Source organism: Coffea arabica, chromosome 1c (genome assembly GCF_036785885.1).
Source record: "Coffea arabica cultivar ET-39 chromosome 1c, Coffea Arabica ET-39 HiFi, whole genome shotgun sequence".
Classification (NCBI taxonomy): domain Eukaryota; kingdom Viridiplantae; phylum Streptophyta; class Magnoliopsida; order Gentianales; family Rubiaceae; genus Coffea; species Coffea arabica.
In genome coordinates, this window is record NC_092310.1 from 11,138,652 (window position 1) to 11,210,740 (window position 72,089).

Consider the following 72,089-nt stretch of genomic DNA (forward strand, 5'->3'; position numbering starts at 1 on the left):
CATGCGACATACATAGATTTTCACACTTTTGATTTTAAAGAAATTTGACTAAACGTGCAACTGATTCAATTATAATAACACAAATTACATTATGCATATTATATGTTTATTTGATTCATATAATTTTTGTTAATTTAATTTATTATTATTTTTTGACATCATTCTAGGGTATTTCTAAACTCTCAATTTATAGAATAATCAAATTTAGTCATTTAATTTGACTAATTATTTGTTATCTATAATATTTCAAATGACGAAATAAGGATAATAATGGCTAAGTCTCTTCGAGATTTTCTCGAGTTATTACACCATTGCTAACCCATAGCAATATAAACTTTTTTGTAAGTGGTATAAATTCTTGATAGTGACTATGTGTCAGATCGTGACTATAAACATCAAACTTATCTTTTATTTTCCCTACCAAAAGTGACCAAAGAACGGAGTACTTATCAAAGGATTGAATACGAAATGCCAATGGAAGTCATCGCTTTTGCAAAGAATATGAAATCCTAAATCATCGCTTTTGATTCACAATGAATGACTAATTCATCGTTTAGGAGACCATTGATCACATGAATATTATAGTGTTGCCAAGCTACAACCATAGATGATGTTTGAGAAAGATGAAGGCTTCATTTGGATAGGGAGAAAAGGACAGAAAAGAAAGTATTCAGAGAGAAAGAACGGTCATTTCTTTCATTTGGGAGTTTAACAAGAAGAGAAGTGAAATGAATGGATAAAAGTCTCCCTCCAATTGTTGAAAATGTTTCCGCCCAAAGTGGGAAGAAAAGGACGGAAACTTGTTGGGCTCCAAAAGACATTTTTAATATGTCAAGTTGCCCTTTAAAAGCTGATACAAAAATTTATTATTCCCAATATATCCTAAAATTGATTTCTATAAAAGCACCGCAAAGCTTTCTCGGTCATGTGTCCTGTACTTTCAATACTTCCAGCAAGTTGAGAAAACTTGGCTTTCTTCCATTTTTCACCCATAATTCACCAAACAAAAGGTATTTCTTTAATTCACCAAACAAAAGGTATTTCGTGTAATAGAAAAAACCCATAAAGAGCTGATATATTATGGGTAATTTCTTTTATTTTTTTGCTTTCACGTATTTAATTTATGTTAAATATAAAACCTACTAGTTTTCATTTCGTAATAATATTAGCGTAACACTTTTTGAACTTGACTTAATTAAATTTATGTATTTAATATAAATTAAATGATTCAAAGTAAAATACTCATAAATAGCTAGTATTTTATTCATATAATGAAAGAAACTCGTAAAGAACTGGTATGTTATGGACAAATTTTTTTTACTTTCAAATACTTCATTTATATTAAATACAAAACATGTTAGTTTTCCTTTCGTAAAAATATTTGTGTAACGGCTTTTGAATTTTATTTGCAAATATTTATGTATTTAACATAAATTAAATGATTCAAAATAAAATATCCATAAAAACCTGGTACTTGGCTCATGTAATAGAGAAAAATCATAAAGAGTTAGTACTTTATGGGATATTTCTTTTTTAAAAAATATTTAATTTATGTTAAATAGATAACCTACTAAGCATTTCCGGCCAATATCAAAAATCATATGTCAAGAATACCTAAAAGATACTACAAGGACTTGAGGCGATTTACATGCATGCAAGAGAATCGAAGTCTAGCAAGAAATTTGTTTTATTATTCACCTTGTGGGAATGCAAATGCAATTGTTTTAGAAATTTGTCTTGTTCAAATATTCTATTTATGGGAACAAGAAAGCTAATTTTTGGACTTTGATTTACAAATTGAAAGGGTAAATATGTAAAGTTGTATTCTCATAAAATCCTTTCTTTCCATATCTCTCCAACTCTCAAATAAGAGAAAGATATTTTTTTTCTTTTCTTTCATTAAACTCCCAAACGGAATATGCATCTTTTCCCTTCTCTTCCTTTCTTTCCTAAGCTATCTTTTCTTTTCTTTTATCTTCCTTCGTAAACTCCCAAACTAAGCCGAAACGACAAAAGAAGTAAAAGAAACAGGTGCATGTTTACAATGGCAACCATTTTTGTTGGCAATGTGTGTTATTTTTCAATTTTGTCAAATTACTTCCTTACATAGAGACTAAGTGACGTTGGTTATACTTGGTGCATTAATGAAACAACATCACTAGAATTAAAAAAAAATTGACATTTTTTTTGCCAACATGCAAGATCTTTTCATTTCTTAATTAACCACATTTATTGCATTAATGACATCATAATAATAAAATAGCAAGGTTTGACCATTTTATTTTAAAGAAATACAAGATATTTTTCATCTTTAATATGATGCTACAATATAACATCACTCGAGAAAAATAAGAATGAGCTAAATCTACATCCCTTTATCCTTAATGTGCATATTTGATGCATTGATGACATGTACCATTAATAATAAACCTTGTATAAGGTGTTCATGAAGAATGGGAGATGTCAATTTTGTCCCTCACTTATGCATACACGTCACATTGAAAGGGAAAGGGCATGACACTTATCCAAACTCCTCGTAAATGTTAAGAATAAACTATTCAATAGTATGCATATCATATTTGAGAAATAAGTAGAGTTTCTACTACAAAACTAATTTACAACGCGTGTAGTTGCAAAAAATCTTATTGACTGACTCGTGTTTTTGACACCCTTCTCACATGTTTTTATAACTTGTATCTTTGACTCGTGTCTGTGTGTGCGTGCGTGTGCGCGCCTGTGTGTGTGCGTGCATATTTAAGCATGTTTTATTCAAATTGGTAAATAGTTGAGATGGCTATTCTATCTTTTTGTCAAGTAGATTATTTATCTTTCTATCATGTGGACCAGGGATAGGCACGGGTCGGATATCTGTCCCGAACGGCAAATGATTGACCCGACCCTAATATTTCGAATCACTATTTTTTTTACCCTAATTCACTTCGCTTGTCTTCGAGTACCCAAAAAAAAGGGACGGGTCATAGGGTACCCGCCCCTAATACCAATGAAAAAAATTACGGCTTACTAAGAAACATAGCATTGAATCCAAAGATGTCCTAGGTTTAAGAAATTCTTTGGGCACCAAATGCACGGCCCTTCGCAATCGTAACAAATGAGGATTACATATCCTACTTCAATATTAGTCACGACTTAAGAGAAAAAGAAATTCAGTTTCAGAATTTTTCTAGAGCTCGGAGGGTAAGCCATCAAAACTGGCATTAAACAACCTAATCATAAAAACTGTGAAGTATCTAGCGAAGAAAAGGACAAAGAAAAAAGAAAATTAGCTAAAACAATTCAGCTTGTATTGCTGGATCTTTATACTGGTATTATCTCCCATACTGATGATGAATGATCAACACTTGGACTTGCAACTGTAGTAGGTGTATTATCTCCCACACTTAATATCTGAAAAATTCAAAAAACTTTAACTACTACACATCCGAAGCAAGAGCAGATTTTACACCTTAAACAAGAAAAATTGATTGTATACGTAGTCCAGAAATGACATATAAATATTTTGTCTGTTTTTGAGCTTGCTTAGGTAAACAAAGAGGGAAATAGAGCCATAAAAGATAGACATCACAAACCTAGTAAAACCTTCCATATATATATATATATATATATATATATATATATATATATATATATATATATATATATAGGAAAATTATCTACTTTCATTTTCCAAATTAATATAAGTTAAGAGTGAACTAAACATGCAAATTTCAACAATTTCAACAGACTGAAGCCCATATTTTAGGCAAAAGTGTCAACAAAATCAACAATTATGACATAATAAACAAACTAACTTGCCCAGAAAACAAGAAAATAGTTAGCTCTGCCACCGTTACCAAAGATCAATTAAAAAGCTTATTTTTTTGCACCATTGACACAATCCCAAGAGAGATCATGCAGAATTAGGTACAATTAGCAAGCAAGAACACATTTTTATTGCTATTTTACCTTAAAATTCTCTCCAACCTTCCACAAACTTTTGGAAGAAAAAAGGCGCAAAACCAACAAAGTACTCTAAAAAATTTTTAAAGAAGAATTCTTAAAGATCTCAGCCAACCTCAGCTTTACTGCTGCATAATACCATGCTTCTTGACTTTAATTTGTTACTATAGTCTATCGTCTATGCAATTTTCATTCAAATTTGCATGATTTGCAGCCATTGATCGTTTGAGAAGTAATGTTTTCTCAGAAAAAAAAAACTGTAGATGAAGGTCCGGCATTTTGCAGCTTCTGCTTGAGGTTTGAGGAATCGAATGTCTTTATTGAATCTTCTGTAGGTAAAGGTCTCTGTTCAAAAAAAATTTCTTGGAAGATTCATCCCCTTTACCTGTTTGACTTTTGAGAATCTTTTGCAACTTCTAGTAACTCAAGTTGAGGTGAAACAAAAATTGAAGAGGAGACTAGGACAGGATGAGTGTCGGCTATTGGCTCACGGCTGAAGAGTACAGAGAGAAAGTTTTGGAAAGTGAAATGAAATAGATGGATTTATTTAGGCTTTAGGGTTAATAACTTAAGAAAATTATAAAATTGCCCCTATATTTTTTTAATATTTATATAATATAACCCAGGTCGGGTACCCACATATTTTTATTTTTATGATCCATATTTGTATCTGAATATTACAGGTACCCAACCCTCATCTGCTCCACTGACAGAAATCAGATCGAATATCCTAAATTTTAGTGCGGGTCCGATTGGGTCGCTCGGGTTTCAAGTTGGTGGGTTTTTTGCCCACCCCTAATATGGACGTATTTAATGTTTATATTTTTTGGTGTTTTTATTACTTTCCTATTTTCTTTTTCAACAATTAATTTTCTTCCTTTTTTTCACTTCCTTATTTATAGCAACTTTTAACTGATTTATTGGTTTCCACCTTATATGTGTTATTAATTACATCGTATATACATTTATGTTTTTCCCTATTCAATTTCCGTTTTAATAGATTGCTTAGTTGATTACTCTAATCATTTGGCCATGCTCAAGTGAATTATATATTTTATACCACGTTGATGTATTTAATATTTGTGCTTTTTGATATTTTATATTCTTTTTCTTTTTTAACAATTAACTGATATAATTTCTTTCATTTTTCACTTCTTAACAACTTTCAATCAATTTTTTAGTTTCCATCTTTCATACGTTTATAGTAATTATACTTTACTAAATTGTTTTTTCAATCAACTATATATATAGATATATATATTCCCCCTTAATTATGTTTGACTTTATTATATATTGTAAATAACTATTGTTGAAATTTAGACAATTTCTATTTTTTCCTATAATCCATTACTTCCTTATTACAAATTTCAATCAACATTTACTTTCTTACTTTTCAATTCTTTTTCTTTACTTTTGGTATCAATTAATTTCCTTCCTTTTTCACTTCGCTCACCGTGGACTAGTTTCATATTGTGAAGTGATTCTCTAGGTTGAAACAATCAAAATATGGAGGTTACGCAACTTGTTTCAAGTTTGCAACTTTTGGCAACACAAACAACTTTTGTTTATCAGTATGAAAGCATACAATCAAATCCATGGACGGCCACCATTTTTTTCCTCTAACGGTTTAAGGAATCATATTTTTTACTTTAGATTACGTGCAATATAATATGTTGATTAAGAACGACGGTAAAAAAAGGATCACATTTTGAGACAACAATTTCTGGATGAAAATTATGAAAAAGAACATGCTAATTCTTTACGACAATCAAAAGCCTCCTGCAAGGATTGTAATGCTAGTATGAAAAATAACCTTAGTTTTCGAGTTAAGATCGATAAAAGTTATTTACTTGAGAAACACCCGATAACAAAGCAAGCAATTTGAGATTCTCACTCCGGTTACACCACCCATTTCATTTGCAATTCCTAAACTTTCACTTGCTTGTTGATCCACCATTATCTATGCTCTAAATAAAGGCTACCCAACTGCGAGGTTCATTTGTCACAATACTCACTATCGTCCAATTAATTTTCTCGTTCTTAACAATACTTATTGATTTAGTCCTTGCCTTTTCCTTTTCTCATGGTTCCCTCTTGTTCTGTGAGGACTCATTTGTCTTAGATATTGTGTACACTCATCTAGTAGCCCAGAAAATCAGGGCCACCTGAATAGCTCCTCTGCCTCTAACTCTTATCTGGAAACAAAAAGATTAATTCTTTGCTCATAATAAAAGTAATCAAAGGTTAGGATCCCACAGTAGTATATATCACCCAGAGAGATGATGTGTCTCTAAAAAGAAATGGAAACTTGCACATCACATGAATCTTATTTTCACAAAAAGTAAAAATAAAAATAAAAAGATCGCACACTAGGAGTTAATTCTGTTGAAGGATGTCTTCATCATCTTGTCTCACTCTGTATTCTGCGTGTTTTCTAGGAAAGAATTTGAAAGAAAATGGCAACAACATGACATGCACCTTGATGCTTTATGAATTTGCTAAGTCAAAAGTTGAACCCTTCTAAACCTATAGAAGTTGCAATCAGCAAGTAAAGAATGGTTAGATTATGGTACTGGTGAATGAAATTTCTGGTAGAAACATAGGTAGTATTAGTAGTCAGGGTATTTCTAGATGCAAGTGCCATGGAAGGCTTACCAGTATTGCTACTAGAAACCACTGTTTGTCCGTCTGAGATGGCTACTTCATGATTGGCTAACAATAGTAGTGGGGAGGGATCGGTTGAATGGTTCGGGAAAATATAAGTTAGAGATTTCGAATTCAAGTCCTCTTACTTATACTTAAAAAAAAAACAAAAAAGATTGGCCAACAATGGCAGCTGGCCTATCTGTCAAAACCAAATGTAGTGATGACAATTGAGGTAGAAGAAATCATGATAGTTGTGCCGCAGATCTTCATTGTATTGCTACCATCATTGTTGGTGGTATGAGATTTGAATTTGCAAAAATATACTTCATTATGTTGAAAAAGCATTTCGTCTAAAAGAAACAGCAACTTTACATGTCTCTTAAAAAACTCATCACACGAAATGACGAAACACAACAACTTATTTATTGAAATCTAATTAAGTAAAACAATAGTAAGATTTGTGATATCAGCTCGGAGCTCTCTACTAAAAGGGCTAGTCAAGGTCGTTTGGAAGAAGGATTTTATGGACCAAATTTTTGTTTTTATTAGTTCATGTTGTTAGTTTAGTCAATAGTTAAACATTATGTAGGCTTGTGTTAGTGGCTAGATAAACAGTCCAACCCTTATGCTTGGATCTGTGGCTTTAAGTTAGGTTATGGGCCAGGTTTCAAGGTCCATTAGTTGTGTCTTCTAGTTAGGGGTGAGCAATTACGGTAATTACCGAATTACCGACCGAAATCGATTTCAATTTGGTAATTCGAATTCGGTAATTCGGTAATTAGGTCGGTAAATCGGTGGTATCGAATTAGTAAGAATCGAATTAGGGTCGAATTTGGTTTTGGGGTTTTTGAATTCGGATTTACCGAATTCGAATTTAATTCGGTAAAACGGTAATATTTTACTGTTTTCAAATTCGAAATTCCGAATAATATTATACCTCAAGCTTTTGTCAGATGTTCCAATTTCAGACTTTCAGTACCCTAAATTAGCATTCGTTCTAATTTCACTATTTCTGCTCTCCTCTTCCTCTCGTTCCTTTGCGCCGTCGCCCACTGAAGCCTAAGCCAAGCTGTTTGCCTGTTTCTGAGTTTCTTCTCTCCTCAACTGAAGATACTTTCTCAGTTTGACAGCTTCTCCTTTCCTCTCCTCAACTACAGAAGCCTCCTCCAGCCGGTTCTCTCCAGTCTCCATACTCACTGTAACAGATTTTTGCCGCCAATTTGAGAGAATTCGTTGACGGTCTAGACGTTACTGGGATCCAAGATTTAGGGTTTGTCTCCTCTCCCTCTCTCTAGACGTTACTGGGATCAAGGCCATTATCATTGCCCATGAGGTCCTCTTGCTCAATTCTAAAGACCCTTCTGTTGCTCCCTTCGTTGAGGAGCTGCGCCTGAAAATCTTCCGCCACCACCAAGCTGTCCTCACCCCGTTGGTACATGTCTACTACTGCACTAGTGCTTTGTGACTGATTTGGCTGCTCAATTTGTTGATTTATCCTTCCTACATTGACTAGTGTAGAAAGCCTCATCCACAAGCCATGGGAACATTCCGGTTGAATTTCTGGAGTTGAAAGGAATTTTCTCTGGATTTTTAAATCAAAATTGATGAATTCACTTGCATTCATATATTTAAGGAAGACGGATACTACAGGAATTGAAGAGGTTTTATACAAACACTTCGGCTTAAACTTCACTTTCTAAACCCTCAAAGTGAAATCTGGAATCCTGTTTGAGGCAGAGTGTTAAGAAACCAATAGTTTTCTGGAATTCGGTAATTCGGTAATTTTTTTGTTTACCGAATTGAATTCGGGTTGAATTCGAATTCGGTAGTCTCTAATTCGAATGCGAATTAGGTCGAATATTTCCAGAACCATTTACCGAAAATTACCGATTTCAACCTACCGAATTACCGAATTCGAATTCGATGCTCACCCCTACTTCTAGTTACGTTAAATATTGTGGTGTCAACACTCATTAAAATATCGTTTCCTTTTCCGTCGAGGAGATTACGAAATATTTTACAAAACATCTTTATTGAGAGTTGCTCTCTTGGCTCTGCGAGCCTTTCTTGAACATCTAGAATCATCTAGTGTCTGTTCGCCTTATTAATTAAATTCACCATCCTTGATTGTGGCGCCTTTTAACATTCCTAGGGTTCGCTAATTCATAGAATTGAGGGTCGAGATAGTATTGAGATTCTAATCACGAGGATTAGAGGGGTCTAAGTAGGAAATACCACCAAAATTCAAGCTTGCGATAATCACCATCGATCCAGGATTCGTTGTCGTGAATTTCTTCATCAATGGGGTTCGTATCAGTTGGGATCAAAGCTAGTTGGTGATTTTTCAGGTTATATCCTTTTTTTTTTGTCTCTTTGTTTGTGCCATTTCTTGTGTTTTCCAATTCTGCTTTTGTGTAAAAAAAAAAAAAAAAACCATTACTGTTCATTGTTATTGTAGTAATTACTGCTCATCGTATCGTAGTTATTATTATTCATCGCTTATTTCTGGTTGATTCTGGACTTTTAATGGATCAAATGGGTGGCTAGAACAACAATTTTATGGGCCAAATTCTGGTTAATTTCAAACCAGTCAAGAACTTGATGCACAAGAAACTTAGCTGCTGGAATTTGCAGATTTAATTCGAACAGTTCCCAAAAAACCCAAAAAATTTTTGGAATTCGCACAAGAATGTATGAAGATGCTCCAGAATTCAAGAACGAAAATAATTGAAGGTGAATTTTCCCAAAACAGTTCACGTTTCTCGGGTTTACATAAGGTAGACTTAAGGTTTTCACTCCAGCTTAAAAATCCGAAACTTGGGACTCAAGAACATTCAAGTTTGCGTCTTCAAACAATCAAGAACTTTAACAATTCTGAAGTTTCGATTCAGGTTCCAAGAAACTTAGCACAATCAGTCCAATTCTTTCCAAACTCAACACATATCAATCAAGGATACCTAGAACAAAGTTCGGTTTCCTTCAAGAAAGTCACGACCAGAAATTTTCTCCAAGAATAATGACTAGATTTTCTTTTTACAACTCGAAAACCTAATTATAATCAAGAAACAATAAGAATATGAAATTCTGGAACAAGAAAACGAATGAAAACAGCAGCACAACGTTGGATAGCAACTATATATCCAAAACCTTAATTCGATCAGCGACAAGAAGAAAAAACCCTAGCAGCTACTATATATATATATATATATATATATATATATTTGATTTTTCTAGAACAATAACACGAATAACATCACCAATTGACCAAAAACTGATAGAATCAACAAGAAATAAATTAGTCCAGATTGAACGTTCCGGTAGTTACTTCTAGTCCTATTTCCAGTAGTTTTGCTCTTAAATTCCAGTAGTTCTAGCCAAAGATTTCATTCTTAGAGTCCAGAAATAACTTTAAAAGATCTCCAGTAGTTCAGGTCCTTAGTTCAACAAGAAAATTCCATAATATCAAGTGTCGGAATTCCAATTTTGTTCGTGTCGATCTTCCTAGCATTGTGTCGTGTCTTTATTGGTACTTCGAGTCGATTCTGTTGAGTTCATTCCAGTAAAATTTTCAGCCATAAATTCCAGAAAATTCCAGACTTAAACACATTCTCAAAGTCAGGTTTGTCACGTGGTAAATTTCCAGATTTTGAGTCATCCTTTGAACTAGTTTGTCAAGTCGTTTTCACTAGTTGTTGAGTCGAAAATCCCAGCTTCATTCTAGTAGATTTCCACCCTTATTCTTGTTCCAAAGTCGAGTCTTTCCTCTTTAAATTTCCAGATTCATACCCTATCTTTAAGCCCTTGCACATACTAGTAGTTGGCTACACTCAAGGAGTTTGATAGGGAGCTCGATTGAACACCTAAAAAGGGGGATTCTTACCTATTCAAGGAAGGCAACCAAGAGTCCATTTGAGAGCTTTGGTAATCTAAGTATGACAAAAACGAATGCCCAGCTAGAGCTTCACCATCTTGTTCCTAAAGGAGTAAATGTTGTGGCATTCCATGATATAACTGAACAATTAGAAATCATCAAAGCTCAACAAAATGACTGGCTCTATACTCATCGCCACATCAAGGGTAGAGTTTGCAGCTTAGCCATTGATAAGGGTTGTGAAATCAACGTCACAAGTACTATCTTGGTTGAGAAATTAAATCTTCCAACTATTGATCATCTTCGACCTCACAAGTTGCACAGTGCTAGTGACGACCCCACCTTCCCTTAGGGTATATCCTAGGGTTTAGCGAACTGCTACCTAACTCTCGCTAGGACTCACTCACTCACATTAACTTCAAAGACAACATTTCACTAACTAAAGCCATTAGAAATCCATCATAGTTAGATATATACCAAAACAAACGAAAAGTTGTCTTAACCTACAACATTTATTATGTACAACCCTCAAAGATAAAAGTCAGAATAACTATAACATTTAAGTACAAAAGAATCCTCCAAGTACAAATTTGGGTTTCGGCTTAACTCTAGCTACTCCCCACTCCCGTCTTCCCTTCCTTTAAGGAAAACAAACTAAATGGATTAAACAAAGTCCAGTGAGGTTTCCATACAAACAACAATCAATTAAACACTCAAGTTAGTAGCAAAATTAAGCAAGTAAGGAACACTTCACTGAATAAAGTAGAGAATGCTTCACTGAACAATCACCTTCAAAAGGAAACGGTGCTCGCATTTGAGTCACTTCCATGAGCTACACATTCCACCGAACTCCTCCTTATAACCTCCAAAACACTAAACACTTCCCTCACTTAGATGGTCATATCAATATCAGTAATCTGCTACTATGTGGTAATACTCGAGCATACCAAAATACTTACCCAAAGCTACCGTCCTACCCGACCAAGACCTTTGTTAGCTCGAATAGTCCGTTGAACAGAGGGTTTTGGGGCCCAGTTCAGCCGGCGTGATAAAGTACACACACGGTTTACAGTCATGCATACTTATAGTAACACTTTGTCAATTATCAACCTTCAAACTCAAACTAAGTCAGATGTTATAAAGCACACTCTCGACTTAGAAGGCGAGGGACAATTGAAAACACTTCACAATAAAGCATTGGTATAATCATATAAACATCATTTAAGTAACACATCGCAACGGATCTTTTGTACCACACCATGTCTCACATCCTGTTTGAGGGTTTGGTTTATTAAGAGACACTTGGCAAGATTATAAGGAGTGGAACAGGATATGAGACAGGTACAGAAGATCCGTTGCGGTAACACATAGGCAATTTAAACACATGAATGTGGAAACACTCACCACGTAGTTTGAAATCACTCTTTGGCGCTCGGACTCTCTTTCGATTCACCCTCGGCTCCTACGATAATTGTATAAACTTATTAGGCAACATTACGGTTCACATGATTATTTTGACTACCGTATCTATACATAACTCAAGATGTTTGAATGCGTATCGAAGTTGAGATATAGGTTCCAAGGGTCGTTCAAAGAATAACAAGGTGCAAAAGTAGTAAAGTTCTGACATTGGGCAGTTTAAAGATCTTACAAAGTGCCTAGAATCTCCTAAACAACGAAAAACAACTCGATATTCCCTCTCAACTCAAAGGAGGTATAAGTTACAAAGGAAAATGAAGTATCACACGATAACTTTAACCAATACTTGCATAATTTGCAGTTCACAAGATGGAATTTAATCTTAAGAGACACAACTAGTCATGCGGATCCAGAGCTGAATTTCCAGCCACGTATCTTCCGAGATTTCCATCTAATTTATCAACTTAGCAACCTAAGTCAACCTGCAATCCCATAACACTTAAACCAAGTCATAACTTTCAAAATCCAGCACCCTTTTCAATAAGTTCCAATTCGAAACCCCTAAGTTCAGCTCCATTCCCTTGGTCAAGCTAATAGCCCTGTAGATTGATCAATTCAGCCCCATTGGTCGAATTTCACCAAGGAAAACCTAACATGAAACACTAAATACAGATGGTACTAAGTACATAACAGGAGTTTCTTAGCTTAAATTTTCAGAAGTCCGCAAGAAAGGTAAAAAAAAATAAGCTTTCTTTTCTTTCGGCCAAGGCTGGAATTTCCAGCAAGAAACCAACGAGAAAACAACAAGAACTCAGCTATAAAACTCACATGCATCACCCTATAAACAATATACAGGACATAAAGCATGAATTTCAGTTATAATCTATGAAAATTTTTGGAGCAAAGACCCAAAACTGCAGCTTTTCTTCTCATTCTGCTGTCCAGAAAATTCCAGTCTTGCAATTGCTCACAAGTCTATCTTTTCTTGCTTTTAACTTCTCAACTATCACATGCATGACTAGATTAGGATGAAAACTGGCATATCAAGTAAGTTTCTACCCAAACTAACAACGTTTTCAAGAGACACAGCTGGAAATTCTGTCGACTTCAAGCAGAATGAACACAGGATCATCTGCACGGTTTTTCCTCATTTCTTACACTTACTCTCCCTAAATTCATGTCAAATATTGCATGCATGCTAAAATATGTAAACTAGGAAACATATGTAATGCATAAAGACATAATTTTGCAGATTTTGAAGAAGAAATGACCCAAAAGTCGCAGCTTTTCTTCAACGAGTAATATACAGTAACTTTGAACAGAATTTTCCAGCTTTGAATGAATTTTTCCTCTACAAATGTCTTCTTTTCTTGGTTTTAACTCAACCTAAGACATTGTTAACGGGAAGTAAAAAGGAAATTTGAAGAGAAAATTTAGCAACTTACCTCTTGTTCTTTACTGTTTAAGCTGGAGAAATTTCTGGTTCCTCTCCCTCGATTTCTTGGTTAAATAAGCTGGAGAAATTTCTTGATTATTGGCTGATGATCACAGTTAGTGAAGATAAGGGGAGTTTTGATTGTTGTCTATCTTGTCTTTCCTATTTGTCTCTCTGTCTACTTGATACACTAGGGCAAAAGAAAGCTATAGATGGTTTCTATCTTTTCTCTTGGCTGACTATATGGTACTTGGTGCTTATGTTTAAGGAGTAAAGCATGCAAGAGACAAGTGTAATAACACTTGTCATGCATGCTGATTCGAGTGGCTCTTTCCCTCTTTTTTTTTTTTTTCTACCGCAACGACTTCTTACTAATACCAATATGTTGTGGTATAAGTGGCACAGTTTCTCCTAAGGTGTACTTATCTATCTGTTAAAAAAAATTGACATGCAAATCAATTAATAAAAAAAGAAAGTGGAACTTGTGGTAAATTTTATTAAGACATGAGAATTTTCGAACTCTCACACTCCCTCCCCCTTGAAAGAATTTCATCTGTGAAATTCTCACTTGTGCATATAAAAAGTTTCGAATATACTAACGACAATATCCCGTAAATCCAAAAAACTACTAATTTCAGTAGGGTTTTCTGGCTGTTTCCAATTAATAATAGCCTCTACCTTAACTGGATTCACAGTGATTCCATCCTTAAAATGATATGCCCTAGGAACGACACATTTTCAATCAAAATTCACACTTACTAAATTTAGTATATCACTAATGCTCTCCTAAAGTTTATAATACTATCCTCAGGTGCTGATTATGTTCCTCCCAAGTTTTCGAATATACCAAAATTTCATTGATAAATATCATCACAAATTAATTCAAGTATGGCCTAAAATCCAATGCACTAGGTCCATGAATGCCGCCAGGCATTAGTTAGTCAAAAGGGCATTACTACAAACTCATAATATCCACATAGTATATTAAAGGCCATTGTAGGCACATTTTCCTCTTTAATTCATGGTTGATGATATTCCTGCCTAAGATCTATTCTTAGAAAAGACCATAGCTCATTATAATTGATCAAATAACTCCTATGGTCAACTAGTGCCATACAATAAGGTGTCTTAAAAATGAGGTTTGCTTCAGGCATTAATTCAATCTTAAATTCTACCTCTCTCTCATGAGACAATGATTCTAATTCCTCAGAAAAAAAAAATCTGGATAATCCCTTACCATTGACATATTCTCAACTTTCACCTTATCCTCCGGGATGTTAATTAAGTAGGCAAGATAATCTTATGCCCCTTTACTCAACAGTTTTCCAGCTTAGATCTCCGAAATAAGGGCAGAGTAAACTAATCTACCATTTACATCCAATCATAGGGTTGCTTTCCCAAGTATACAAAATTCAACTACTTTAGTTTTACAATTCAACTAGGCATGATACTTGGTTAAACAATTCATACCTAAGATAACATCATAACCCCGATGTCATCGCCCCCCAAACTCTATATCTCTCACAACTAATCTATATATGAATAAGTAATAATTAATTATGCATACATACAATTGTAGTTAACTACAACCCAGAAACACATTCACTCCATATATCATTAATACAAAACAAATTCATGATCAATTAAATTACACCACATAACAAAGTCAATTACAATATATATCAAGCTCAAGTACACTTTAATAAGAAGTCAAACAAGTCTTTAGTATAAGTACATTCAATACCCAAACAAACATGGCAAAGTTCTGACTCAATTATCCCATACAAAAGTTTTAACCTAGTGGTTTATTGGGTCAGTCCATAATAGAGTTGGTAAATCCCTGAAATTCCTATCTTTATTCACAAAAATTCGGGATTTTTTTTTCCAGATTGATCATAGCGTATCTCACACTAACTGTCAGGTTCAAATATCCCAATAATATCATCCTATTCAATAGAACTATCAAGTCATGGTTTCAACATTAGTCTGTCCTTACTTCTAAACTTATGAGACGATAAATAGATCAAATATACTAACTTTTAAATTTCATACATGATCTAACCCCCTCCTGCTTCTTGCCATCAATAATTGTTTTGTCAACTACTTATAAAATATGTTATGATAAGTATTTCCTTAGACCCATAAACTGCAACGATTCGCCATAATATCATTGGCCTAATAATCATAACCTACTCAACATATTACATTTCTCGTGAATTTCACTGCAAAATTATTCATTTTCTTATTCTCATCCATCTAAGCCTTGCCTTAATAGTTAAAGCACCATTAACTTGAGTCTTGTCTTAATCTTATCCATTTTCTTATACTATGATGTACCATTTCCAATATCTAGCTATCATTAACCTTCCAACTAGTCCCTTATAAAATTTCAGAATATTTCATTGTACTGCCTAATGATTGGCTATCATATCCGAAATTAAAAACTTGAATCTACCGTACAATAACTTCCAAAGTCAACAACAATCCTATAGGGAAATCAATGCTTAATGATAAATTCAATTTGGCATCATCAACCAAACTAATATATCTTGAAAAACTTGCACAAGATCGATGTGACAAAATCAAATATATATATATATATTTTGAATTTCTAAGAAAATGCTATAAAAATCATCCAAACAACTCAAACAAGAAGAAATTCCCAAATTCTAAGTTGCTTTCAAAGCCAAACTTTTACTCAACTTTAAAGATCAATAAATAGGATGGTGAAGAAATAAAATTTTTGATCGAAAGCTTTTGAGTCATATCTTTGAGTCAAACTTCACACATAACAAATAAAACTTGATTAAGAGGCTTAAATAAGAAGTATCGAGTATACTCCAAAAGTCTAGTAAAGCTAGCTCCATTGTTGAAAAGTATGTTATGGTTCTTCCAAAAAGTGACAGCTTATACCTAATATTATAGGAAAATATTGTACTTTCTTTTCGGTCATGGATCCTTAAATCTTACTAAACATAATATAAAAATCCTTTGCTACCTGCACATGTAAATAGCTTATGACTTTTAAACTATGACTGTCTATATATATATATATATATATATATACACACACACACAATTATAATCAAGCCTATGTTTAGCACCAAATCAACATCTACCAATATACTTTATGTATAATAAAGACAAATTTAGTCATAAATCTTACAATAAGTTACTCCAATAACTTCAAGAAATATTCAATACCATTAACCATCGTGTCCTATCTATATAACTAATATTTCATACATCAAAACATTTATTCAATAAATCTCATCCATTGATAGAAGTCTATTCTTACTAACTACTGTGTATGATCATCCCAACATTGCCAAGGTGACAATCTTTTCAAGCGCATTTACTAATCCAATTACCCCATTATTAAGACTAATAAAAAATTCCTTCGTAAATTGTAGATCTACTACATCCAATTTCAAATCAAAAGTATGATCATTACCTAAGTACATCAATGGCTCTTAAGTATTCTAAATGAATTCAAACATTTCATACATTGGGTTTTCTAATAACCTAACAAGTAGGTATCTTTATCCTATTGGACATTAGCCCTAAATAATCCTCCAATAAAATTTAAGGAGCCACAATTTCATCGAGAACTCACATATAGTTATTTGCAAATGGTAGCATACTAATCACATGGCAGATTTGTCAAACTTATCTCACCTCAATTTTGAAAGCTCTCCTCATGGTTTAGAGCTATTTACAACTGCATAGTTCTTACTTAAACTACTATTTCACTCAAATTCTAGGTCTAAAAACCACATTTTTTGGCAAGAGATGGCATATAATCCATTTACCATGGAACGACTAGTAAAATTATTCATCTTAAATTGGAGAATTTGCACTAATCTTCAAGATCTCACTACTGCCTTTTCACCTTTACCTCTTAAAAGTTAGCCTTGGTCTCTTCGGTTCTATTTTTCAAATTTAATCGTGATTTCTAATCGCATCATAATGCAATATACTAAATCCTTCCCAATTTCGAAATACAGCATTGAATGAAACATTTGGTACTCAGGTACAAGAATCAAAAAATAAAATAATTCACAATTCAAACCGGCCAGTTCCAAGAGTAAATCAACCATATTTGGAATTCCCACCCGACATACAATACTAATTTCCCCGAGTATCATGATAAAGTTTTATGCTTAATATACTAACATTCATGGTCAATAATTCTTTCCTAACTTACGCTCAATAAGAGCACTTAGTACCTTTCACTCATTCGCATAATCGGAACCATAACACCATTTGGCCCAAGCTCATCCCATACGGAGATCACGTGAAGTTGTTCTGATACCACTTGTGAATACTCCACCTTCCCTTAGGGCGGTTTAGCAAACCGCCTACCTAACTCTCATCAGGACTCACTAACTCACATTAACTTCAGAGATAACATTTCACTAACTAAAGTCGTTCGAAGTCCATCATACTTAGATATATGCCAAAACAAAAGAAAAGTTGTCTTAACCTACAACATTTAATATGTACAACCCTTAAAGATAAAAGTCATAATAACTATAACATTTAATTACAAAAGAATCTTCCAAGTACAAATTCGGGTCTCGGCTTAACTCTGGCTACTTCCCACTCCCGCATTCCCTTCCTGCAAGGAAAACAAATTAAATGGATTAAGCAGAGCCCAATGAGGTTTCCATACAAGTAACAATCAATTAAGCACTTAAGTCAATAACAAAGTTAAGCAAGTAAGGAACACTTCACTGAATAAAGTTGAGAACGCTTTACTGAACGTCCACTTTTAAAAAGATACAGTGCTCGCATTAGAGTCACTTTAATGCACCACACACTCTACCGAACCCCTCCTTAAAACCTTCAAAACAGTAAACACTTCCCTCATGTAGATGGCCATATCGATATCAGTAATCTTCTACTCCGTAGTAATACTCGAACATACCAAAACACTTACCCGAAACTACCCTCCTACCCGATCAAGCCCTTTGCTGGCTCGAATAGTTCTTTGAATAGAGGGTTTTGGGGCCCAATTCAACTGGTGTGATAAAGTACACACTCGGTTTACAGTCATGCACACTTACAGTAACACATGGTCAATTATCAACCTTCACACTCAAACTAAGTCAGGTGTGATAAAGTACACTCCTGACTTAGAAGGCGAGGAACAATTGAAAACACTTCACAATAAAGCATTGGTATAATCATATAAACATCATTTAAGCAACACATAGGCAATTTAAACACACAAATGTGGAAACGCTCACCACGTAGTTTGAAATCACTTTTCGGCGCTCGAACTCTCTTTTGATTCACCCTCGACTCTTGAGATAATTGTATAAATTTATTAGGCTACATTACGGTTCACATGATTATTTTGACTATCGTGTCTATATATAACTCAAGATGTTTGAATGCGTATCGAAGTTGAGATATAGGTTCTAAGGGTCGTTTAAAGAATAACAAGGTTCAAAAGTAGTAAAGTTCTGGCATTGGGTAGTTTAAAGATCTTACAAAGTGCCTAGAATCTCCTAAACAACTAAAAACAGCTCGATATTCCCTCTCAACTCAAAGGAGGTATAAGTTACAAAGGAAATCGAAGTATCACACGATAACTTTAACCAATATTTGCATAATTTGCAATTCACAAGATGGAATTTAATCTTAAGAGACACAACTAGTCATGCGGGTCCAGAGCTGAATTTCCAGCCACGTATCTTCCAAGATTTCCATCTAATTTATCAACTTAGCAACCTAAGTCAACCTACAATCCCATAACACTTAAACCAAGTCATAACTTTCAAAATGCAACACTCTTTTCAATAAGTTCCAATTCGAAACCACCAAGTTCAGTTCCATTCCCTTGGTCAAGCTAATAGCCCTGTAGATTGATCAATTCAGACCCATTGGTTGAATTTCACCAAGGAAATCCTAAATGAAACACTAAATACAGATGGTACAAAATACATAACAGGAGTTTCTTAGCATAAATTTTCAGAAGTCCGCAAGAAAGGTAAAAAAAATAAGCTTTCTTTTCTTTCGGCCAAGGCTGGAATTTCCAGCAAGAAACCAATGAGAAAACAACAAGAACTCAACTATAAAGCTCACATGCATCACCCTATAAACATTATACAGGACATAAAGCATGAATTTCAGTTATAATCTATCAAAATTTTTGGAGCAAAGACCTAAAACTGCAGCTTTTCCTCTCATTCTGCTGTCCAGAAAATTCCAGTCTTGCAATTGCTCACAAGTCTATCTTTCTTGCTTTTAACTTCTCAAGTATCACATGCATGACTAGATTAGGATGAAAACTGGTATATCAAGTATGTTTCTACGCAAACTAACAACATTTTCAAGAGGCACAGCTGGAAATTCTACACTTCACTCTATCGACTTCAAGCAGAATGAACACAGGATCATCAACACGGTTTTTCCTCATTTCTTACACTTACTCTCCCTAAATTCATGTCAAATATTGCATGCATGCCCAAATATGTAAACTAGGAAACATATGCAATGCATAAAGACATAATTTGGCGGGTTTTGAAGAAGAAATGACCCAAAAGTCGCAGCCTTTCTTCAACGAGTAATATATAGTAAACTTGAACAGAATATTCCAGCTTTGAATGACTTTTTCCTCAATAAATTTCTTCTTTTCTTGGTTCTAACTCAACCTTAGATATTGTTAACTGGAAGTAAAAAGGAAATTTGAAGAGAAAATTTAGCAACTTACCTCTTGTTCTTTACGTTTTAAGCTGGAGAAATTTCTGGTTTCTCTACCTCGATTTCTTGGTTAAATAAGCTGGAGAAATTTCTTGATTCCTGGTTGATGATCACAGTTAGTGATGATAAAAGGAGTTTGGTTGTTGTCCATCTTGTCTTTCCTATTTGTCTCTCGGTCTACTTGATAAACTAGAGAGGAAGAAAGCTAAGATGGTTTCTACCTTTTCTCTTGGCTGACTATATGGTAATTGGTGCTTATGTTTAAGGAGTAAAGCATGCAAGAGACAAGTGTAATAACACTTGTCATGCATGCTGATTCGAGTGGCTCTTTCCCTCTTTTTTTTTTTGTTTACAGCAACAAATCTTACATATATAAAGCACGAATCGCTTGTGAACAGTGCAGAATGGACCGGTTATGCCGTTATTTTTGTCATGCATGCTGATTCGAGTGGCTCTTTCCCTCTTTTTTTTTTGTTTACAGCAACAAATCTTACATATATAAAGCACGAATCGCTTGTGAACAGTGCAGAATGGACCAGTTATGCCGTTATTTTTGTGAGCTTGAGGGGCTTTTTGGTCTTTTGCTGATGGGTGGCAGTGGCTCTGCTGGCATTTTGCTTCTGTCCGCTGGCTATCTTGGAGTGGTGAGTGGACCGGTTATCCAGTAATTTTCACAAACTTTGAGGGCATTTGGTATTGTTGGTGGGGCAAGAAAACGTTTACTTTCCTTCTTCAGGTGTGGTTTCCTTTTGCGAGCAAAATTCGTAAATATCAGGCTGGCTTCTGGTTAACTATCCGATTGTACGAAACATATTACATTCAAATTAGCACCATCAAATTAAAATTAACTCCTCTTACCAACAAAAAAAATTAAATTAACTTTGCTTGCAAAGTCTATTGCATGGAAATTAAGACCGCTTCACAAATTAAGATCAGTGGTGAGTGGACGATGTAACCTTGCACTTTACTGCAAGCTGCTGCCCGGTTGTTTCTTCAGTTAAAATGCTTAGAGGGTCTTCCTGTTTTGAAAAAATATATACATAAGGGTCCCATGTAAACAAATTTTTTTTTTTGGCAAAAAGATAAACTTTCTTCATAAAAAAGTATAATTTAACAAATGGATTATAGTTTTTGAACTTTTACAGTAGACCCAACTTTTTTCTTTTCGAGCATGAAAAAATGATTCAATAAATACATATTTTTTAACCTTAAATACGAGTTTATTACCCCATTTGGTAGAATAGTTCCACCAGTTATTTCTTAGCATTTTATTCTAACCTATCCTTAAACGCAAGTTGATTTGGAATTCACCATTTAAAGTTTTCAACTATCTCTTGATTTTGAATACCACTTTTATTTAAAAAGAAAAATAAAAGAGAAACTCACCTATTTTAGCACATGATTTAAGAACACAAAATAACCTATAATTTTGCAGCTTATGATACAGATTACCAAAAAAAAAATCATCAACCAAGTAAGAGAAAGAAACATCAAATAAGTAAGAATTATAAATCCAAAGAACCTAGAAAGTAGAAAAGAAAAATTTTAAGCTCAAAAAATTATTAGATATTGTATATATCTAAGCCATTATCTTAGTGAAAATTCAAAGAGCTTCTTCCATGCTCCTCATACTCACCACATAAAGTGTTGCCTCCCATACAAATTATCAAAACCAAAATCATCAAAATCTCCAAAAAAAAAAAAAAAAAAAGAGAGAGAGATAGACAGCCTAAAAAAGGGAAGAACGAAAGAAAAATAAGAAAATATGCATATTCACCCTTGCAAGTTAAAATTGTTCAATATTGAGAGTCCAGACTCATTTTCAATAAATGATGTCCTGTCCAAAGAAACCATTGTTGCTCCCGCCATTCTTGAACACTTTTAATCTATCAATCAAACAATCATCTGAATTGCAACAAAAAGAATAGGATCCAATATGAAATCCTGATTAGGAGACATGTATAGCCATATGCCTTTTAGTTATACCTAATTTTAGGCATTACTTACTGATTAATGCTACATTAAGAATGTTAAACAATCATGCCTTTTAGTTTTGCTTAATTTTAGGCATTACTTACTGATTAATGCTATATTAAGAATGTAAGATAACCTGATTTTAAAGTCATGTTTATTTGTGCAATTAGGAAAAACCACACACTCACACACATGTGACATGACTACTATATCTAACAAAGAAAAAAAACACAAATATAACAGCAAAATAATGAATCTCAGCTACCTGACGCATGGAGTCAGGGCTTAAAAACTAGTTCTTACTAATACCAATATGTTGTGGTTTAAGTGATACGGTTTCTCCTAAGATGTACCTATCTATTTGTTAAAAAAAAATAATTGACATGCAAATCAATCAATAATAAAAGAAAGTGGAACTTGCGGTAAATTTTATTAAGACTCGAGAATTTTCGGACTCTCACAGCTAGTGGTGATATTTGGCTTACTAAGCACACACTTGTTCCTTTCTGTATTGGCAAGTACGTGGATGAGGTGTTGTGTGATGTAGTTTCCATTCAAGTGACGCATGTGCTATTGGAAAATTTGTGAATGTTTATTTGAGAAGTGAAATATGATGGACATACTAATAAGTATTCCTTCATATTTAATTGCCATCATACCAGGCTTGTGTCGCTTATTTCTAAGCAACTTTGTGTTGACCGAGCATATCGAAAACTTCAATTTGAGCAAAATGGCCAGAATGTAGAGCATGTTGAGAAGTGTGAAGTGCAAAATGAGAGTGAAGTTGTAGAGGTAAAACCTGAGTTAAGTGCACAAGAAAAAGAAAGTGAACAATCAAAAGCATTGAGTGAACTAGAGCTAGAATTGAGTGAGAATGCGTCAATCATTGCAAAATCAGAGAGCTCACTTGAGATTGAGAGTTTTATTGTTAAAGATGAGGGAAAACAAGAGTAGTTAGAAATTGTCAAAAGTGAGGAGAAAGACTTGTTTTCTACAAACACTCTTCATGTCTCTTTGCCTAGTGTTTTTGTTGAGTTATTGTAGGTTCAATGGGTGATGAGAAGTCACACATGTAAGCCTCAACAAGGAGTTATCGATGCTACCCAAGGTATAAATGGTTTGAGCTCCTGGCGAGGGAAACATGAGATGGAACATACATCTTGGTTTGTGATCAAGTTAAGTAGAAGGCATGTTTCTTGGCTCGCATTTATCAAGACATTCCTCAATGTGCTCAATTGTAAGCAGTGCTTTAATTTGAGGACAAATCACTTTCAAGAGGAGGGGACTGATATGAGCTCGAAGTTACTCTACTAAAAGGGCTGCTCAAGGTCATTTGGAAGAAGGATTTTATGGACTGAATTTTTTTTTATTAGTTAACGTCATTAGCTTAGTCCATAGTTAAACATTATTTGGGCTTGTGTTAGTGGCTAGACAAACGGTCCAGCTCTTATGCTTGGATCTGTGGCTTTAAGTTAGGTTATGGGCCAGGTTTCAAGGTCCATTAGTTGTGTCTTTTGATTAGTTCTAGTTACGTTAGGTATTGTGGTGTCAACACTCATTAAAATATCATTGCTTTCTTTTTTCGTCGAGGAGATTACAATATATTTTACAAAACATCGTTCTTGAGAGTTACTCTCTTGTCTCTATGAGCCTTTCTTGAACATCTAGAATCATCTAGTGTTCGTTTGGCTTATCATACAAGTTCACTATCCTTGATTGTGGTGCCTTCTAACATTCTTAGAGTTCGCTAATTCGTAGGATTGAGAGTCGAGATAGTATCGAGATTCCAATTACGGGGATTAGAGGGTTCCAAGTAGGAAATTTCGCCAAAATTCAAGCTTGCAATAATCACCATCAATCCGGTGTTCGTTGTTACAAATTTCATCATCTATGGGATTCGTATCAATTTGGTTTGTTATATTATATCCGCTTTTAAACTCTAGAAAATAAATTCTCCATTTAAATCAATTTTATTAGGTTATGAAGTCCCAAAGGAATATACCTTTTTAGCCAACTACTTATGCTAGTATGTTGTATGAAGAAATCAGAAAAAGAAAGGCTTCCATGGAGTTTAGCATACCTAGCATTAAGAACTTTTCTCCTGAAGATCTAGTCTTTTCAACTGTGCCACACAACTTGAATATGTAAACTCTCCAGAGCCAAAAAATCTCACATGTTTACCACTAAAAAAAAAAAATCAAAGAGTGATACTATTGAAAAGGACTATTCTCCCATGGAATATTTGCCAAGAAACTGCCATTTCATAATCCAATCCAAGCTGGCAACTCAGTTCTCTTATCGTCTACCCCATCATTTGTATATATGAACCAAGATTAGCTTTTAGAATCACATCTTTTAAAAGAAAAAGACCAGCAAATGAAGAGACTATAAAATTTAGAAAATATGAATATTTAGGTAGAACACTTTGCAAGGAGTGCAGTGAAAGAAAAATTATAAATATTAGTTCATGGGCATAGTATGCAGAAAGTTCTTTTACACTTCATAAGCATTAAACAGCAATTTTCCCGTCATAAACAGGCATGTCTACCTTTCTTGGAAAAAAAGGGCAGCAAACCAGCCATCATATAATCCACTGTAGAGTACTTTGAACAAGGACCCAAGTGTGTGTGTGTGTGAGAGAGAGTGAGAGAGAGAGAGAGAGAGAACCTTTAACAGAAACAGTAAGAAGCATTGCTAGTTCTTTGATCAATCCATACATATGGTTTACAACATTTTCAAAAACCGTACTTCTTTTTCTTCTGGCCCTCATTGGTAGAAGGAGAACCTAAAGTATACAGTGAATTAGCAAGCTCTCGTGGAACAGTTGTGCTAGATGATTACAGGATTTGAACGAAATCTCTAAATAAGTTTTTGTTCTCCTCATTTACAAATACCATGGCCAAACCCTGCTCTCCCAATCTAGATGTCCTTCTAATCTAGCGGATGTACTCCTTGATGGAATTTAGCATGTCAAAAACTATTACTTGCTTTACGCACAAGAGATCAATCCCTCCGTCCAATACCCCTGTGGCCACAATCACAAGGACTTCTCCGACCACGAATGATTTCAAAATTTCTCTTCTTTCCTTCATTGATTTTTCTGCATGAATTGATAAAGCTTTTATGCCAATGGTGATTCCTATTGCATTAGAGAGGAGATCCACACTGATTCGTGAACTAACAAAAATCACAGCTGGCGGCTTAAAGTGTTGCTTAATTGTCAGTATATCAATAATTTGGGTAAGTGTTAGTAGATCAATAATTTGGGTAAGTGTCAGTATATCAATAAGTTTTTGCTTTTGCTTTGACTCCACCCATATCGCCACCTTCTTCACAGCTCCAGTTGGTTTATTTGGCTTTCCAATTGAAATTATGGTCAAATCTTTCGCCATTGAGTTTGCCATCTTTTGTACATCTTTTGGAATTGTTGCAAAATACATCAATACTTGGGGTTGAGATAGAGCCCTAAAAATTTGCATTACTTGTTCGTGGAATCCCTTTCTAGCATGCTATATATTTCATCAAGAACAAGAATTGAGAGACTATCTAATTCAATATCATACTTAGTTAGAAGATCAATGAGTCTTCCTGGAGTTCTAACAATCAATGAAACATCCTACTGGATGCAATAGAATTGCCCTGCCATGGCATCACCGCCAACCACCAATACATTTTTAAATGGCAAACCCTTCCCAAGCAACTTAGCTTGTTCCTCAACCTGTATGCAGAGCTCTCTAGTTGGGGCAAGAACCATTGCCAATGGTTTTCTTTAACCATAAGGCTTCTCAGCATTAGATTTTGCATAACAAGAAACTATTGGAACCAGGAAAGAACCAGTTTAACCAGAACCAGTCTCAGCTGAAACTAGTATGTTTTGGCCAATCAATGCGAATGGAATTGCTTGCATATGGACAGGACTTGGCATTTCAAATCCTACAACTTCTAGGTTTTGAAGGAGCTTCTCAGGAAGATTACATGGAGAAAAAGATAGGATTGGCGTAGGAACAAGGTCTTCCCGACAATTTTAAGTTCTCTCCTTAGCAGTTTAGCTTGGTAACTAGCTAGAGAACCAGCTTTAGATTTATCATTACTTTTTCGAACATAGTAGCATTCATCAATTGCTGGCAGTTTAATAAGACATGGGCTGGAAACAGGTGGTCATGAATTTGCAATCCGATCAAGAAAAATCCTTTTACATTAGAGGCTATGAATATCATCATCAGTCTCATCACATATGTATTCATCATATCTACCACAGATTACACATCGAGGTTCCCTTACACATCGAGGTTCCCCATGCAGAGATTCTATTTGGTCCTAACACTGCTACTTCACATCATTGTCAGCAGAGACTAAAAGGGCAAATGAATGAGCTATCAAGCCTAACTATTCCATCTATAACTTTACTAGAACCAATAGGAAAATGACGCTACAAAAAATATACAAATTTCAGCTATAATGAAAGATTCATACCCACATGCTCATCCCCATTTCTAACTACTTAAAAGTAGCACATATTCAAAATGCCCACAAATTTATAGTTACTATTATAAAAAAAAAAAAAGAAAAAGCTGCAACCAAACTAGAACTACACAAGCAAAAACACAAAAAGTCTACAAGAAATTCTACCAAAAATAATTCTAATACTGCCCTATATAATTTCTTTCTTATGCACAAATTTTGATTAATAATATCTCCCATAAAGTTACCATATCATGTACTAAACTTGCTAAAACACAGTTCACATACTAAAAATATAAGAAATTACCAACAACCTGTTTCTATTTTCTTTATTAAACAAGCTATTTGGTCTCTAAATTCCCAGATAAAGTTATGATCTTGGTAAAAAAAATCATTAAATATGAAGATAATTGAATAATATTTAGTAATAAAAAAGACGGTAACAATAATTTGAGCATAAGCAAGTTTAATTGCACAATGAATTTTGTTTGTATACCTGAAGGTTCACTACTATTTGCTAATTCTTCATCTTCAATCTTTTAATTGTTTTTTGTTATAATAAATTGCCCAGCAAAACTAGCCCTTAATTAGGGATTTCGAAGCCAACCCAATTGAGTCGCAACTCAGAACTGCAAAACCTACACTGGGAAAGATGGAAAAAAGGGGAAAATTGGCTGATAGGAATAGGAAGTTTTAAATTCAATTAAAACTTAAAAGATAAAGACTCTGTTTGGACTAGCTGTTTTTTTGGGGTATTTTTGAAATATTTTACTATACCAAATAGGTGAAAACTTTTACTGTAAATATTTTAATGGTGGGTTTGGGATGTTTTCGAAAATATATTTTGGGATATTTTTAAAATTTAAAATTTTAATGGGATATTTTTAAAATTTTATAAAATTTTACAACCACCTACCACTACCCCACCCCTTCCCTCCCCTCCCTTCCTCCCCACTCTTTCCTGCCATCCCCCTCTTCCTCCTCCCCTCGCGACTAGAGAGGGGGAGGGGGCAGCGGAAGAGATATAGGGAGGAAGGAGGAGGGGAGGGAAAGGGAGAAAGAGTGAGAAGGGAGGGGGTAGAGGGAGGAGAAAGACGAGGGGAAGAGGGAGGAGACAGGAGAGAAGGGCAAGCGGCGGTGGGTGGTGGTGTGTTTTTAGTGGTTGGTGGTGATGGTGTTTTTTTTTTGTATATTTGGAGTTATTTTTGTTGGAAAAATAGTCTGAACAATGTTAACAAAATCGCAGACGTAATTTGAGGAAACTTGAGTCGCGCTTAATAGCACTGTCTTATGAAATTATTTGAGAAGGTTGAAATATTTTCGTAGTATTAAACAAGCCTTTTTCTTGAAAACGAGAAAAGAGTTACATTGTGAGTGTAAGTGTGCTTTCCAAATAAGGAATACCAGATATTTATAGGTGTCAGAAAAGAGTTATGTTGGAGAATTTTGTAACAAAATAAAACGTGCATTGATTTTGTGATTGTGAACATTGGAGTGTTGATTTTATGCATTGATTCTGCTAAAAGATAAGAGATAAAATCTTAACTGGTAGTGAAGAGATAAGAGATAAAATCTGTCTAACCAAATAAACATTGTTGCTGATTTTGTGCAACAGATAACAACTTATCTTCTTGATTCATAAAAGTAAAAAATAAAATTTACTTCTTGCAAAATATAAGAGCATTAAAACTAACTTGGGTAGTACTTAACTCACGCGCAGGGGGGCTGCAAATCCATCAATTTGTATTGAATAGATCCAACTCGACTTTTCTCTCATGTGCGCGATTCCATACTAGTTACTAATTTAACACAAACCCAATAAGAAACTAAGGATTATAAAATAATGAGAAATCTCTTAGATTTTTCAATGTGGGACAAATTTTTTTTGAAATACTCATTTATTTACAACAATCTCCTTCCTATTTTAAAAGATTTTAAACAAAAGAGAAAAAAGAAATCTACTGGATTTATTTGGGTGAAATGTAATTAGTTTGATGTCTTTTGAACTATGAACCAAACTTAGATTAACAAAACATGATGTACAGAATTATTAGTGAAATATGATGACAGAGATTTTATCAATCACATTGCAACCCACAATTTGCTGTTCAACGCGATTTTGTGCTTTTAGGCCATACGCCTGCCTAGTTATTCATGAGTGCTCTAAAGATTCGGCCAAAGAATCTTATATGAGCGGTTCCACTCCACTCTCATCTAGGTGAATTCATCAAGTGTATACTGATTTAAATACACCACCCTAAAGGGATATGAATTCATTAAGAATTTTAAATTCAACCTCACAATTACTAGCAGTCAAAGCACTTATCTCAGGATGGACTTAAATTTGAAATGCTTTTATAGTCAATATGGACTTGTTATTACCCATATCAACCTACTTCATAAGATCGCCAATCACATAGGCTCGGTTACTGTCTTTTTTGACAACTTCTTGGTCTTAGTCCCATTTTTCTTATAGTTTGAAGAATTAATTTCCTTCCTAAAGATTTAGTCAGAGGATCGGCTAAGTTCAACTTTGACTTCACAAAATCAATAAAAATAATTTCATCTCTAACAAGCTGTTTTACGACATCATGTCTCAATCTTATGTGTTGACTTTTACAATTATAAGATTTATTTTTAGCAATAGTAATTGTCGCTTGACAATCACAGTGTATAGACATAAGAGACAACAGATCCTTAGTTGGAGGAATATTGGCTAAGAAATTTCTTAACCAATTAGTCTTAGAACCAGTCAACTCCAGAATTATAAACTCTGATTCCATAGTTGACCTAGCAATGATTGTTTTGCTTGGCTGACTTCCATGCTACTGCATCACCACTAAGAGTGAACACATAATCACTAGTGGATTTTGTCTCATTTGAATCAGAGATCCAATTGGAAAATTCACAATACAAGATACCATAATTCATGGTACCACTCAAATATTTCATTAGTTTGACTAATGCAAATCAATGTTCACTATTGGGATTGTGAGTATATCTACTCGGTCTACATACAATATAGGTTATATTAGGTCTTGTGAAATTCATTAATTGCATAAGACTCCCAATAATCTGAGCAATTAGATCACCATTATTTTTCTTTAATTGAGTGTTAGCATCATAAGGAGTGCTTATAGGTGTCACATTATAATTTCAAACTTTCTAAAAAACATCTCTGTATAATATTCTTATGATAATATTATACCATTATCTTTCATTATGATTTTAATGGCCAATATCATTTTAGTTTCACCCATATCTTTCATATCAAAATTAGAAGACAAAAAATATTTAGTGCTATTGACAATATCTAAACTTGTACCAATATAAGCATGTCATCTACATACAAACTAATTATCATATATTGATCATTTATAATTTTGACATATACACATTTATCCACTTCTATAGACGAGAATCCATCTTTTATCAATATTTAATCAAATTTCTCATGCCACTGTTTAGGAACTTGTTTTAAACTATAAAGAGATTTAATTAATTTACACGCCTTATTTTCTTGTTTAGATACAACACATTCCTCAAGTTGAAACATATAAAGTTTTTCTTCTAAATCACCATTTAAAATGGGTGTTTTGACATCCATTTGATGAACTAGTTTATGGATAAAAGTTAAAGCAAATAACACATGAATAGAAGAAATTCTTATTACTGGTGCAAATGTGTCAAAACAATCAATTTTTTTTTTTTGAGAAAATTGTTTGGCTACTAAACGAGTTTTGTATTTTTTTTTATAGAGCCATCATAATTATATTTTGTTTTAAAAATTCATTTGCAACTAATAGATTTTGCACCAAGGATAAATCTATCAAAGTCCAAGTTTTATTTTTCATAATAGAATCGATTTCAGATTTAATTGTTTCTTTCCAAAACTTGCAATCAGGAGAAGAAATAGCATCAAAATAAGTTAAAAGATCATTATCAACAAGAAAAGTTTGAAAATCATTTTCATAAGAAAATTCTTTTCTTGGCCTTTTACTTCTTCTCAATTCCTCATTAAAGGTTATTTCTCTATTTATTTCAACGGGTGCATGAGAAATTTTATTAGACAGTGAAAAAATATGTTCAAAGAATTCAGCATTCTTTGTCTCAATAGTTATATTACAATCAAGTGCGTCACTTCTTAAAACTAAAAACCTATGTGTAGCACTATATTCAGCATATCCATTAAATATGCAATCAGAAATTTTAGAACATAATTTTCTTATCTTAGGTCCAGGTAATAACACTTTAGTAAGACACCCCCATACTTTTAAATATTTTAAATTTGGTTTATAATTTTTTCACAACTCATAAGGTTTTTTGCCAACCTTTTTATGTGAAATCCTATTTTGTAGATGACATGCAGATAATATATTTTCTTCCCACAAATTATCAAGAGCATGAGAAGTAGCTAACATAAAATTCATTATTTCTTTTAGTGTCATATTTTTCCATTCAGCTGCTCCATTAAATTCTGGTAAATAAGGAGGTGTTATTTCATATATTATGCTTTCATATTCACATAACTTATCTAAACTTAAATATTTATCCCCTCTATCAGATCTAATTCTTTTTTTCTTATTAAGTTGATTTTCTACTTCAGACTTATAAAATAAAAAAATATTATGAGTATCATCTTTATTTTTAAGTAGATACAATTTGGTATATCTAGAATAATCATCTATAAAAGTAATATAATATATTTTACCACCTCTAGTCATAGTTTGTTTTAAATCACCCAAGTCAGTGTGAATTAAATTTAATAATTCAGTTTTTCTTTGGATAGATATACAACTTTTCTTTGTTATTTTAGTTTATGCACATATTTCACATTTGTCCATATTTTTACTACTACTAGAAATTAGGCCACATGCTTGCATTTTCTTGATATAACTAATATTAACATATTCTAATCTAGCATGCCATAAAGAAATTGAATCAGCGATATAAGCAGAAGAATAAGCATTTTCATTAATCACATTTGAAATGTTAAATACAAAGAATCCCTGATTACAATAGTCCTTACCCATAAATACATTATTTTTTGTCATTACAATCTTGTTAGATTCAAATGACACTGTCACCCCAACTTTTCCTACCAATGCTATAGAAACGAGATTTGCTCGAATATTCGGCATATGCAGCACATCATTGAGTGCCAAAGTTTTTTCTAAGGTGAGTTTCAAGAGCGCTTTGCCCTTACCCAGAACTTTAGCAGTTCATGAGTTCCCAAAGTAGACCACCTCTTCATCGTCCCTTATTGGAGTATAGGAGGAAAACACTTTTCAATTTACACATATGCGTCGAGTAGCCCCAAAGTCTACTACCCATTCTTTCACATTGGCTGCAATGTTGACTTGAGAGACGATTGCAGTAATTATATCATCCCCTATGGCTAAATTAACCTTAAGAGGATTGGCATTTGCTTTATCACCTTTTTTTGTGCCTACACTGAGCAGCATGGTGTCCTGATTTTTCACAAATATAGCAATTGCCTTTCTTCTTCTTAAAGTTGGGATAATTAGGTTTGTAATTCTAGGACTTATTAGCGTACCTCTTATTATTGTTTTGCACCAAGTTACTTTTGAGTGCCATCTCCTTAGTTTGGGCAGCTCTTAACTTCTTCCTATTGAAATTTTCAATTAGGATGTATTTCACGAGCCCATTAATGATGTAATTTTTCTGCTTGTGTTTTAAGTTATTTTTGTAGTTGGTCCATTATTCAGGCAACTTTTCAATTAGCATGCCTGCAGCAAATTTCTCAGGCAATTTGATGTCTTCATTTTTCAAATCCTCGAGTAGTATTTGGTACTGGGGTCACGTCACAATCCGGCCAAGATCTGGCCGGATTCAAGGTAGTGGTGAAACCCTAATTTTTTTTCAATCTCCACTAACAATCCAGCCAATAACTGGTCGGATTCGGTGAACAGTTTTTCCGCCAAAATTTTTCTTTCTTCGTTCAAATGCCGCACTTGCCCAATCTTGCCAACAGGTTCAATTAAAGTACAAACAACCATAAAGACATGCATTTATCAAGAGATAAACATAGTTATGTACTTGCCAAACTATATTCATTGGTGTCTTCAACGATTTACTTGAAGTACAAGTCAAAATATCCGTACTTATACAAAATCCATTTAGGGTTTTGGTTACAGAGGAGTTTAACAAAAGAATGTTTACTCTAGCTTGACCCATTTCTTCCAAAATCGTGATTTCAAAGTTGGTCCCCTGTACGGAAAATAAAGATAACGGGAAGGGAATGAGCTTACGCTCAATGAGGTACCAGAAGTATAAACAGTAAAGAATAGGAAACAGTTAAATACAGTGATTCAAATCGAAAGGATACAGGTGGCTTTCAGGAACCAAATTCCTATCTGCTTCACCAGAGCTTAATCAAATAGTAGTTGACACTCCATCAACTTTCAAATAAAGTAACCAATCCAGTAGAGCGCTACTTTACACCAAATTTCCTCCACCAAACATTCCCCTTACCGGGCCCGAACGCCTCAACAATAACAGTGGGTGGTAATACTCGAGTATATCGGAAATCCAAAGTCTCCAAAACCCAAAGATTTTCTAGAAACAGACTACCGTGATTTGTTATCTAATCGACCAGCCCCTTGCCGGCTCGACTCAAGTAACTAGCCACAGTTTTTTAGTTCAAAAGTCACAAAAGCAGGGGCGGAGCCAGAAAAAATTCTTAGTGGGGGCAAAAGTAACACTAAAATTTTTTACTTACTCTTTTTCTAGTTTTTTAAGCCAAAAAAAAAAATTCACCAACAAGTACAAATGATGCATATATTCCATGAAAAACAAAAAAATACAAATTCAAAATTATTAATGTAATAATAATTTTATTTCAAAAATAAACTAAATTATTTACAATTGCGCATTGCAAGTTTTTATATTTTGATAACTAATTTGGTTGTGGAAGTAAGAATGGCTCTCGGTTGTGGAGGGAAAATGGGGGACCAGTGGAGGGAAGGGAAATTGGGAAGTGGGGACAAAGGAAATGAATAATATGATTGGATGAATTGATCAAGAGAAAAAGTAGCTAGCTGCTTGGTTGTGAAAGGTAGCGGCTCTCGGTTGTAAGGGAAAAATGAGGGCCCAGAGAGAAGGGAAATTGGGGAGTGGGGCCCAAAGAAAATGAATGATACGATTGATACTTACTAGTTGAAATGAAAAGGTTTTTTTTAGCTTATTTTAAATGGAATTTGTGCCCCACGTATATTTTTAGAATTTTAGTTTATGAACTAACTTAAAAATCACGTAATTCTTTCACATCCTTTTTAAGAAAACTCTGGGGGCACACTTAAAATTATATTAAAATTATAGAAGTATTATAGGAATTTAAGGGAAGCAGTGGGGGCCCGTGTCCCCAGTGCCCCACCTTAAATCTGCCCCTGCACAGAAGGATCGTTGGATACAAACCTCCAAACGATGTCAAAACAGATACAGATAACAGATTCAAACGTGTACAGGAACCAGAACAGATAGACAAAAGAGACAAGTGTGATAAAGTACACCCTCGTTTCATACAGAAGTCACAGATAATCAGATTGCAACTTGCAAGTACAGATAAATTAGATAAGCACCAATTTAAGGGAGTAGTACACTCACCAGTTCAAACAAACAACTTCAAACGTTTCCTCCCGAAGTACTTGGATCACCGGCACGTCCTAAACCACTAAGGTAAAACAATTGAGACTCGATTATGAGTCATATGCCTAACCAAGTAAATTACCAATGCAACACAAAAGTATAGTTTTGGAATGAAAAGGTAGTAGTTGGTCCTAAAGACATGAACGATCCAAAAACCCTTTGCTTCTACCCAAAACCATACCTACAATGATTTACTAACTCCAAACTTAAGGTGCAAAATGAAAGTAAGAATAATTCTACGAAAACAGGATTTTTCAGTTTTTTGTACCACCATTTGAAAAATCATATCTCAAGATTATTAAGTCCAAAATTGATAAAATTTATACCGTAGGAAAATAGACTCAAAGGGGTACAATTTCTCAGAAGACACATTTATAAGATTCATACCACAAGTCAGTCAAATTTGAGCCTCAAGTCGCTGCTTCATCTAGTAAAAGACAGAATAATTATGCAATTTCAGTCAAATTTGAAAAATCACCATAAATCGTACAGACAGTACCAGGGTCTGAAATTTTCATGGTTTATAGCTCTATGAATCTAGTTTAAAATGCAATAAATGGAACTCAATTATGATATTTTTACAACAAGATATAGCAATTTTTCCAAAACTGCTCAAGGGTTCCTGCGAAAAGTTCAGCAGCACTTCCATTGTTTTTTCTTTACTTTTCTAACCAAACATTAACATCCAATCTCATCTCATCTCAGCCACAATTTCTCATATAAATCACAAACTATTGAACACACCTAATTAGGGTCACAATACCCTTCCAATACAACCAAATGGTAGCTCAAATTAGAAACCCTAAAGTTGAAATTTTTGCACCCAAGCTAGAAATTTCTTTAGGCAAGTCCATCTAGCACATAATACACTAATTTATCACATAACAAAGCTAGCAAACCATGGCTAATCATTACGCTTCATATGAGGGCAGAATATTCACCAACAAAACTGAAAATTTCCATAAGACCACTTCAAGCCATCATGTTTATCACAAAACTACATATTCAACAACCTTAAACCACTAATATGCAATTATTAGAAGTAAAGAGAGATTTTTCAAGCAAAGTACATTGAATCCTCAAGAAAAATGGTGGCTTAGAGTTTCTTCTTCCAAAATAACTCCACCAACTCCTTCCAACTTCCTTAGAGAGCACTCGTAAGGAGTAGTTTGCAAAACTAACGGTTGAAACTCAAGATTTGGACAAGAAAGGATGGTGCAAGATGAAGCTCTCTTTGTCTCTTATTTTCTCTCTAAACAGCCGGCCAAGACAATGAAAAATGAAGGAAATTGGAGTCAAAATTAGTTTTAGTAAAGTAAAGAAAATTGGGTCAAAGTCCAACTTCTAATGGGGTAGTGACACTTGGCCTTTCTAGTATTTTCTCTAATCCTTTGTCTTCTAATGGTTACATCATATAACAAATCTCTAATAATCCTCTAGCACCTTATATAATAATATCTCTTTTTGCAAAACTTTACCTAGTTGTCAAAAATTCATCACACTTACCGCACTGGCGGGTCCCATGTCCATAATACACTTTAAACTTAACAGGAACTAACTTGGTTTAGAAAAATAATTTAAAAACTATACTTATAAAGTAAAGTAAAGAAAATGCATGCGAAAAATAAAATAAAATAAAAAGATATAAACTAAGGGAATTTTACAGGTCCTCACACTCTCTCCCCCTTAAAAGAATTTCGTTCTCGAAATTTCTCACTTTTGTGCTCACAAAACTCGATGCTACAGTGATTTCTTCTCCTTTCCAAAAGCTTCTCTTCATTCATACCGTTACCACAATCAAACCTAGAGAGAAAATCGTAATAATGCAATAACTAAACTCCCTGCTAAGAAAATCAATGAGAATATCAAAAGTCTCCCCCCTTCTATCCACCAACGAAAAGTTTTTACTTAACTTCAAGACTAAACTATAATAAAAAAAATTCATGAATCAGGAATCAATACTGTCAAATCACCAATAGTTAATATTACTCATCAAAAGATCAGATACTAGGTCCACTACTTCTATCGGGAATACACTCACTACATAAAGTTTGCATATACATAGTTTCATAAATACAATTATCTCAGCCAATACATCACTGATTGCTGACTTTAACTATTACAACAGTTTCACCCTCCAAAATTCATTTGTCTTGGGCAGTTCCTCACTTAGCCGCATCTGAAACATGCACCAATTTTCGAATAACATATTCCTGTATGAAGTTTGTTACATGATTCACACTTAGCAGTTAAACATTTTTTCTTAAAGTGTCCATTCTTTTTCTTTTTCTTCCCCTTATCCTTCATAGCGGATCCATCTCCATACATCTCTTTACATTTTCCTTTGATATCGCAAGAACTTCCTTCACCCCATTTATCTTTATTACTAAGAATGTCCTAAGATGCGGTTCGACTAGACGAAGGCACTAACTCAAACTTCCTCCGTACTTCTTCCGGAATCCTTTCGTATTTTTTCTTCAGTTCTATGTTCTTGTGCAGTAACTCAATTTTTTCCGAATACTCTTGTTTCCATCGCCCTTCCCCAGTGTTTAGCTAATCTCTTTTGGAACTCTACTTCCTTTCGAAAAATCTCTATTTCCTTATACATATCAGCCAAACGTGTAATCTTATCGATTTGCTCGAACTCAAGTGATAGCCTGCCAGACAAATTAATAGATCAAAATAAGTAACTAAGTACACTTGGGACTCTAATCCTATAACTGTTAAGTTCCTTCACTTCTAATCCAACCATGAAAATTTAAACTTAGATTTTCCAAATAATATAGACGAGAAAGTAAGACATAGTTAGGGCAATATCTTCATATACTAGGCCACTTATCACTTATATACATAATGAAACTTTAAAGCATACTTCGTATATTAACAGTTTCACACCCTATCTCAAGTTTGCATACAGGTATAGAAGCCAAATCCTTTTTCTAAAATTTCCATGCCTAATTCCAGACTCTCGATCTCGGCACGATAATAATCAAGTCAGGTCCACACTTTGACATTAGTGGTTAGGTAGCAAAAAAAAAATGTATAGGCAAGGGTAATTCATCAAGGACCAAGTTACAAGTATCCGATATCAGAAAAGGGTTTAAAATACCTATATAATTGTAATTAAACTGTCTCAAAGGCAAGTAAACACTTATCAAATCCTCACGGGCATAGGGGAAAGAAACAGGTCTTCGATAAAAATTCCTCGATGTACACTATAATCTAGTCACTGTCTATAGAAACCCTAATCAGGCGACTACCAGATTAATCCATGTTACTTTTCCTATCTCCAATCTCTCCGATCAATCCAATTTACTAGGTCAAATGTTAGAATCTACTACACCTTAACCTTTGATATCAAAACTCACCTCAAGTGCAATCAAGACACAGACCCTTATTCGAGTGCTCTCTACTATTTGGTACTCAAATACAAGAATCCATAATAAGTTAATTCACAACTCGAGCCGGTCGGTCCCAAGAGTAAATCACCCATATTAGAGATTCCTACCTGACATACCTAACTATTGTCCCCAAAGTACCATGATAAAAGTTTAAACCTAGAAGGTTTCATCATTCATAACTTATGCTCAAAAGAATACTTAATCCTTTACACTCATACATGAAATCAGGACCATAACACCACTTGGCCCAATCGCACTGCGTGCAGAGACCATGCGAAGTGGCTCTCATACCACTTGTGACAGTCTCACCTCCCCTAAGGTGAACCAAAAGGTTCGGTGGACTATCTGCCCAACTCTCGCCAGGACTACTAAACAGAAAAACACGAAAACCCTACAAAACGTTCAAATGGATTTCGAGAAAAAAAAATGAACTTTCAAAAACTAAAATAACTAAACTGAAAAATGCAATAGAACTTTGATATAACGTTCCAATGAAAATTGAAACCGAAACGAATGCACTGGGGCCACGTCACAATCTAGCCAAGATCTGGCCGGATTTTCGACCGGACTCGAGACAGTGGCGAAACCCTAATTTTTTTTCAATCTCCACTAACAATCCGGCCAACTATCCAGCCAATAACTGGCCGGATTCGGTGAACAGTTTTCCGCCAAAACTTTTCTTTCTTCGTTCAAATGCCGTACTTGCCTGATCTTGCCAACAGGTTCAATTAAAGTTCAAACAACCATAAAGACATGCATTAATCAAGAGATAAACATAGTTATGTACTTGCCAAACTATATTCATTGGTGTCTTCAACGATTTACTTGAAGTACAAGTCAAAATATCCGTACTTATACAAAATTCATTTAGGGTTGTGGTTACAGAGGAGCTTAACAAAAGAATGTTTATTCTAACTCGACCCCTTTCTTCCAAAATCATGATTTCAAAGTTGGTCCTCTGTACAGAAAACAAAAATAACGAGAAGGGGGTGAGTTTACGCTCAATGAGGTACCAGAAGTATAAACAGTAAAGAATCATGTAACTTCATTTTCATCAATCATATACCCACTTCAGATAGAACAGGAAACAGTTAAACACAGTAATTCAAATCGAAAGGATACATGTCGCTTTCAGGAGCCAAATTTCCATCTGCTTCACCGGAACTTGATCAAATAGTAGTTGACGACATTCCGTCAACTTTCAAATAAAGTAACCAATCTAGTAGAACACCACTTTACTCCAAATTCCGTCCACCAAACATTCCCCTTACCGGACCCAAACACCTCAACAGTAACAGTGGGTGGTAATACTCGAGTATACAGGAAATCCAGAGTTTTCAATACCCCAAGATTTCCCAGAAATAGACTACCGTGGTTCGTTATCTAATCGACCAGACCCTTGCTGGCTCGACTCGAGTAACTAGCAACAGGTTTTGAGCATAAAAGTCACAGAGGGCCATTGGATACAAACCTCCAAACAACATCAAAACAGATACAGATAACAGATACATATAACAGATTCAAACGTGTACAGGAACCAGAACAGACAAACGAAAGAGACGAGTGTGATAAAGTATACCCTTGTTTCATACAGAGTATACAGAAGTCACAGATAATTAGGTTGCAACTTGCAAGTGCAGATAAATCAGATAAGCACCAATTTAAGGAAGTGGTACACTCACCAGTTCAAACAAACAACTTCAAACGTTTTTTCCCGAAGTATTTGGATCACCGGCATATCCTAAACCACCAAGGTAAAAACAATTAAGACTCGATTACGAGTCATATGCCTAACCAAGTAAATTACCAATGCAATACAAAAGTATAGTTTTGGAGTGAAAATGTAGTAGTTGGTCCTAAAGACATGAATGATCCAAAAACCCTTTGCTTCTACCCAAAACCATACCTACAATGATTTACTAACTCCAAACTTAAGGTGCAAAATGAAAGTAAGAATAATTCTACGAAAACAGGATTTTTCAGTTTTGCGCACCACCATTTGAAAAATCATATCTCAAGATTCTTAAGTCCAAAATTGATAAAATTTATACCGTCGGAAAATAGACTCAAAGCAGTGCAATTTCTCAGAAGACACATTTATAAGATTTATACCAGAAGTCAGTCAAATTTGAGTCTCAAGTTGCTGCTTCATCCAGTAAAAGACAGAACAGGTATGCAATTTCAGTCAAATTTGAAAAATCACCATAAATCATACAGACAGAACCAGGGTCTAAAATTTTCATAGCTCTATAAATCTAGTTTAAAACACAACAAACGGAACTCAATTCTGATAGTTCTACAACAAGATATAGCAATCTTCCCAAAACTGCTCATGGGTTCCTGCGAAAAGTTCAGCAGCACTTCGTTTGTTTTTTCTTTACTTTTCCAACCTAACATCAACACCCAATCTCATCTCATCTCAGCCACAATTTCTCATATAAATCACAAGCTATTGAACACACCTAATTAGGGTCACAATACCCTTCAAATACAACCAAATGATAGCTCAAATTCGAAACTCTAAAGTTGGAATTTTTGCACCCAAGTTGGAAATTTCTTTAGGCAAGTCCATCTAGCACATAATACATTAATTTATCACATAACAAAGCTAGTAAACCATGGCTAATCATTACACTTCATATGAGGGCAGAATATTCACCAATAAAACTGAAAATTTCCATAAGACCACTTCAAGCCATCATGTTTCTCACAAAACTATATATTCAACAACCTTAAACCACTAATATGCAATTATTAGAAGTAAAGAGGGATTTTTCAAGCAAAGTACCTTGAATCCTCAAGAAAAATGGTGGCTTAGAGTTTCTTCTTTCAAATCAACTCCTTCCAACTTCCTTAGAGAGCACTCGTATGGAGCAATTTGCAAAACTAACGGTTGAAACTCAAGATTTGGACAAGAAATGATGGTGCAAGATGAAGCTCTCTTTGTCTCTTATTTTCTCTCTAAACAGCCAGCCAAGACAATGAAAAATGAAGGAAATTGGAGTCAAAATTAGTTTTAGTAAAGTGAAAAAAATTAGGTCAAAATCCAACTTTCAATGGGGTAGTGACACTTGGCCTTTCTAGTATTTTCTCTAATCCTTTATTTTCTAATGGTTATATCATATAACAAACCTCTAATAATCCTCTAGTACCTTGTATAATAATATCCCTTTATACAAAATTTTACCTAATCGTCAAAAATTTATCACATTTACTGCACTAGCGGGTCCCACGCCCATAATACACTTTAAACTTAACAGGAACTAACTTAGTATAGAAAAATAATTTAAAAACTATATTATAAAGTAAAGTAAAGAAAATGCATGCAAAAATAAAATAAAAAGATATAAGTTAAGGGAATTTTACGGGTCCTCGCAAACTTTGTTACCAAAGCTTCCCAAATTATCTTAGCTTCTTTGCAGCTCCAGTACACGTCAAACAATTCATTTGAAAGTATTTGTAAGACTGTATGTTAACATACCTTATTGGCATACTGCCATGATTTTTGCATCTTGACATCTACATTTGCACCTGGTTGAGATTCTGTCAGTGCATAGGCCATTCCATGAATGCCGAGTAGAAAGTGTACTCGTTCTTGCCATCTTTTGAAGGGTTCATTGGCAAAAACTTCAATTTTAGAGACGTCCGGAAAAGGCTTAGCCAGTGGTAGTGCGACTGCAACTGATACTGATGCAGGTTGTAAAGTGTTAACACTATCGGAGGCCTTACTTTTTTAGATTGTTGGAAAAATAGTCCGAACGATGTTAATAAAATTGCAGACGTAATTTGAGGAAGTTTGAGTCGTGTTTAATAGCACTGTTCTAAAAAATTATTTTAGTAAGTTGAAATGTTTCCCCAAAATTAAACAAGCATTCTTCTTGTAAACAAGAAAAAATAGAACCGACAAATATTGTACCACTAGAGAGGAGAAATAAGAGTGGAGAGAAAGAGGAGAAGAGTGCATGCTACCAGAAAATTCAACTGGAATTGTGAGTGTGAGTGTGCTTTCCAGATAAGGAGCACCTAGTATTTATAGTTGTCAGAAAAGAGTTACATTGGAAAATTTTGTAACAAAATAAAACGTGCGCTGATTTTGTGATTGTGAACATTGGAGTGCTGATTTTATGCAACAATTCTGTTAAGAGAGAAAAGATAAATTCTTATATGGTGGTGAAGAGAAAAGATAAAATCTGTCTAACAAAATGAAACGTTGTTGCTGATTTTGTGTAACAGATAAAAACTTATCTACTTGATTCGTAAAAGTAAAAAATGAATTTTACTTCTTGAAAAATATAAGAGCAGTAAAACTAATTTGGGCCATATTTAACCCACGCACAGAGGGTTGCAAATCCATCAGTTTGTACTGAATAGACCCAATTCATGCGTGCCAGTCCACACTAGTCACCAATCTAATACAAACCCAATAAGAAGCTAAACATTATAAAATGATAAGAAATTTCTTTGGTTTTCAATGTGGAACAATATCTTTTGAAATACTCCTTTATTACAACAGTTTTTGAAATATTGTATGGATGTGATATTTTGAAATTATTTTTGTTTATGTAATATTATAGTATTGTATATGAAAAACTTATTTTTCAAAAATTGAGGAATCCAAATGAAGCCAGAAGTTTAACTGAAACTACATAAGCACCTTTTAGTACAAGATTGCTAATGCGGCTTATATGGACCCATTTCTAATGATATGGCAATGCAAATCATAATAGGGACCAACTCATTGTTGACTGATTTGATGACATAGCTGTAGGGCCTAAGTGCTTTGAAGTTGAACTAAATATAGTACTCAAACACATTAAGCACCACCTTGAATAAAATGTTCAAACAAACGTGCTAGGTTGTGCACATTACCACATAAGAGTAACATTATCGTGCACACTTATCATAAATCAATATCACCTCTTTTTCTTTGATAAATTCATTGTATGTAACACTTTGCATGAACAAATAACAAAGAACATGTTTTTTATTCTTATTTATCAGTAGCCAACAATGATAATAGTACATCCCATTTACGCTTTTAGAAGTACATAAAATGTATAAAATGATAATAGTACATTTTATACATTTTATTCAGTAGCCAACAATGATAATAGTACATTTTATACACCACTATAGCATGTCGTACATTTCATACATGAAGCAAATGTTCTCGTCCAAATGTAATAAGATATAATACAAGGACACAATTCATCGCTTAATTGGAATTCAATTAAATAATCATTTTTATAAACTAACACATACATTGTGAATGAATAATATGTATAAATTGTACTCCTTGTTCTACAAGACATACTTATGTAGCATAATATTGTCACCTATAACTATTGCTCAATAGAGAAAAAAAAACATGTTCGTTGTCTATTCGTCCTTGTACCATGTTATTAATCATAAAACTTTCAAAGAAATGTGCAAGATGATATTCCTCTTTTGTGCACAACCTATTAAACATGCATACATATTTTATTCAAAATAGATACTTAATTAGTGTGTGACGACCCCACCTCTTCTTAAGGGGAACCCAAGGGTTTGGTGGATCGCCTGCCCAACTCTTGCCAGGACTCACTCATTCCCTTCAATCAACTGTCAAGAATAACCGTTTAAGCCTCCACAAACAATATTTAAATTCTACAATTCAACCAAAATTCGAACTTATTTACAACCCAAAAAGCCAAATGTATGATACAATTTCAAATGTCGAAATATATTCTATCTACTAAAAGTATAAGTACAAGAGGGTTATACACTCTAGTTTACACTTAATTGCTCCAGACCTCCACTCCTGTAAGGAAAACAAAAACTAAAGGAATGAGCTAAAAACCCAGTGAGATTCTCAAACAAGCATTCAAGCAGGCAAAACACGGAAACATTTACATTTAGCACTTTGCACTTTGCACACTTGGCATAGTAATAAGCAGTCGTTCAAAAATCAATCATTCATTTATTGAAAGAATACGTACTCACTTGAAGCCATTCATTCATGTCATTCATTCAGTCATTCGTCAACCATTTTTCTTATCCCTCTGACATTAGAAAACATTTGCAAGTGAAAACACCTTCAGTGCTCTTGTCATTCATTCATTGATTTCATTGCATTGAATTCACTGGCCAGTTCTCCACCAGACTTCGTGATAATACTCGAATATACCAAACATTGTTCCAGGGTCGCCAACTGCCCAACTGAGTCCGTTTCTGGCTCGAGTCAACTGGAAACGAAGGGTGATAAGGGTTTATTTTATTAGTTAATTTTGGTTTGATTATTTAGTTTTATAACTAAAATAACTAAGGTTTTGGTAAAAATCTACACTTTATGTTAAAGTGGCTAACATTGCATTTCTATTGATTTTAATGGTAAAAACTTCATTTTCATGCAGGATTAATGATTCAATCACCAAAGGATGTCAACTGAAGTGAAAAGTGGATAATTGGTAATGAATTTAAGTGATAAAGAAGAAATGAAGTGAATTGAAGAAATGCAAGTGAAAACAACTTTGACACATTTTCGTATTTTGACTATATTTGGAGCTACACATATTGGATTGAGGTAATCTTTATAACATTTTGAAGCTAAGAGATAGATCTATATTTGGTATGAAGACATCGAAATCCAATTCTGCTGTTTCATGGACAAAAAGTCTAAATATAGAAGCTGCATTCTATGGACGAGGCTGAAACAGGGGTTTGACCAGGTGATAGTATTTCAATCATATCTCAGTCTACAAAGATCATATTTGGATGATTCTTGAAGTATTGTAAAGCTAATTCAAAGGACTACAACTTTTGTGTTTTGCACAAAAGCTAGTTCGGCCTTAATCATAGAGAAAATAGCAACTGAAATGAGGCAAAAAACACAGAGTTGAAAACGCGAGTCATCAAAATGTGGCTTAAAGCCGCGTTTTGTCAAGTCACGTTTTGTAGTCGAAATTCTGCAATTTGTTCAGCCATTTCTCTTATATTCACACCACTTTCCAGCTATTTTTTGTAAGGAAATTCGGCTGCACATGGTTCAGAAGATAAAAAGGAAAAGGTATAGCCAAAGTTTCAAGTCAAAAACCATTGTTTTTTACTTTCCTAACAAATTGAAGATTTGGGAATCAAGGTGGAGGAAAAAACGGTGGAGAGGAGGAACTTTTCAGGAATCTATATACAAAACAACCAGAGAAGAGAGACATACGGGAGAAAGCTTGGAGAGTGCAGAAATGTAGTTCTTACATTTTCTCAGTAGTAGGTTAGTATAGAGTAGTATAGCTCATCCTTCTTGTTTATTAGCTAGATGAAGAAGATGTTGGAGGATGAAGAAGGCAAGGAGATGAACTCATGTGACAAGGGTTACATTCCTTTCCAATTCTTTATCTTTTGTACTTGGATTACAGGTTTAGTTAATATACAAGTTCTGAATTTTATGTTATTTATATGTCTCTAAAGTTTATGCCTTGGGTTTGGTTGAACTTACTATGATTATTAGTGGTTATTATTTGGATATTTGATGCCATTATTTGAACAAGTTATTTAGCACTTTATCTCTTTAAATCATAATTAATTTGGTACCATTAATTGTGATTATCTAGGGTGTTATATCTTCAATGAAAATTGAGATTTAACACTAGTTCAAGAAGTGCTAAACATATGGAGTACACTCACGAGAATAAAGTTGCACCTATGTAGTTTTAAGTGATTCATTTCATGTAATTTCATTGAAGAAATGAACTTGTAGCTAATTTCATAACCATGAGAATAGGTATGGAGTAGTTATGAGTATAATTGATTCACTACGAAAGTAGGATTCATATGCATAAGGAAATTACACCATAGCTAACCTAGATAGTAGTACTCAATGATCCAGATATAGCACTTGCATGAGTAGTTAGGGATACTATAACCTAAGGAGCTTCATTTGTTATTTTCTTGTATAAGTTCAATAGGTTTTACTTGTTATAATTCATTGATAGTCTAAATAATAGATAAGCTTTAGTAGTGCCGGTAATTGTTCAATCTTCTTCGTGGGATCGACCCGATATATATCCTAAACTACTAGTTGACCTGTATACTTGCAGTGAAACGGGTGTAAATCGGATTTTTTAACTTGTACGTATAATAAAAACTCGTCAAAGGGCAAGGGTCCAGTTCAGCCAAAAGACTTACATTCATGCATAAGTAACATTCAATCATTGAAAATTCACTTTTGCTTGGGTCGAGTGTGATAAAGAATACACTCACCCATCGAAAATCCATTTAGCAATCATTGGAAAGCATTTAACATTCCGGCAACATTCACAACATTTCACATAGTCATTTAAAGCATACACATGCAAGGAACACTCACCGATATCAGTAGAGTAAATGTCAAAAGTTCGTCCCTGGGTTATGCTCGTGCTCACCAACAAACTCTAAGAACAACCAAGACAAAGATATTATGGTCCTACTATCCAAAGGTTAAGTGAACAAAGTTCGTATATTAGGCTCAACCATGAGCCACAAGCCTATACAAGATGACTTCTCAAACACGCAGGGTTCAAGAGCAAATTCGAAGGTGCAAATCAAGGAAAAATCTAAATGTATTCTAAAAGTGAGGAGAGCAATTTAAGCATCCAAAATCTCATCAAAATAAGGTTTCAATCCCAGAAAATATTTTCCAAAGTTTTTCAAGTCCCATTGAATCCATCTGATAAAATTTTCAACTTTGGTGATATTCTTTGAAAATGTATAACTTGAGTTGTGTAAGTCAAAAAATCATAAATCTTATACCGTTAGAAAAAAGACTCAAAGCACTAATAGGCTTTAGAAGACATCTTTATGAAATTCAGCCCATAGGTTAGTCAAATTTTCAGTTTAAAATCACTGCTGTCTCATGTGCAAAATTAGAACAGTCATGGTTTTTGAGAAACTTTGCAGATTTTCTGGTATTTAGAGGAGTTGAACTAAACCCTAAATTTTATACCGTTGAAAGCCCTATGAGTCTAGTTTCAAACACAATAAACGAAACTCAATTCTGACTTTTCTATACGAAGTTATAGCCAATTTCCCAAAACTACACAGAACTTCCTGCAAAAATTTCCAGCAAAAGTAGAGTTTGAGGAAACAAAGTTTTCCCCCCTTAAAACTCTTTATTTTTCACTTAATTCCAACATACATCTTTAGATTAATGTATTATAAAGTATATTGAGTAACGAAGTAGGATTTACCAGTCACAAATCATGGTGAAAAGCTAGACAATTTCCTCTCTCCTAATCGGCCAACTCTAGTAGAAATTTCAGTAAATTTTCCCCAAGTCTTTCCAACAAAACTTCCAACTTTCAACCTTATTTCCATGGCAATTACACAATATATCATATCCAACATGTCATGAGTTATATAGCATGTATTCTTACCAAAGAAATCCATTAAAGTTCCAATTACAAGGCTGCAAATCAAAACTATCCATCACATGCCCCTAAATCAAAATTTCAGCAACCTATAACTTAGAAAAGTGATTTTTCTTCCACAAAACTCGTACCTTTTGGCTTAAATTTAACATACAACTAGAATACCCAAAAGTAATGGAGAAATGAAAGGTTTTATAGCAATTTTACCTCCTTTTTCCTCACAAAACAAAAGTTGGAAATTTCTCAACATAACCTAAAAATCATGAAATTCACCATACAAGTCCTTCCTTTAGCTTCTATAACATCATATGTCAATTAAACTCAATAATAAGGGAAGATTTCTATCAAAGTTCACCTCTTTACCTCCAAACCCAAGGATAGCAAACAAATCAAGAAGGTTGCAGGGCTTTCTTCCTCTAAAACTTCTCCAATAGCCTTTCCAAGATTGATTCAAGGTTTTATGGAGTGGATTAGGGTTTTTCTTGGGTTTCTTCATGATTCAAGCAAGAGATCAAGGCTGGATTTTTTTTGTGTTTTCTCTCCCTTTCCTCTCTCAAAATTTCGTCCATCATGTGTGCAAAAAGAAGAAAGTTATGAACACAAGAACGTTTGATCAAGATAAGTAACAAAAAGGTTTGGTCTTGGTCAAAATTGGTTGGTTAATTGACAAATGTCAAGGAAAGATGTGTTGTCTATCTTTTTTGTCTCTAATCACTAACATATGTAATGCCCCTCTAATTAACTCTTAACACCTCTTGTCATATAATTCCTTTTGCGCAAAACTCTCTCTAATCCTCCAAATTTATCGCACGCACTTCACTAGTCGATCACACTAGTGTCATACACAATGAAACCTAACATACATCAAATGAAACATGCACCAAGTAAAATAAGAAAATAGGTCAAAATCATGATTCAACTAATAAAACAACCAAGAATTCGAGGCAAGTAAATGAAAATCAAAGAAAATATGTAACTAACTGTCGGGTCACAACACAACTTGCAAACATCTAAAACTGAGCAAAAATGAACAAAACTTTTTTTTTTCTTTTCTTGGTCAAAGCTATGGTTTGAAATCTCTTGTATTAAAATCTCTTTCTTTCCATAAATATGTCATGCCACAAAACGTTAGGCAATCAATTAAAAGAAATAATAAGGTACAACAATCCGTTATCATTCACTATATATACAAGCAAGTAAGCCAACACGAAAGGTATGAAAATTTTGAGTCCTCACATAGTGTCTGTGCTTGTGGTACATTTTAGACAATAATAGTTGCATATTTCAATTGTAACTAAGTGATATCAAACATGTTTTTGTTATAAGTTGATATATTCTGGACAAAAAGATTTGATTAATATATGAAACAAACCTGCTTGTTATATAAAAGATGGAATTCAAATTCATATTTCATATTTCAAACTTCAAATTTCATATTTCAATTTTGTCAAATGCACCCTTAGTCAAAGTTATTTAGAAGTTAATTAATGTAATTATTTCTTTAAAAAATTGGTGGGCCAATACGTGACATTCAAAAGTAAAGCTTGGTGGGGAATATGACATAAAACTCTGAAAGCGGTTGAGCACATAGAGCAAAAGATTTGGGGCTAGACTGACATTTTTTAAACTTCTTTCTTCTCCATCGTTTTCAGTCCAGAAAGTCCCCCTCACCACTAAACATCCGCCCGCCGCAGCTACTGTTCTACCCAATTCCACGCGGCGACAGATTTGGAGACGGCAACAATTCCGGCCAGTAGTCGTCCAATCGCACGAATTTTCCCCTCTTTCTGTTTCTCTCTCTTTCTTCCTCCGGTGAGTTGCAAAAAAGAGAGGGTAGGCTTTCTTTTCCAAGGAAACTCTTTCCTGAGGAATTCTTTCCTTTTCCACACTGGTTTCCTGAGACCAAACAGGGTAAAGAAAAGACTCAAACTTGCATAGGGATATATAACTTTTTGTCCCCTCATAAAACCCTTCATAAACCATAATTTGATACTGATTCTTTAGAGGACTTTTCACAAATGGCTTACCTACAATACGGAAGGCATATCCTCCGCCGTGGCTCTGACCAAATCCTTCCCAACCCCCTGTTTTTCGCTGCTCAAGGCGTCCGATATCGAAAGTTGGAAGTCATTCTCACTACTGTAAGTAGATTTTGAACCATTTTTCAATTTTTTTGTCCTAGTAATAAATTTTTATTTTTGCGAATTTCTTGTGGTTAACGTTTTGTTTAATTAAATTTGTAGTCCATGGACAAGCTGGGAAAGGCAGGCGAAACGGTGAAAGTGAAACCGGGGTTTTTCCGGAACCATTTGATGCCAAAATTGCTTGCTGTTCCAAATATTGATAAGTTTGCATACCTGATTAGCGAGCAGCGTAAGGTATATTTCCTTTTCTCTTTGCTACTTTTATTTGTGATGAAATTCTACTTTGTGTGAGACAATGAGACTAGAATTCTGTAGAACACAAGTGTGTTAGATTAATCTTTCCTGACAGTGTAATTCATTTCTATTTTTTGGTCAAATTCTTTCTGCGTGAGTGAATGAGGCTAGAGTTCTTAAGAATGTGATCGAGTTAGATTTTTTTTCCCCTGCATTGATATGGTGGTGTAACAGTTCTTTGCTTCACCGTGTCTAGGTGCATGCTGCACGTGCTAAAATAAGCCAACAAATTTGATTACAGGTTACTTATAATCTATCTACATCTGCTTTTGGACAGAACTCCTGATATCCTAAGTGTAGGAAAGATGAATGTGAGGAATTAAATGATCAAAGGCCTTCAGGAAATAGGACTTACACAGGAAGTAAAACTGTGGTTAATCCAGTGGAAGAGTGGCCTTTGTTATCTTTAGAATTGTGTATGAAGTATGATGAGCTGGGGAAATCATGTCTTTAAATGTCTAAATGCCATTAAATAGGTTGTGGAAATTTTGAAGGGTTAGCATGATTATGAGCATGCCTCATTGGTGGGGGATGTCATGATGGTGTATTACACTCCCTTATTTCTGGTATTTGTGTTTTAATGTTTGAATTGATGTAAAATTTAGGTAACTTATCCAAAAACAATTGCGCTCATCAAGGAACAGCATAGATGCTTAACCAATTGAAATGATACGTTGAGTTTAGTATTTATATTTGCAAAACTTGGCCATTGATTTAATTGTGGTTGCAGCAGTCTGCTTGCATGTGCTAGTTATTCACATCAGTTAGATGTTCTATTCTCGCAGTTTGCATTTATGGAAGTCAACATTATTGTTAATCCAGTAACACATGGAGTGAAGTCTTGCATTTGAAACATATGTACTTTGAAAACAAACTCCGATCTTTTATCAGTGTTTGTGTTATTGATGTGCTTTATACAACTTGTATTGTGAAATTCTACAAGAAGAAGAACACGGGCAGAGAAAAGGTTTCTGCCGCTGGAAAATTTAGTGGAGTACCAACTTTAGCCTTTTTAATCTTTTCCTTTCTATTCTTTGGGGTGGTTATTCAGCTTTTATTTCTCTATTTTAGTGGTCATTGTTCAATGAACAGCCATGTATTTTCTTTTAACTTGAGATTTATAACTCAGCTTGTAAATTATCTCCATTGAAGCTTCAAAATTGGCATCATTATGCTTCTTTTCTTGTATATATTAATCGATATCATCTACTCATTAAGAGCTATGCTCTTTTTTTTTTTTCCAAGATTTACCAACCTAAGGAAGTTGAAGAGGTTAAAATGGTTGTCCCAAAGACTGAAGAAGACAGGATGAAAGAATATCAGACTGCAGCGAGACGCCTTGATAGTGCTAAGTTGGTTTGTATTCTCTACTTATGCTTTTTCTGTTGAAGTTAACCATAAGAAAGCATTTTATTTGTTGATTATTTGTTAGCGAATGAAGTAATAGATTGACAACTTTGATTGCCTAAAGCTGGTTTTTTTTTTGTTGGGGAACACTCTTGTCGCCTAACATAAAGTGCTTCCTTTTGTGTTTCACGTGTACTCTAAGTGGTGTTTGACAGTGTACCGAATCAAATCAATCAATACATCTCCTTATCTTTCTTTGTTTGGTTTAATCTGATTAACAATCCTCTAGGTTCTGCGGAAGTTAACTACAAAGGATAACGAAGTGCGTGAACCTGTGACGAAGGATGAAATTGTAGCTGAGGTAATTTCTTCCTATCCATGTTTTCTTGATATTTTTTGGACTTGTTATGTTGATCGCTCACTTTCTTTATGTGGAGAACATATAGATTAGTGAATGCACAAGTGTCTAGCAACTAGTGGCATTATAATAACTATTGGGAAGAAGTGACAAGTCATCTGATTAATAGTATGACTAATTTTGAACAACCTGGTTACTCACTGTATTAAAGATTTTTATTCTTCTGCGTCTGTGTGCATTTCTCTGTGTACCAAAGATATGTACTAATGTACAATCAAACTGCAGAGATGAGTTCTTATATCATGAGCTGTGAGTATGTCAGAATGGTCTTTCATTTGAGCAAGAAAAAGAAAATGAATGTCACATTCACTTAAGTAGGATAGACTCTATGTGCAGAAGTATTTTCATCATGGGCTTGAAGGGTGCTAATTGTGTTCTTCACTGTGAGTGCTACAACTTTCTCAAATGGAATTTGAAATTCATCCACTTGAGTAGGATAGACTCTATGTGCAGAAGCATTTTCATCATGGGCTTGAAGGGTGCTAATTTTGTTCTTCACTGTGAGTGCTACAACTTTCTCAAATGGAATTTGAAATTTTTAGACATTAGGTGAACATGGTGGTTGAGAGAGACCTTTATGCCAACTTGGCCACTGCAATAGCATTAGTCCTTGGACCTTTCATTGCACTTCTTGTTAGATGAACCTGAACATGGACTCCTGAATATTTAGCGGTTGGAAGATTTCCCTGTAACATTGCAACAAGGAAACAGCCAGGGTGATTGGTGGCGGTAAATAGGTCCATGCCCTTGTATCTGTGCAGAATGTCATACAAATCTTAGGGGCAGATACTTTTCACTGAGTGCTGCATGATGATGCTCAAAATGCTGACATTTATCTGCCACCCCTACCCTTGACAACCACCACCACCAGCACAATTGCTGAAGTGTAATGTCAAAAACTCGAAAAAGGAAGAGTTTGGGATGTCTGTTCGATGAAAGTAGATTTGTTAATTTTGAAGGTTAAATTGTTGCTTAGAGCCATCAGCGTTATAGGGTTAGCGTGAAAAACAAATCTCTCAAACCCTTGTTATATGCTGACTCTTTTTGATGGCTTGTTAGGTTGCAAGACAGCTCTCAGTGCACATTGAACCTGAAAATTTGCATCTTCCAACTCCTTTGGCAGCTTTTGGAGAGTTTGAGGTTCCACTGCGCCTACCAAGGTCCATTCCTTTGCCAGATGGGAAGCTTCAGTGGGCTCTTAAGCTCAAGATTCGCCGAAAATGAAGGGCCTTATTTGCACTCAAATGCTGTGATGGAAATTATTTTGAATTTCAAGATCCAAAACCTTTTGCTTCCGGCAGGCTAAAGTGGATAAGTCCGTAACTTGGCTCTTTGATGTTGTATCTTTGTCCTTAGAATGGGGTGCAATCTGGTTGTCGAGGGAAACTGCATGCGAGTTGTCTCAAGAACAGGCTTGTGAAAGAAAAAGGTTTCCAGCTCTGAATTCTCTTCATTAGGGATTCATACCAGTTGGTCGCTAACATCACTTCCTGCTTCTGATTGTGGAATCATGGGCCTAATTGTTTGGTGATTGCAAAGCAGAAAGTCTTTGCTGCTTATTTCCTGCGAGAAGGACAAGCCTATGACACTACGGAATCGAATCATTTTCTTCTTTACCATTACTAGCTTGGATCTGGCCGTGCTACGCACTGGCCTATCCACTGATAATTTTCGTTGTTTATTTAGTCCTCCATTTTTGTCCTATGCAAAATCCAGATAATTTTGTGGATGTTGATAATATATCTGTGGATTTGATATGCTAATTGTGTTTAAAAGACAGAGAGGTAAATAACATTTAAAACAGTGGCAAAGATTATATGAACAAAATCATTCACTTTTGACCATAGTTATTAAACCCAATCCGGGAAGGAACCCGGCGAAGGAGGTGGGTCAACGGGTTACTGGTTGAACCGGTGGGTGAGTGGTTGAACCGGTGGGTCACTACATATATTTAAATATTATATTTCATAATTATTTATATAAGATATATGATATAAATTGTAATAAATAATGCCATAACAAAAGCTCATTTAATTTAATTTGTTATAAAATAATTAATTCATATAAGAATCAATTAAATATAAAGTTATTTATTAATATACCAAACTTCAAGTGTAAAATTTTATCTATATTTAGTGTAATTATCTAGCTTATTTATGAATTTTAAGTGTAAAAATTTATTTAAAATAATATTTGTCTTTAAATGAATTATGTAATATGTTATTTTTGGAATCCATTTTATAACTTATAGAGTTTGGAGGATAATAAATTTTTATTAAAAGATTCCAAATAAATTTGTTTTAGAGAAAAAAAGATAGAATTGAAAAAACATTTATATATCATACTAAAGCTACTATATTAACATATTTGGAAGTAGTTTGGTGGTAAGCAAGCGGTAGTGTGGGGACAGAGGTCGGAAGTTCGAGTCTCAACAATAGCAATATAATTTTTCCACAAAATCCGGTTAGTGACAAAACCGGCCGGGTTTCCGGTTTAACCCGGTTCGACCCCCGGGTCGTTGACTAAGTCAACGGTCTCTTTGCACAAACGATCTGATTCCAAACCCGGCCCGGTCCAATGACCGGTCCACCGGTTTGACCGGTTCAACCGCCGGGCCGGGCGGGGTTTAATAACTCTACTTTTGACAGCACATGTGCTTTAAGACTGGATCTTCATACATATTAGCACTTGCAATTAAGTTTCATGATCTATGCAGGTGCAAGATAACAAACTAAACTATTAATAGCTATCTCATGATCCCTTATTTGTCAAGGACTGAAGCAGTTTCAAAGAAAGTATCAAAGCAATGGACCTAATCATTTAGCTATCTAACAAAAGATTTAATAAAAGTATCATAATTAAAGCAGTTTAGGCCTACTTGCCCTTAAGCTTCTTTGCTGGACTTATCTTCAATATTCTCAGGCGGATTGCTATCTTCTGGACATTCTCTAGTACACTGCTCAGAAATATTGGATGGCTCTTTGGATAGTGTTTCTACTTGTGTAGCTTCATTTTCAGGTAGCCCTTTTGGAAAATCAAGGCTCCTATTTACTCCACTGCTCCCATATGCATCATTTTTCGTGGAAAAATTGCCTCCAGCAATTTCTTCAAGCACCAACTCAGTGGTTGGTGTGAACTTTTCTTCCTTTGTTTGTTGTTGTTTTTTTTTTTTTTTGATATCTTGGTGAGGAAGTGCCCGCTGCAGAAGAAACTTCGGTGCGATCTGGAAATATTACAGTAACAGATTATCTGCAATGTAAGCTTTGGACACAATAGTTTTAATTTGTCCCTGGTCTTAAAAGTGGGTCTCATAAGCCTTGAGAAAGTAGACAAGTATATATTTCTTCAAGGAACCATTAAGTTCAGTGTCTACTTCAAAGTGCTGCAGCAAAAATTATTTTTTGAGTTGTAGTATGCTGTTGTTATCTTTTTTGTTATGCATGGATATAAAATAGAAAGTTATCACTTACACTTTCTTGTACCAGTTTATGCTGAAATGAAGTGAATAGAATCATTTTTTCTGCACCTTCTCTAGATATAGTGCAATTGATTGTTCCTGAATCATCAGTTAAAATGATTGGAATTCGAGCCGTCAAATTCAACAACAGAAATTAACATCAATTTAAATGCAGAAAGAGGATTAAATTGTAATTAAAGAGCATGAATTGGTAACTTTACCTCATATCAACTTCACTTTGTTGCTTGCAAGAAGGACAACAGATAATCCAATCAATGTTTGCATTCACTATTCCTGTATTTAGCGTATCCAAAGGCAAGTTTCCCAGTTGCTTGAAGCCAAGCTGTTTTTCTCTAAATCAAGTAGATATGAAAGATTTCTGAAGCAAAAATCACAGTTAACAGTAAAAAAGGCAAGATCATAATCGTACCTAAGTTTTTCATCCTTTGCTCAATATGACGAAAGAAAGAAAGAACCAACATCTAAAGGGTTTCTCCTTTCCCTTCTCCCTTTTGTATACATGGTAGGTTTTAGACACCGTACCATAGATCATTAAAAATTGTTTTCTAAAAGAAAACATCACTTCGTAGCAGGAAAAAGGGAAGAATTCGCTGGTAAATTCAAACCAAGTACAATCCCTAAAAGAAGCTGATTCTTGGGGCAAATGCAATCACGTGCATGTGGAGGGTTTTTGTGGTTCTAACCAAGAGAAAGTACAATGCTTTGTTCAGAAAATTGGTAGAACAGTGGCATCTTTTGCAGGTTCGTATTCGGCTATCCGAGCGGAAGAAATGGAGAAGAAGAGACTTTTAGTGCGCAACGGATTTTCTGTCTCACATTCTGTGTCATTTTCTGTCCCACTTTTTATTATATTACTATTTCTCCTTCATAAACATCATGTTTTAATTCTTTTTTATTTCCTTAAGATCCAATAACTATTAATTTAGTAATACACAAAATTTAACAAACTCAAAAAATCAAAACGCATAAAAAATGAGATTTTTTATGAATTTGCTGCTGTATTTTTTAATTTTCTATTATATATTGCTTTTTTGAAGCTATTGTATTTATTTTTTACTGAATTAATAGTTATTGAATTTTAAGGAAACAAAAAAAAACTAAAACATTATATTTATGAAGAAGAAATAACAATATAATAAAAAGTGGAACAGAAAATAACACAGAGTGTGGGACAAAAGATCCGCTGTGCTTTTAGTGAGAGGCCTAAAACTGACCCATATGTTTAGATCAATCGACAAACAGTACCAAACTATTTGCATCGAAACAGAAAAATAAGAAGGAAATATTTTCAAACATACAAAAATAGCTCTAAATAGTTAGTAACTATTCAAACAACCACCTTTCACAAAGGATGCAACTGACTTTTAACACTTATTAAAACACAAACAAAGTTAAAAAATAAATATATTTAATCCATTATTATCAATTGACCCTTAAATAGTAAGCTACTATTGGAATTCTCAATTGTAAGACCAAGTCCCAAATAGACATTTACCATTCTTTAAGATTCAAATGAATAAAACAAAGTTCCTTCCTCCAATAAGAGCTTGACACTTGGCATTCAATCGACAATTCAAGTTGCTCTCTTATCTAGTAGGTAGGTAGATATGGACCCTTTCCTAATCTGGTTGGTACAGGAGCATATTGCTTTTAGAGCCCCTAATGATTGCTTAATGTTCATTCTCCTACGGAGCTTTGTTTCGGAGTTTGGACTATGGAATTATGCATGTATTGTCGTTGTTTCTCAACCCAATCTTTTGCATCTATTTTTGTCGTGTCGTGTAGGATTCCAGATGATATCTAACTTATTCTGTTCCTTTTCCCTTTTGACAAAAGTTCCGTGATTGAAAGAAAACCTTGAAACCATGGCCACATCAAGCCTTTAAAGCTCGATGAGGGTGGAAGATAAGGGTTCAAATCTTGTTTTTCATTAATTATCATATTAAAATATGGATTTACTTCAAAAAATTCAGGCGAATGCGTAATACATCCGTTTGATCCGGTGATGATTCAATTTCCTCCGAATTACTCCTGAACCTCCTTAAATTTACTTCCTTCCCTAATGTAGGATAGATGAGAATATACTTACAGTTGTCGTTTTCGAAAAAAAAAAAAAAGAAAACCTTGACTGTGCTGATCCCTTCTTGTTGGCAGTGCAATGTATCTAACTTATATCAGAGATCCTAGTTGGTTCATTTGACGGTGCTGATGTCAAACTTTCTGTAGCACGGTGAACCGTGAACGCACTTGATAATCCCCAAAAACAAGGAAGGAGAAGCCGAGAAGATGGAGTATCATTTCAAAATTTCAAAGGACGAAGTGATACTTTAAATGCTAAAATATGCTACTATATTGCACTCCCCACAATCGGAGGCCTCTTAATAATAAAAAAGAATTTGTATAAATAATCTACACATACTTTTTCTTTACCACGCAGCAAGTTGCCACAAGGGCTAATTTCACCCTAAAATATTAAATGATAGTTCACCATTAGTACATTGCCAGCCTAATAAGAATTCAGGTAGGGATCCCCATTGAAAAAGTGCAACGATTAGTAGAAACCATTTTTAAAAAAAAAAGTTCGTTTAAATCCACCAATGTTTTTGTCGTGCTATATAAGCGTGTGAATAAATTATAAATTGTGAGAGTTACATATAGCCCGTTTGACAAATGAGTTTTTGGGTGTTTGTATAAAATTTTACTTTAATTTACGATAGAAGTTGTAGGAAAAAATTTTTAAGATGTAAAACTTTTTTTTTTCTTTTTCTTTCTTTCTTACTTTTTCCTTTTCTTTCCTCTCTTCTTCTTCTTCCTCACCTCACCACTTGCCAGCCGCCAACGTCGAAACCACCGCTGGCAGCCGTTGCAATTATTATTATTATTATTTGCTTTCTTCTCTCTTTCTTTCTCTCCTCCCTCTCCCTCCCTTTTCCCTCCCCTCTCCCCCGCCGCCTCCCCTTCCCCCTTCTCAACCTAGTGGCCAATGACGGAGGTGGTGGTGGCCTAGTGGGTTGAAGTGGGGGAGAAAGGAAGAAGAGAAATTTTTTGTGTGTTTTCGGATATTTTGAAGTGTGTAATTTAAAATTTTTGAGGAGTTTTTTAAGATTACTATAGCTAAAGTTGTTAAAAAACTAGTAGAAGACAAACTTGGGTAAAAATTCATTTGCCCAAACAGGCCCATAGTACCAGATGACATATTATATATGCTAAATAATATATTGTACAATCATAAGATATTAGTCCAATGGCCATTAGGAGGGACAAAAAGTTTAGATTCTAATCCCCAATCGGCATTATTTCAAATTATGGAATTGTCTAGCTAGTGTTTTAATGCATGAATGTGGATTAGAGGTGGTTTCTTCCCCTCCTTATTCCTTTCTATTTGGATGGTAGATTATTTGGAATAATTTTGTAAAAAAATAATGTAATACTTTTTTGATATGATATATGTAAAATGAAAAAGTTGTTAGAAAACATGTTGATAGTGTAAGCAAAAAAGTTTTGGCAAATAATCTCTATCAAAGAATGCAATACGTGACCAAATCTAATGATTAATGACAATGAACAAATTGGAAGTATCAAATCACTCTATTGTTACAATTTTCAAATCCAACTAGAATTTTGCTCGTATCCTATCACGGTCTTTTTATTTATTGTGAATTTACACAATTTAAATACAAAAATAAACAACAATCCTACATGTTCATTCATATTAACTTTAAAAAATTAATGTATTCAAAATGTTCAATTATTTACTAATTTTTAAAAATTTGTTTACATATTTTCACTATAATATGATAGTATACATCAAATAATGTATCCCATATTAAAAACTTGGTAGTTATTCTTTTTTATAAATATTCTTTTAGATAATTTAAATTTTTATAATGACCATAAACCTAGAACTACATATTCACATTTAATTAAGTAGAAAAGATCCAGCAATCTACTTTTTTCATTAATAATTATTTAGTTTCCAACAATATTGATAACTCTATCAGTGTAACAGTTAATTCTCTATTTTGCACTAAATTAATTCAAAATTAAGGGAAAAGATGATGAACAATTTGAATACTGACAATGATATAATGGTGAAAGGAAGTAATTTATGGAATATGTAAGATTTTAATAATTGTGATTCGAAAAAGGTTTTGCTATAATTGTATGTAATAGTTTGCTAGAATGTAGATATCATTAAGATAAGACTAGCTATTTTTCAAAATTATTTTAGATATCATTAAGATAAGATAAGTTATTTTTTAAAGTTATTTTAAAATTAGGGATAATTTTTAAACATATAATATAATATTCAACTAGATGTTTGCTTGTGCCTTAGCACGGTCATTTTTTATTTATTGTGAATTTATACAAATATAAATAATTAAAATGCAAAAATTAACAATAATCCTACATGTTTATCTATATTAATGTATTCTAAATGTATTCAAATTTAAATATATTTTAAAAATTCATGTATTATAAATGTTCAATTATTTATTAATTTTTAAAATTTGTTTACATATGTTCACTATAATAAGGCAATATACATCAAATAGCAGTGTGCCCCATATCAAAAACTTGTTAGATATTCTTTTTTTATGAATATTCTTTCAAATAATTTAAATTTTTATAATGACCACAAATCTAGAACTATATGTTCATTTTTAATTAATTAGAAAATATTCAGCAATTAATTTTTCTTCATCAATAAATATTTAGTTTCTAATAATATTGGTAAATCTATCGGTGTAACAGTTAATTCTCTTTTTTTACACTAAGTTAATTGAAAATTAAGGAAAAAAATAATGAACAATTTGAATACTAATCAACAGTATGGTGGTGAAAAGAAGTAATTTGGGATATGTAAAATTTCAATAATTGTGATTTAAAAAAGGTTTTACTATAGTTCTATATGTAATAGTTTGATAAAAAAAATAGAATCATTAAAATAAGTTTAGTTGTTTTTTGAAGCAATATCATTGAGATAAGACTAGTTATTTTTTAAAATTATTTTAAAAGTAGAGATAATTTTTAAACATATAATATAATCCAAATAGGATTCAATATGGATAAAACCCAAGTGATCTATAATCCGTTAATTCTCTATAATTAGGCATGTCATGTAGGAGTGAGAAACAACTCTGATTAAAATAGTTACTTTCATGCATATACTAGAATTTTGCCCATGCTTTAGCACTGTCTTTTTTTATTTATTATGAATTTATACAAATATGAAAATCTTAAATATGAAAAATTAACAATGCTACATGTTCATTCATATTAACTTTAAAAAATTAATGTATTCTAGATGTTCAATTATTTACTAATTTTTAAAAATTTGTTTACATACTTTTACTATAATATGATAGTATACATCAAATAATGTATTCCATATCAAAAACTTGGCTAGATATTTTTTTATAAATGTTATTTTAGATAATTTAAATTTTTATAATGACCATAAACCTAGAACTATATATTCACATTTAATTAAGTAGCAAAGATCTGGCAATCCACTTTTCGTCATCAATAAATATTTAGTTTCCAACAATATTGGTAAATATGTAGGTGTAATAGTTTTTTTTTTTTTTGCACTAAGTTATTTCAAAATTAAGGGAAGAGATGATGAATAATTCAAATACTAATCAACGATATGGTAGTGAGATCCGAAGAAGAAATGGATTCAGTGAGATCTGAATGTAGCAGCGGCAAAAGAAGAAGTTAGATTAAGTGAGATCCGAATGGAGGAGGGAACCGACGAAGCCTGGTCCCCGTGGAGTCATGCACAAACTAAACTATTGAAATGTTTAGCGGACGAAGAGACATTTTGGAAACAAAAAGCTTGGGTACAATGGCTGAAGGAGGGAGAGTCGAACACTTGGTTTTTCCATACTGCCCTGTTGGACAAGAGCGCCCACCTCACAGTTCGCCGGATCAAAGACTCACATGGATATCTACTCAAGTACGAAGCAGCAATCGGTCAAGGGGCAGTTGAATACTTCAAAGATTTGCTCTCTGGCCATCAAGGATCCAATGTTGAGGTGGCGATGGAGGAGCTATTGGCTATAATCCCTCCACGGGTCACGCAACAACAAAATGCAGAACTCACATGAGAGGTGACCTTGGCCGAATAAGCAAGCCGTTTTTGCTTTAGACAGCCTTAGTGCAGCGGGAGTCGATAGATTCATTTACACTACCTACTAGGAAATAATATCTAGGGACTTGCTGTAGGAGGTCAAGGAGTTCTTTTGTGGCATCCCGATCCCAAAAGGTGTTGCCAACACCTCACCTCAATTGTGTTACTCCCAAAAAATGTGCAGCCATCAATCTTCACGGACTTCAGACCAATAAGCCTTTGTACCTTCCTCAACAAGATCTTCACCAAGGTCCTAAGCACTAGAATGAAACTGCTTATGCTGGAACTAATCTCCCCTGAACAATCTATTTTCGTTCAAGGGCAAGAAATATCTAATAACATTCTCCTGGCCCTGGAGGTGTTGGGATCGATTGACAAAAAAATACGGTGACACAACATGGTTCTAAAAGTAGACATGATGAAAGCCTTTGATAGTGTCTCTTGGCGGTTCCTCTCCAAGTTGCTATGCAAATTTGGCTTTAGTCTTTGGTTTATGTCCTTGGTCATGAACAACATTAGAGGAGCATGGTTCTCAGTACTAATAAATGGTAAACAGTTTGGTTTCTTCCAAAGCGCACAGGGGATTAAGCAAGGGGACCCTCTCTCCCCCTTCTTATTTTTACTGGTTGCAGAGGCTTTGAGCCACAAGCTAAAGGGCCTGCTATCATCAGCCAAGCTTTTGCCATTTAGTCTACCACAGGGTTGCTTCCCAATCACACACCTAAGTTACGCAGGCAATGTGCTCATTTTTATGAGGGGACAATGGACGGATATCAAAACCATGCTGGAATTTTTAAACCTATACCAAACGGCCTCAGGGCAAAGAGTTAATAAAGCCAAGAGTTTTTTCGTAATATCTTCGAGAAGCTCTACTACTAGGTTATGGCTGCTTTCCCACTGGTTGCCTTGGCTGCACAATCTCCAAAGGACGGCTGCGCAGGATGCATTTCCAGCATCTAATAGATAACATAAGGTCAAAACTTGTAGGCTGGAGTAATAAAGTTCTATCGACCAGAGGTCATATGATTCTGATCAAGCTTGTTCTCTTGGTTATTCCTAAATACACAATGGCCACTTTGGAGTTCCCCAAGAGCGTCCTGCGCCACATGGAGAGCATATTCGCCACCTTTTTTTTGGGGAGAGTCAGAGGGAAAGGACAAGAGACATTGGAGGGAATGGAAAAAGCTATGGAAGCCAGTAGAGAAGGATAGCTTAGGGTTTATGAGTCTAGAAGACGTGATGAGAGAATTTGGGTGCAAACTTTGGTGGCGTCTTCAAACCACCTGCACGCTCTGGGCTGGATTCGTGATTGCAAAATATAGGCATCATGCTCATCATATCTCCCAAGTGCAAATGACTCCGCGAGGCTCAAAAACATGGAAGGGTATCCTCAAATTTGGGATTTTGTCGAAGAGAACTCACAAAGGCTGATCATTGATGGGAGCAGTTCCTTCTGGTTCGAAATTGGTTGGGATGGGTCCTCTCGCCGATGGAAAGACCAATATTCCCCAGCCGACTATGCGAATTGCGGATAGTTTGGTTGATGGGTCTTGGAGATTAGGGGAAGCCGAAAATGTCCTGTTGGCCAATGAGCTGCATGGTGTATCATCCCGACTAACTCTCTCCCAAGGGGAGGATTTGCTAGCTTGGTGTCCCTCGCCTAACGGAGATTTTAGCATCTCCTCGGCGATCCAGAAGCTGTCCCCCCAAGGCTCTGTCACGTTTTCCCGAAGGATGATCTGGGATAAGCATATTAAGGGTGGGCACGGGTCGGGTACCCACCTCTAACATGATTTGGTTGACCCGACCCTAACATATCAGATCACCCATTTTGTGATCCTAACCCGCTCCTAATGTCTTTGGGTATCTGCTACTCGGGTATCTGAAAAAAGGGGCGGGTCATGTTTTACTCGCCCCTAAAAAAACTATTATCCAATAAAAAATTGTTTTGCACTTAATATCAACATGTTTTCTAATAAAAAAACATGCTTTTCAATTAATATTTGTAGAAATATTGTAAGCAAAGTCCATACATCACCATTCTCACACATTTCATCTTTCTACAACACAACAAATACAAGAATAATAAGTATCTAGCAACTTCCCCAACTTCCTTAAGGATGTTATGGTACAAGACTCCATCCCAAATGAGTCGACTGTGGAATCAAGTCTGAAAAAGAATTGAACGGAGCTAATTATTTTTGAAAAAAGTATAACCAAAATAAGGTTGAAAAATCTTCCCCAACTTCCTTACATCTTTGGAATAGAACTTATGGCATTAAAGGTGATAAAAAAGAAAAATAAATTTCTTGCACTAAAGTAAAAGAGACATAATTGCAATAAAATAATCAAATAAATAAATAAATGAAAGACACAAATGTTTTAACTATTTAGTTAATAGAAAATTGGAACTCCAAACACAAATATTTGATTGAATTGATGAAAGTTTTGTAAGAAAGATCGATGGAGGTAGAATAAAAATGAAAAGAATGAAAGGGATGAACAATTTTTATGATGAAGTTTCACAAATTTTTCCTTCATTTTATTCATTTGATTTAAGTTTCACTGAGAATATTCACTTTTTTCAGATAATTTGAGGAGAGGCGGATCATATGAGATTAGAATATGAGACTGTGAACCACTTCACTTACACTTAGGATTGAAAATTATAAAATTATAAAATGATCCCTTTTTTTAATATTTATAAAATATACCCTGCCGGTCGAGTACCCACAGGTTTTTATTTTTTTGATCCGTATCCGTATCCATTTTTTGCAGGTACCCAACCCTCATCTGCCCTGCTAAGAAAAATCGGATTGGATATCCTATTTTTTTATTGGATTGAATCGGGTTCATCGGGTTTTCAGGTCGTCAGGTTTTTTTGCCCATCCCTAGTGAGTTTCCATTTTCATGTGGAGGCTATTGAACTCTCTGTTCCCATTTCCAAACATTTTGAGAAGGTTCAGCTTTCATCTACCTTCTAAATGTCTCGTGTGCCCGAATGAGGAATCCTTGGAACATGTCTCCTTGACTTGTGAAGGAGCGTCATCAATGTAGAGGTGGTTTGTGTGACAGCCCCACCTCACGCTAAGGCGAACCAAAGGGTTCGGCGGATTGCCTGCCCAGCTCTCGCCGGGATTCAGTCATACCTCCATCGAAATCGGAATAAAACTATCAGAATCAAAATGAAATGGAAGGGCCGCCGCCACGTAGGATCCAACCACGTACAAGTACACTTTGTTTGGCATGAAAGAATGTACATTCCCGAATATCTATATATTACATAAACATGAGGAACCATTTTAAATATACATATTAGTAAGTTTACAAATAAAAAAGGAAACATTGTATCAAGGTACATTTAGGGTTTCCAAGTTGTCGAGGATCTATACCAAAAGAACAAAAGAATTTCTAACTAGCTTAACTCATTTCTCAAAACGTTGCAGTTCCGAAAGATGGTTCCCTGTAAGAAAAACAAGGATAACGGAACGGGATGAGTTAGAAACTCAATGAGGTACCAAAATAATAACAGTCAAGAACCAAGGAACTTCATACTCAATTAATCACATAGGTGTACCAAATAATGAGAGGGACAAAACAACTTAAATAAAAGGATACAGGTGGCTCTCAGGAGCCAAATTCTCTGTTGCAGTACTTGATCCGACTACGTTGACCCTCCGTCAACTTTCAAATAAAGAAACTAATCCTGTAGAACACCACTTTATCACCAAATCCCGTTTACCGATCATACCCCCTTACCGGGCCCGAACGCCAAATAGAAACAGGAATGGTAATACTCGAGTATACCGGAATCAAAAGTCTCAATACTCAAAGATTCCATAAAAACAGGCACCCACGGATTGTCAATTTCCTCGACCAAGCCCTTGCATGGCTCGATTTAATTAACTCCTCATGAGGTTGAGCTCAGGTTTAACAAGGAGGTCATTGGACACACTTCCAAACGACATTATAACAAGTGCAAGTAACAGGCTCAAGGTCATCACAAGTACAAGTAATAGATTTCAGTTGGTACAACACAGGCAAAAGAACGAGTGTGATAAAGTACACCCTCGTCTCAATCAACTAAACAGGATTCATAGTCATTCATGTCATAGATTTCAAGTATAGATAACTCAAATAGCAACAATGCAAGGGAGTGGTACACTCACCAGTTCAAATAAGGATACTTCAAAAGTTTCTTTCCCAAGTGTGGCTTTAATCGTCGGCACCTCCTAGAACAATCAAGGCAAACACTTAAGACTCAACTCCAAGACCTAGTATAGAATTCGCAAGTGAGATTCGGTTACGAGCCATATGCCTAGTCAAAAGAGCCATTAATGCAAAGCAAAGAGGTGATCTCAGAGTGAAAAGGTAACAATTAGTCTTAAAGGCATGAACAACCTCAAAACCCTACCTACAATGACTGACCAACTCCAAATTTGAAGTAGAAAATGAAAGTAAAGTCGATACTAGGAAAACAGGATTTTCCAGTTTCGCGCAACCCTATATGAAAAATCATATCTCAAGTTTTGTAAGTCCAAAATTAGTAAAAGTTATACCGTTGGAAAATACATTCAAAGGCCTATAACTTTCCAAAAAACACCATTGTAAGATTCGGAACGCAAGTCAGTCAAATTCAAGTCGCAAGTTGCTGCTTTATCCGGTGGAAGACAGAACAGGTACAATATTTCAGTCAACTTTGAAGAATCACCATAAATTGCACAGACAGAAACAGGGTCTGAAATTTACATGGTTTATAGCCCTATGAATCTAGTTTAAAATGCAACAAACAGAACTCAATTCTGACATTCCTACATCAAAATATAGCAAATTTCCCGAGACTGTGCAGAAGCTCCGTGAAAATTTTGACAGCATTTCCCTGGTCTTTCTTTACTTTCCAACCAAACCTCAACACCCAATCACAATTTATCAAACACCTTTAATTAGAGCCACAATACTCTTCAAAATAACCAAATGGTAGCTCAACAAAGAAACCCTAGAAAAGCCCCAATTATAAACCCTAGAACCAAAAGACAGTTTTGACTTCATTTAGCGGAACGGACACAACTGGAGCTACACTTATCGGATTGGGATGCAATTTACACCTTTTTGAAGCTAAGACAGAGAGGTATAACTTTTATGAAGACCACTCAGTTCAGTTCTTACCCTAACTAGGTCAAATTTACCAAAATATCCCCAGATTTTCCAATGCGAAGTTTACTGTGGAAGTCCTGATTCATTCAGTCATATCTCAGCATATACAACTCCAATTCAAGTGATTCTAAAGCCATTTGAAAGCTAAGATACAAGACTATAAGTCTTAAGAAGACATCAACAACCAAATCAGTAGTATTCCTAGTCAAAACAACCCATTACAGAAGCTGATTAACATGTTCGGATAGAAACAGGGCAGCAAGGGTATTTCGGTCTTTTCACAGGCTACGTTGCTCCGATTGAGCTGAAATTTTGCAAAAAAACTATAAAACATTATTCTCTACAACTTTCATGTTTTGTACTAAGGCCAATTCGGCCTCTAACTAGGAGAAATAGTACCGGGCAGAACAGGCCTAATAGAAACCCTAATTCTGGAAATTTTTGCTTCAAACCAGAAATTTTCCACTAATCATTACAATTATCATATCAAAGCTTCATTCTAACCCATACTAGACCATCATCCATGGCCACACAATATTAATCATATGAAAATAAAAAATCATGAATAAATATGAAAATCCACCAATTTCCACCACAAGGCATGAAACAACACCTAAAACTATCTATTTAACTCTCATAAACCATCAATTGAACATTAACAAGATTAAAGGAAAGGTTCCTTGGTCACTTACCTTGCAAACCCAAGAAAAGAAGCAACTTGGTACCTTAGCCTTCCAAACCACTTCATTACCAACCTTAATACCACTAAACTAAGGGGTTTTATGGAGGAAACTCAAGTTTAATCGGTTAGATTGGATGATTGAGCAAGATTTGAGATGAAGAAAGTTGAAGATTTTTTTCCTTTTCTCCCTAGAGTAATTCGGCCAAGAGGGGAAAGAATGAAGATGATTTTTGGCCAATTTTGATTAAATGGTAAAGTTATGAATAGTGGTCAAAACTTAAGATTCCATCACAAGGTGACACTTGTCACCCTTATTAATGCATACTTATCCTTTTGTCTCTCTCACACCAATCCATTTGGGAACCTCTACTTATCTCTTAACACCTGGTAAAATACACCCGATATACTAAACTTAACCTAGTTAGCCGAATTTACCGCACTAGCGGGTCCCACGCCCGGTATACGCTCCAAAAATCTCATGAACTCAATTATACTAGAAAAATGTTTTAAAAACCCTATTTACTCATAAAACGAGTTAGAAAATTTTCTAATAAAGAAATTACAGAAAAACGTGCGATTAAATAAAATAAAACCCTAGAAAATATGAAAATTTACGGGTTCTCACAGTTTGAAATGAATTTATATTTAAATCCTCCCCTAGCGGATGACGTTGTCCTGAAATTGCAAGGTTGGTGGGTCCGCTTTGGGTGCAATAGCCTGCTAGCAGAAATAGCTCGATTGTTGCCAACGTTGATTTGTTGGGAGCTCTGGAAAGCCCAGAATAAAGCTTTCTTTGAGGGGACTGTGGTTACCACACCAATGATAGTTAAACAAATTATCACTGACTTGTAACTAATCGCCCGAGTCACGACGTTTATATGTACTATGGCAGAGGATACAAAAGTACTGGGGCTATGTCTTGTGCCATTTCTACGGCACCCATACAAACCGCGCACCATGATTCTCAGGTACATTTCTTCTCAATCTCCTCATGTGAAACTTAATGTGGACAGGTCTTCAATTGGAAACCCAGGTGACTCGGGGGAGGGCGACTAATTAGGAATGCTTTTGGGGACTTCCTTCACGGATTCTCATCTTATTATGGCTGGCAAACCAACATGAATGCAGAAGCGATGGTGCTCCTCGAAGGTTTACATCTCTGTTTGGATCAAGGACTTACTCAAGCTATAGTGGAAGTCAATTCTTCAACCCTACTAAACGTCGCGACTGGAGTAGTTGAATGTCTGTGGCGCATCTTCTCTGTGGTCTCCCAAATCAAGGCTTTGCTGAATGCCGGATCCTTTATTCTTCAACACTGCTATAGAGAGTTAAATGCTGCTGCGGACTCTCTCGCAAAACAGGCGAGTACGTTGCGCTCTTCATCCACTTATCACACTCATGGCTGCTCCTTTGACATTCGTGGCCTCCTCTCTCTCTAGATAAATCGAGCTTCCCCTACATTCGCACTACAAAATAGGACGGTACCTACTGTATTTTTTTCTTACTTGGATCAGGACCCATCCACATATATGTAAACGAGTAAGTACTTATTTATTTCCTTGCACATGCTAAACCCATTGTACCTTTCTTTCCATTTTGAGTGGTCAATAAAACACAAGGGGTGGCATCAAAAAAGAAAGAATGAAAGTAATTTATGGAATATGTAAGATTTTAATAATTGTGATTTAAAAATGGTTTTACTATAGTTCTATATAATAATTTGATAGAATGCAAATATCATTAAGATAAGATTACTTATTTTTTAAAGTTATTTTGGATATTAATAAGATAAGATTAGTTATTTTTAAAATTATTTTAAAATTAGGGATAATTTTTAAACATATAATATAATATTCAATATGGGCAAAATTCAAATGATCCATAACTCATTAATTTTCTTCAATTAGGTATGCCACATAGGAGTGAGTTTCTCAACTCTAATTAAAATAACTACTTTTATCACACACACACACACACACACACACACATATATATATATAGATACAGGTATGGGTTTAGAAAACGTGTTGATAGTGTAAGCAAAAAAAAAGTTTGGCAAATAATCTCTATCCAAGCAGTGCAGCACATGACCAAATCTAATGATTAATGACAATGAACAAATTGGAAGTATCAAATCACTCCAGTGTTACAATTTTCAAATCTAACTAAAATTTTGCCGGTACTTTAGCATGACCTTTTTTTATTTATTGTGAATTTATACAATTTAAATACGAAAATTAACAACAATCCTACATGTTCACTCATATTAACTTTAAAAAATTAATGTATTCAAAATGTTCAATTATTTACTAATTTTTAAACTTTTTTTTACATACTTTCACTATAATATGATAGTATACATCACATAATGTATCCCATATCAAAACATGGTAGATATTCTTTTTTTATAAATTTTTTAAAAATAATTTAAATTTTTGTAATGACCATAATCCTAGAACTATATATTCACATTTAATTAAGTAGAAAAGATCCAGCAATCTGCGTTTTTTCCATCAATAAACATTTAGTTTCCAACAATACTGGTAAATCAGTCGGTGTAATAGTTAATTTTTCTGTTTTGGACTAAGTTAATTCAAAATTAAGGGAAGAGATGATAAGCAATTTGAATACTAATAAATGATATAGCGGTGAAAGGAAGTAATTTGTAGAATATGTAAGATTTTAATAATTGTGATTCAAAAAAAGTTTTACCATAGTTGTATGTAATAATCTAAAAGAATGTAGATATCATTAAGATAATATTAATTATTTTTTAAAATTATTTTAGATATCATTAAGATAAGTTTGGTTATTTTTTTAAAGTTATTTTAAAATTAGGGATAATTTTTAAACATATAACATAATATTCAACTAGAATTTTGCCTATGCCTTAGCACGTTCTGTGACAACCCCACCTTTTCCTAGAATGTACCCCAAGAGTCAGCAGACCGCCTGCCCAACTCTCGCCAGAACTCACTCACTCACATTAACTTTAGAGATATCATTAATTGCAAAGTAAGGATAAAATTCTTCGAGAAATATTACAACCATCCAACTTCACAAAACATTCATACTTAGGTGTACAATGAAACGGATCAAAATACAAATAACTCAATCATCTCACCAAATATAAATAAGATGGCAATTACTTAAAATGAGGGCTACAACTTTTGAGTTCACTATTCTTTGGATGTTAAATCAATAGCACTATAATTCTTCAAAATAACACGAACATGCTACAAATTATTTAAATATACAAGCCAAAGTACAAGCCGAAAGCTAAGAACTTGAATAACTAGTAATATAATATAGTATTGGCCAAATACAATTTTAAAATTCCTAATACAACTAGTGCTATTCTTGTCTCTCTCATCCCGCACCCTGTTAAGGAAAACAAATAAAGAGATGAGCTAGAAGCTCAGTGAGATTCCAAGAAAATATGCAGTCAAATTGGCAAAATATCTTTCATATATCTCAAAATCTTAGAACGAAGATAGTAAATAGTTACAAGTAGAGTCATTAACAGCTCAAACTTTCAAATAAGCAATTTAACACCAACAAGGAAGGATACGTTACTGATACGGTGGCTTTCACCAGGTTCTGAGCAGAGCACCCAGAATTCAAACATTGATATAGCTGATATGGTGCTCCTGCCAGATTTCAAGCGTAGCACTTAGTCCTGTATAGTGTTTCATTTGCAGCCAATTTCGCAGTAACATTTTCCAAGTCCGTTGACACTCCGTCAACGTTTGAAATATAGTAACAAGTCCAGTAGAACACTGCTTATTTCTGATCTCCGTCCACCAATCAAACTCCTACCGGGTCTGAACACCAAGATAACAGAGATAGTAACAGAGGTGGTAATACTCGAATATACCCAAACAAGAACAAGTATAGTCGATGAGATAACTCTCTAATCGATTTAATCAAGATAGAAATACTGAGACGGGAATGAGAGGCACCTTTCACTCGAATTGAGTGTGGTACATGCTGCCGTTCAGCATAGGGTCAATGAGATAACTGTCCAATCGACTTAATCAAAATAAAAGTACTGAGACAAGAATGAGAGGCACCTCCCACTCGAATTAATTGTGGTACATGCTGCCGCTCAACACTTACAAGTCAAGCACAAGTACAAACACAAGTACAGGTCAATCAAGTTCAAGCAAGTACAATTGATACGGTCCTCAATCAACTCGTCCCGAGACACGTAGCACGTTTGCCTAAGGATCTAGCGAAGTTGTCCAACGTTTGGATTGCGAGACCTTAAACCAATACGGACGACACGAATCGGTAGAAGGCGGTAGAACGACGACTCCACAGAGGTGATTACTCTAATGGATAGGTCGGTAGAACAATCTAGGACAAGACGCAAGACTACTCAATAACCTTTGCCAAAGCAAGTAAAAGACTCGAATCTCTCTCAATAAGAAGAATCGAAAATAATCAAACTTTATTGATAAAACGTCTACCAAAAACCTTACAAAGCAAGCCTTTTTATAGGCTAAAAATTACTAAAACCCTAAGGGGAACATTCAGCCATCTTGGTGTCAAGATGGGCCGGCCCATACTTTACTAAAATAACTAATCCAACTCTATTAAACACTAAGGCCTAAGACCCTATTCGGCCAACCCTCTTGGAGGCCCACTTGACTCTTCATGGGCTTGGATCATAGTGTAGATGATTCGATTGTCTCCTTCCAAGCCTTCAATATCTCTATGGTCTCCATGTTGGTCTTGGACAATGCGAACAAGGGCTTGGAGGGATTCTTTGAAGAGCTTGGCCCATGCACGTGTGACTGGGTCCAATGGAACCCGAACTGGGTCATTACGTGGGCTGAGGTCCGTGCACACATCAGTAGGATTATTCAAGAAAAGGAGGACGAGTGTGATAAAGTACACTATTACCTCATCAAGTTCAATATTCAACACATAACATGTGGTATCATTCAAATCAAGATATCAAGAAACAAGCACTTGACACTCACATCAATTCACTTGTAAACAAGATATCAAGAACTTAGTTAAGTTAGGTTGAGTGCAATAAAGTACATACTCGCCTAAGTGGTAATAAGCTAGTTCAAGCAACAAGTCATTTTTAAATCACAAGTAGCATGGAACATGCAGTTGAAACACTCACCAGTTCAAAGTAGGTCAACGATAACATTCATCTCCGAGTGGCTCTTGAATATTACCAAACCTTAAGAGCAACCAAGGTAAAAGATATTTATGATCTAACTATCCAAAACTTAAGTGAACGAAGTTCACATTTTGGATTCAACTATGGGCCATACACCTATCCAAGTTGGCCTCTTAGAACACAAGGGTTCAAAGATAAATTTGAAAGTGCAATTCAAGGAGAATCCAAGTACATACTAGGGCAATGATTCAAGTAAGTTATTGGTGTGAAAAGGAAACACTTAGACTCAAAATATGTAAGAGACCAAAAGAGAAAAATTTAAATATTTATAACTCATGAAATTTAGCAAAATATACATAAGATATACACACAA

General features: G+C 34.6%; 1 protein-coding gene and 1 pseudogene across 1 annotated transcript; one reads left to right on the plus strand and one right to left on the minus strand.

Annotated features, from left to right (window-relative positions):
* Nucleotides 1–24,748: 24,748 nt before the first annotated feature.
* LOC113738071 (DEAD-box ATP-dependent RNA helicase 41-like) lies at nt 24,749–25,920 on the minus strand (annotated as a pseudogene).
* A 22,687-nt stretch (nt 25,921–48,607) lies between these two features.
* On the plus strand, nt 48,608–52,883 carry LOC113714860 (uncharacterized). Its single transcript, XM_027239018.2, has 5 exons — nt 48,608–49,064; nt 49,167–49,301; nt 50,607–50,717; nt 50,998–51,069; nt 52,186–52,883. Exons 1-5 carry the CDS (start codon nt 48,942–48,944, stop codon nt 52,348–52,350), a joined length of 606 nt encoding a protein of 201 aa, XP_027094819.1. The 5' UTR covers nt 48,608–48,941; the 3' UTR covers nt 52,351–52,883.
* Nucleotides 52,884–72,089: the final 19,206 nt, after the last annotated feature.

Coding starts and splice junctions, on each gene's coding strand:
- LOC113714860 (XM_027239018.2), top strand. CDS start 48,942: ATGGCTTACCTACAATACGGAAGGCATATCCTCCGCCGTGGCTCTGAC. Junction 49,065..49,166: donor TGGAAGTCATTCTCACTACT/GTAAGTAGATTT, acceptor TTAAATTTGTAG/TCCATGGACAAGCTGGGAAA. Junction 51,070..52,185: donor AGGATGAAATTGTAGCTGAG/GTAATTTCTTCC, acceptor ATGGCTTGTTAG/GTTGCAAGACAGCTCTCAGT.